This window comes from Phascolarctos cinereus, unplaced genomic scaffold, assembly GCF_003287225.1.
Source record: "Phascolarctos cinereus isolate Bilbo 61053 unplaced genomic scaffold, phaCin_HiC Scaffold_2;HRSCAF=192, whole genome shotgun sequence".
NCBI lineage: Eukaryota > Metazoa > Chordata > Mammalia > Diprotodontia > Phascolarctidae > Phascolarctos > Phascolarctos cinereus.
In genome coordinates this window covers 350256455-350328543 of record NW_027555625.1, presented here as the reverse complement: position 1 = coordinate 350328543, position 72089 = coordinate 350256455, and the positions used below count along the sequence as shown (strand labels likewise).

At 41.6% G+C, this 72089-nt stretch overlaps 1 protein-coding gene across 1 annotated transcript; it reads left to right on the top strand.

The window, feature by feature from the left end:
- The first annotated feature begins 20183 nt into the window (after positions 1–20183).
- Positions 20184–50692, top strand: P4HA2 (prolyl 4-hydroxylase subunit alpha 2). Its single transcript, XM_020991152.1, has 15 exons — positions 20184–20278; positions 20879–20975; positions 23120–23280; positions 30846–30983; positions 31242–31481; positions 32728–32924; positions 34530–34706; positions 41035–41105; positions 42561–42660; positions 43394–43447; positions 44518–44577; positions 44628–44693; positions 48041–48109; positions 48764–48860; positions 50200–50692. Exons 1-15 carry the CDS (start codon positions 20197–20199, stop codon positions 50268–50270), a joined length of 1680 nt encoding a protein of 559 aa, XP_020846811.1. The 5' UTR covers positions 20184–20196; the 3' UTR covers positions 50271–50692.
- The last annotated feature ends 21397 nt before the right edge of the window (positions 50693–72089 follow it).

Here is a 72089-nt window from a genome sequence, read left to right as displayed (position 1 = left end):
TTATAAAAATTAGGCAGTTTTAAGCTGGTCAGAAATGACACCCTCCATCCCTCTGTGAGGGTCTGAGGGGATATTCTGGGACAAGGGCAAGAACTGGGGTTCTTCTGGACACCTCTAAAATTCTGCACTTTCTTAATGACCTTACATGGATTTTTTCAGCTTTCTGATTACTGTGGGTATGGAAAGAAAGACAACACTTGAATTGTGCTAACACACTCTTTTATGGGATCCACAGGGGGCTCTCTCCAATTCACACGTGGAAGGTTTGGTGAGCAACTCTGCACTCCCTTATGTGATGTGGCAAGACTTCACTCTGGAAAGACCAAGTCAAGAAAGCACAGGATTAAAGAGTTCTTGTGCCTTTACAGCTCAGCAGAGGAAATTTAACTCTAAAGTGAAGAGGGAGAGGCCACTACTTTCATCAGTATAGGGAACTATACTCAAGGCTTGGTTGACTAGGGGTATTGCTTATGGAAAACTTTATTTTCCAGGGAAGAAACTGACTGGCTGAGCTGCAGAGCACCCCAAATGTGAACTGGGGGAGAGGCAGTCTACCTTCTCATTCTGAATCCACTCTAGTGTGTTAGTGATAACATTTTTCTTAGAGGGAAAATTTTTGTTTATATTTGGCTTGGTCTATCAATGGGATGTTCTTTCATTTTTTATCTCTTTACTGCCTTTGAGACTTTCCCAGCTATTGAATGTCAGAGTGAGAAGAGGATACTTTCATCCTCTCAAGGGGAAGAGAAGACTTACTTATATGAAGACACTAAATAAGACTACCAGGTAGTACTTTGAAGGTGCCAAACAGATGAGATACAGTGAGCAACCAAGAGTTCAGAAGAGGGAGACATCAGCCAGGGTATTGGGGAAGACTATAGAAAAAGTGGGATTGGAAGATGGCCTTGAAGGGTGAATAGAATTTGAAAAGGTACAAATGAAGGTGAGACATTGTAAGCTCTGTCTCATTCCCCAAAGGGAACTTGAATTGAGAAGCAACTGCCTGACCAGGTTTACATGACCCTGCATTCTCAGACTGGAAGAAGAGCCTACAGGTGAAATACTCTGTAGTGACTCCTAGTTTGATCAGCAGAGGACATGCAAAGGGACTGCTGTGCTCCTTAGTCCCAGGGATCATGTTAATATTTAATACTGTGCAGCTGGAGTTTGTCAGGAAATGTGGTAATGTAGGCATGAAAAGGCATGTGTTATGTAGTGAGGCCAAAATGCAACTCTGAAAAGGAAGGTTAAATACAGGCATTTTAGGAAAATTAAGGACCTTGGAAAGGGAAACCACTTCTCCTTAGGAAGAAGTTTTTTCAGGTAGTATTGGCATTGGTAGGAATGGGACATAGACTTCCTTTTAAACTTCAGCCATGGCAGGTGGGTTGTTGTTTGTTTATTTTTTTTTTCAGTTAAACATGTGTAAATAATTTTTAACATTAGTTTTTTTAAATTTTGAGTTTCAGACTCTCCTTCCCTTCTTCCCCTCCTCTCCCCTTTCATTATAGAAGGCAGATATAGATTATACATGTGCAGTTTTGCAAATATGTTTCCATATTATTCATGTTGTGAAAGAAAACACAGACAAAAAATTTAAAAAATAAAGTAAAAAATTTGCTTTAATCTATATTTAGACTCCATCAGTTCTTTCTCTGGAGGCGTATAGCATTTTTCATCATAAGTTCTTTGGAATTGTTTTGGATTTTTGTATTGCTGAGACTAGCTAAGTCATTCACAGTTGATCATCATATAATATTGCTGTTACTTTGTACAATGTTCTTTGGTTCTGTTCACTTCACTTTGCATCACTTCATGTAAGTTTTTCCAGGTTTTTCTGAAAGCATGGAATGTTGTTTGTAAAGGTTAGGCCTGGTTGGATCAGTTTTTATTACTTTCTATATGTGTTAAAAGATCCTTGGTCTCTGGGCAGGAGACAGATTACATAGAAACCTCTTTTTCTGAAGGTCTGAGGAAAGTAACTCATTGGTTACTTCACCAATGGGGAAGTGGTAAGATTCTTAGGCTAGGAGTCAGAACATTTGGCTTCTAGCTTTAACTCTATCAATCTTTGGGCATCTGTAAAATGGGTACAGTGCAAAGAGCACTAGATTTAGAGACAGCCAACCCAGATTAAAAACTGAGCTCTTTCACTCAACTTTCTGTGTGACCTTGGGTTTAGACTCAATGACCTTTGTATCACATGGTCCCTTCCAGTTCCAAATCTATGATCCTATAATCTGCCCTTGTTTTGCCCTAAGGATAAAATGCTATAATTCAAATGAAAGGATTCTGCATAAAATGTGTCCAAATGTAAGGTGTTAATATCGTGGGTTTTTTTTTTTTTGGCTAAAGGCCTCAAGGGAAGTCAGTTTGGGAATGAAATGGTAAAATTATTCATTCAGTAAGCATTTAAGTGCTTAATGCCAGGCTCCGTGCTAGATGTTCATTATATAGACATAGAAACAAAATAGTTTTTAATAGTCTTTAAGGAGGGAATAGTCTATTAGAGAAACAGTACGTTTGAATAGAAATAAATCCCAAATGTATACCAAATAAATCCAAAGTTATTTCAGTGGGAAAGGCACTGGAAGCCAAGAGGATTAGAAAAGGCCTTGTGTAAGCAATGGAGCTTGGACTAAACTTTCAGGGAAGGTAGGGACTCTACAAGGTGGAGGGAAGCAAAGAGAGCCTTCTAGTCTTAAGGGACAGCCAGGGCACAGAGGAAAGAGATGACCTCTTGTGTATAGGTACCAGCAAACAAGACACTTTGTCTGGAATGTTGAATGTACAAAGAAGAACAATGAACAAGTAAGGTAGTCTGGAGCCAGATCATGAAGGGCTTTACATGCCAACCGGTGGAGTAAAAAAAGTCATTGACATTAAGGAGATTGGTCAGAAGCATGCTAAACTATATATTTCAACCAACCTGTCCGTGGATAGTATTTCCGGCTTTCTCTTGCAATCTCTAGCACCTGGACCCCCATGCTCACTGACGGGAGGAACAAGGTCATGTCAGCCACGTACCCCACATTCTCAGCTTGTAGAGATGCTTAGTTGCCAGCTCTGTGTGTGGTTTTTGATATCTGATTAGCCAGATATTAGAGCATGAGCCTTACTGACCAGGATTACCAGGGCAAGTCTGGGACCTTTTGCCTTCTCAGAAGAAGTAATGTACACCCAGTTTTGTTGCTTGTTTCCTTTGAAAACAAGTCCTGTCTGTAAGAGGGAGGGAGGAGGGAGACAATATTTGAGGAACAACGTGGCAGCTGGGGGTGGAAGAGCTGGCCAGCAAGAAAAGACAGTTTGGATCACCCCTGGCTTATTTTGGAATTAAGTTGGAGAGACAGAGAGATTTGACTTAATGGCAGTTTATGTGAAAAAAAAAAAGAGCTGGAGTTTTTATGTGGCCAAAAGATCTCTATGGTCTGGCAGCGTGAAGCAGAAGCAAAAAGCCAACATTAGCCTGCAGTATTAGAATCATTTTCTAGAACAAGGGAGCTCTGTGACTGGCCGACCACCTCTAGAGTCAAATGTCTATTTCTGGTTGCCTTGTTTTAAGAGGTACATTAGCGAAGAGGACTGTGTCCAGATGAGTCTCCAGAATGATGAGGGGACTAGAAATTATGTCCTGTGGGGAACAGATGAAATAATATGAAGAGTTTAGAGAATAAAAGATTTAGAGGAAGACCATGGCAATTATTTAAAAATATCTGAAGTGTTATATAGAAAAGGGAATTCTGTGAAATTCTCTAAGGCCTTGATCATGTTGTTGTTCAGTCATTTCAGTTGTGTCTGACTCCTCGTGACCCCTTTTGGGGTTTTCTTGGCCAGGATACTTGAGTGATTTGCTACTTCCTTCTCCAGCTCATTTTATACATGAGGAAACTGAGGCAAACAGAGTTAAGTGACTTGCTCAGCGTCACACAGCTCGTAAGTGTCTGAGGCTGGATTTGAACTCAGGAAGATGAGCCTTCCTTGACTCCAGGCCCAGCAGTCTTGATGTGTGGTGTGAGAAAAGACAAAAGTTCAGAGAGCTCCCCAAGTGGATGGGAGATTAGGGATAGGTGTCTAAAAAGTGGACAGAAGCCCAGATCATCATTGCCAGTGGCTATGAGGCCAGAGAGTAGACGAGAGCAGTGGGGAGTGTTAGAGCAGTGTGTTTTCACTGTTGGATTAAAGATACAGATGCTTTAATTATGGAGTCTGACATCTTATACAAATGTACACTGAGTAGTCAGGTAGAGAGAGAAAAGACCATGAAGGTCATGGATCTACAGATGGATTGAACCTCAGAGACCATCTAATTCAACCCTCTTCATTTTACAGATGAGGAGACTGAGGTTAAGTGATATTCCCAAGGTCATACAGTAATTGTCACAGACAGTATTTGAATTTCAGTCTTCTGATTCCAGGGTCCTTTCTAAACTGTACCAATCAGCCTCAAATAATTACCAAAGGTAATTAGATCTTTCCTGCTGAGTTCTTGAAATTAGGGATCATTCTTGCATCTACAGGACCTCAGATGTTCTTCCTGACTCATCTAACATCTGGGATGGTTCAAAGCTGCTCATGGGGGTGACCTGAGCTGTCCGGCTGCCCAGTGACTGCCACTGAAAACATACTTGTGAATGTTGCCCTTACCTACTGGACATGTGCTCTGTAATGGAGAAGCCTATTGTGGAATCAGTCCTTCCAGTTTTCAGAATTGTCCATCTTTAGCTCTCTGGTGTGGAACAGGATTTAGAGCACCAAGGGATGGTACTTATTGGCTACCAGGAGGAGAACAAGGGAATGGCTTAGATATGATGGAAGGATCCTTCAGTGGGCAGAGCCCTGGCCTGGAAGTCAGGAGATTTGAGTCCTAGGCCCAGCTCTTCTGCGTTATATGACCTTGGACAAGTCACTTCCTTCTCTGAGGCTATTCTCTGTAAAATCCCTGCCACACCTCCTACAGGGTAGGTTTGAAAATACAGTATGATGGATGGATTTGACTCTGGTCCTTTTGTGTTCAGGTTTTGATTCTAATTGGTCCAAAATAGAGAAAAAGCTCTTTTCCAGTACTACCTTTGGAAGTCTGTTCTGGCTTCATAGCCTCCTGTTTGGCATATCCGTTGCATGGCTGCCTCTGTTTCTGTTTCTTTTGTTTTTTAAAACAGTTATTTTGTTCTGACTTAAGAAATAAAACAAGCATTTCTATAACATAGTAGAATAGGGAAAAAAAACATGATTGTGGATGAAAATGTAAATCTATTATGTATAACTTGCTATTCCTTTTAAATATATAACAAAGTTATCATGTAACTTTCTTTTTTCTTTTCTTTTTTCCTTCCTTCTCCCCACCCCGTAGAGATGGCTACCATTAGACACAAATATGGATATATATGTGCAAAATCGTTTTATACATACTTCTATTTGTCAGTTCTTTCTCTGAATGCAGATAGCTTCTTCCTTCATATGTCCTTTGTAGTTAATTTTGGCATTTATAATAGTCAAAATGACTTAATCATTCAAAGTTGTTCTTAAAGCAATATTGCTGTTACACCGTACAATGTTATTTTGGTTCTGCTCAATTTAGCTCTTCATTATTTCATGCAAGTACGTCCATGTTTTTCTTAGATCGTCGAGCTCATCATTTCTTATAGCACAGTAATATTCCATCACGATCATATACCACAGTTTGTTCAGCCATTCCCCAATTGACAGGCATCCTCACAATTTCCAGTTCTTTGCCACCGCAGAAAGAGCTGCTATAAATATTTTAGAACATGTAGGTTCTTTTCTTTTTTCTGCTAATCATCTTGGGAAACAAGGGGTCTTAGACACATTTAATACGGGGTGAGTAAGAGGTGGAAATCACTGTGTGTCCATGATCACACATACACCTGTGTGTCTTGGGGGATGAATGTCAGGAAGAAAATAACTCATGCTTGTGGATTTAGATGAATGTTTGAGCATTTCATCTGTGAAATGGATGTTTTCCATATATTGATACATGTAGATTGATTGGCATATAAGTCAAGGCTTGCCCATAGGAGGACAGCTGGTGGTGGCGTGTGTACAGTTTTGAAGGGTGTGGTGGTGAAAAATTGCATGCGTCTGGGAAACATCTGGAAGACATATTCAGAGTCTGCTCATAGAACATCTTTGAGGTAGGAGTGGGATGATAATTAGAAACTTAATGTATGTTGTTGTGAGTATGGGCAGGCGCCAGTGAGACTGGCTCCTCTCTTAAAGGAAAAAATACATGTCAATGAAGGGCCGCGTTTAGTCTCTCGTCACCATTTGCCTGGACTGTGGTAATATCTTCCCGATTGGTTTCCCTGCCTCCTAAGCGTCCCCTTCAGCACACCTACCCTTCTGCGCTTTGGCTGAGCGGCGAGGGCTTTTTGTGCTTGAATCTCAGCAGGAACCTGGAAGATCCAGGGAAACCAGAGGAGCAGGTGAAGTGTTGCACAAATAGCTGTGCCTAGGGTATTTAGGAATAGGTGTTTGATTACTTTTGCCAGCGGATAGGAGGCTGATCTTGCCTTTGGGAGAATTGTTTTAGCAGTAGAGAAAACTGGCTCCTGTGAGCTTTCAGCACATATTGCATGCTGCAGCTATGTGGATAAGCCCTGTCTGTCACAGATGGCACTCGTGTTTTATAGCTGTCCGGGGGTGGAGTTGTGGTGTATATGTGTAGCTCCCCTCTCACCCCCCTCCAGATGTCTTATATGCGGCAGCCGCGTTTGGTTCCCACTCCGTGGGGATAGTCAGATACAGCCTTTTATGGCGTGAGCTGAAACTCTGGGAGCCATAGGTATAAAAAGATAGTGCTAAGGTGAAGAGTGTCCAGAGAAGGCCAGCTGGGATGTCGAAGGGCTTCCAGTCCGTGTCATGTGAGCATCGGTGGAAGGACCTAGAGATGTTTAGCCTGAAGAAGAGAAGATTTGGGCTGGGAGAGGTGGAGAGAGGAGGGGAGCATGGTAGCATGAAGTCTTTGAAGGTTATCATGTGGCAAGAGGGATAGATTTCTTCTGCTTTGCCCTCGAAGAGCGCAGTTAGGAATAATTAGTGAAGTTGTAGAGAAGCAAATTTAGGTTTGATGTCAGGAAAATTTCCTAGAGCTACCCCAAAAGTGAAATGGGCTGCCTTGAGAGTCGGTAAATTCCTTTCTTGGAGGTGAAATCTTCAAGTAGAGGCCAGATGAATTTAGTAGCCCCTGATATTCCTTCCAACTCTCAAATTATTTGATTCTTTGACTCCATCCTATCTGTTTAGGAGGAGATTTGACAGCCCCAGATGTAATATGTCTGGTCTCTGGCACTAAAATCAAGATACAAAGGTAGAGTCAGGTCCAACAAGATAGCACATTCCAGCCGTTGACAGTCTACCAAAACTGCTCTCTTCAAAGTAACCAGATGTTTAAAATCCAGATTTTCAGTCCTTATCTTACTTAATCTTTCTGTGGTATTTAACATCATTCACCATCCTTTCCTTGATATTCTCTTCTTTCTTGGTAAGCCACAGTCCTCTGGTTCTCCTTTCTCTCTAACCACTCTTGACTGCTTCATTAGCTCCCTATCCTCTTGTCTCTGACCGTTTAATATGGGTGTCCCTCTCCTTTCTCTCCACTCTCTCCCTTGTCAACATCCTACCACTTTAAATTACCACCTCTATTCAGATAACGCCCATATCTGTTTCTGGTTCTGATCTCTCTCAGCCTCCAGTCCCACATTTCCAACTGCCTACTAGACATCTCCATTTAAATGTCACACTAGTACCTCTAACTCGGTCTGTCTAAATCTAAGCTCATCATCTTACTCTCTAAATTGCCCCTCTTCCCAGTTGCCCAAACTCTAAATCTGAGTGACCTTTGACTCTTGCTTCTCCTTCCCGACCACACTCCCAGTATTCAATTAGTTGCCGAGTGCTGTTGATACTATCTCCATAATCTAACTCTCATCCATCCTTTCCTTTCACCTCACACTGCCACCACCCTAGTTCCACCACCAGTGTTTAACTGGTTTCCTTGTTCTCTGTTGATCCTTTTTCTAATCCATCCTTCACAGAGCTGGCAAAATCATCTTCAATGCACAGGATCCTATCATGTAGCTTCCCTGCTTAAAAAACCTTCGATGGCTTCTCATCACCTACAAGAAAAAATACAAATTCTTTTGAATATCATTCAAGGTCCCCAATAATCTAGCTCTAATTTGCCTTCAAGTCTTCTTTCACCCCACCCTACTTCCCCTACTCTGTGCTATAGCCAAATAGATTTTAATTAACTTTTCCTTGATCTTGTGCCGCTCTCTTCTCCTCTTCAAATTCTCCATGCGTGGAATAAACTCTTGATTCCTTCTACCTGAAGGTATTTTCTCTGTCCTCAAATATTCCTAAAGTATTTTGTCTGGATCTCCTTTGTTCCAATCACTCTGGACTTTGTGTCATATTTTGCTAGATACATGTTTCGATCTTCTAACTTTGCTCTCCAGACCCCAGACTTTTCTTCTCCTATTATCCAATCTAGAAAGTTTGCCCTGTTCCTTTCAGCTTCTCCACATTCTCCACACCCTTCACAGTCCAGCTTAAATGTTACCTTTTCCAGGAAATCTTCTTTGATGGTTAAGATTCCCAGTGTTATCTCCCTTTTTGCAAGTATTCCCTATGCTGAGAGTCTATGTGACTTCACTTAGTACTTGGTTAGATGAACTTTTACACACTGTTGTCAAGTAGTTTCCATAATAAAAATTAAAATGACATCCTTAAGATAATATATTGCTTTTACATAATGCTTTAAAGGTAGCAAAGTTCCTTACATGTTTGTTTCAGTCACGTCTGACTCTTAGTGTCCCCATTTGGGGTTTCTTGGCAAAGATGCTACAGTGGTTTGTCTTTTCCTTCTCCAGCTCATTTTACAGATGAAGAAACGGAGGCAAAGAGGGTTAAGTGACTTGCCCAGGGTCACACAGCTAATAAGTGTCTGAGGCTGGATTTAAACTCAATGTCTTCCCGACTGCAGGCCCAGCACTCTATCCACTGTACCATCTAGCTGCCCTGTTCCTTACATACATTATCTTATATGAACCTGAAAACAGTCCCATATACTGGTACCATAGGTATTATTCGCCCTATTTTACAGTTGCAAAAACTGAGGCTCAGAGAGGGAAAGTGATTTGCCCAGGTGGACATAGCTAAGTAGAAGAAGTGCTCTTTGAGCCCGGGTCTTCTTGACTCTGAGGCTAACATTTTGCACATGATAACACAGTACCTTTCTGATGTGACTCTTCTTGGTTCAACTAGATGGTGAGTTTTTTTCAAGTTCATTGCGGCTTCTGTGCTGTCACTCCCATAGTGCATGCAAGGGGCGTCAGAATCTTTCTCACTAGCTAGCTTGCTGTCCTGAATCACCATCATGGTCTGTATATCACGGGGGCACCGACTGAACAAGACATAGTGAGCGGGTACAAGCGTTTCCCCGCTGTCGGCTTCAGAAGTAAGAATCAGCACATGTATCCTAGAATCCCTTGAAAGTGTGTTGAGATTTTATTGGCGTGAGAAAACTCCCTCTGCCAATGCAGATTGGTGTCTGCTCTGCAACCTTTAGTCTTGGACAGTTGCCTGGGGCCCTGGAGAAGTCATGTGACTTGCCTTGGGCCACACAGTTAGTATGTAGCAGAGGAGGACCTTGAATTTTGACCTTCTTGACTCTGAGGCAAGCTCTCTATCCACTGCCACATTGACTCTAGCCACAAATTCATCTAAACCTCTTTTAATGATGCTTGGCTCAGGCTGTACCACATCTAAGGGTATCAAATTCCATTCAGTTCTTTCTTTTTTTTTTTCTTCAGTTATTTCCAAATTTACATTGTGAAGATTCCAGTGAGTTCCTTTGTCCTTGTAATCTAAGTCTGGTGACAGTCAGTGTTTCCCTTTTCTATCCATTTCCTTTGTGATTGTATAGTTGTTGACCACAGCCCTTCCCAAACTATCACCTTTCCAGACTGAGCAGGGGAAATAGTCGGCTAAAAGCTTCCCTCAGCTTTTCAGTCACTTTACAGTTATCATTTCCACATTGTGCAGGTTAGGGGTATGACAGCCCCTCAACCTGGAAATCTGCATGAAATTTTTTGGCCCTGCCTTCATACCATGGAAGAAATCTGAATTTTTTTCTTTTTCTTTTATGCACTGTTTACTGTACTTTGTTATAAAATTTGGGTTAAGTATTTGGTCATAGGCTATATTATACATGTATTTTATGCACTTCTGAGTTTCTAAGATTTTTTCTGTGTTGTCTGCTGGCCTTCATGTATTGCCTTTGGCTTCTGCAAAGCTCCCCCCAATTTCCCATTTAATTTCTTATGCTGACCCATGGTATATCAAAACCATGATGGGGAATATTGTAGTGTGGAAGGGATAATTGTATATTGCAACCCCTTTTTCTCATATGAATCACTTGAAAGACTTGAGCTGACCTTCCCTGGACTTTCACTGGCTCAGTAAGTTTTGTGAAGTTCAGCTCCAGATGTGCCACAGTGTTAACATGCATGGATGCACGTAAAAGCATTTGCTGATTGCTTTCCAGTTTCCCTTGCTGATGATATAGAGCATTGTTGGTTGGGGAGAAAGGCCTGTTGGGAAATAAAATCCGGTGGGCAGCTGGGGCTTGGCTGGGACTCGAGCTTTTTGCACAGGAAAAAGACCTAGAAAATGTTCGTCATGAAAATCTGCATGAGTGAGAGCACCTTGTTCAGCTAGCCCTTGAGGAGGAAATTCCTAAGGAATTATTCACCACAGAAAGTCTGTGAAATGCCCAACTATTGTAAATCAAGTCCCACGGAAATATCTAATAATGAGATCTAATAACAAGAAAATCTCATAGCAGCATTGTTTTTTCGAGCAAAGAACTGGAAACAAAGTGGGTGTCTAAGAGTTTGGGAATAACTGAACAAATTATAATATATGAATGCAATGGAATATTATTATGCCATAAGAAATGGTGAAAAGGATAAATTCAGAGAAACCTGTGAGGAATAGTATGACTGAAGTGGGATCAATGCAGTGAACAATTATGCCTCCAGAAGACTAATGATAAACCAGACTTCTCACCTCTTAGCAGATAAGTTATAAACTTGAGGGACAGAGTATGCCATATGTTTTTCCGTTTAGCCAATGTGTGGGATTATTTTGGGTAACATGTTTGGTTTTTTCATAAAGCAGAGCCTTTCTTTCTTTTTTGGGGGGGAGGACACAGGGGTTAAAAGGAGTTGTAAGAAAGACTGTATACTGAGGGAGGATTATGATGCTGAAAAAAAATAGGACAAAAGAAAATAATTAAGCAGAAAAATGAAGTAAGAAGTTTAGAAAGAGACACAGAAAAGCAGGACAACATTGGAACTATAAGATTAAATTTGAATTGTATAAAAAAAGAGAAAACCAAGCTTTCTATAGTAGGAGGAAAAGACAAACTGCATATAAAAGAAGTTCCATATACAATCCCCCTTTTTATTATCCTTTGAATATTGAAATGTTTACAAATTTGTTAATATTAAGTTCATAACCAGAATTTAAAGGATATTAAAGATATTTTCTGGAACAGAATGAAACCTCCAGAGGAACCCTGTTATTTTTCATTAGAGAAGCAAGGCATTTTGTCCAGCCAGACTGGCCTTGTTATTCCTTACACTTGATATTCCAGCTACGTCTGTGTATGTGCACAGAGACCTCACAGGTTGTCCCCTATGACTAGAATGCATTCCTTCATTTCTACCTCTTAAAATGCCTAGTTCTCTTCAAAGCTCAGCTCAGTAACTGCTTTCTATATTGGTCCTTTCCTGAATCTCTCCCACTTACTAGTGCCTCTGAATTGCTTTTTATTTCTTATACATGTTGTTAAGGGATCCCCGAACTTGTCTTTTTGAGTTGCCGTTTTTTTTCCAGAAACATGGGATATAGAGCTTGCAGGAGGTCCTGAAATGTCAAGGAAGAAGCTCCCCCTGAGCTGACATAATTTGTTGTTGCCCCCCAAGCTGGACTCCCTGTGTGTCCCTGGGAGGCAAAATAGGCACCAGTCAGTCTCGGCTAGGCTGGGATAATGCTTGTGCAGCTGAGATCCTTTGCAGATAAACAGACCCTCTGATCTTCATAATCTAGCAGTTCCCAAGGTAACTTTTGGTGATGGCTTTTGCCATCAGCTTCTTCCTCCACCATTGCTGCATTGTTTCCCCTCGCATGTCACACCCCTCCCTGGTATCCCCTGTTCCCTTTGTCCTGCTATTACAAAAATGCAAACTTCTATAAGAACTGAGAACCCTTTGGGTGTCATATGCATGTTCATTTCTCTTGTGATAAACCTGGTTTTCACCTAAGTCTCATGAAGTTGTGATTGCCTGTTGCCAATGTGTGTATTTGTTTTGGGTTCCTCATTCCCTTAGGTGCTAATGCCTTCTCCTCTCAGAATCCCTTTCTTTAATTCTGAATTTGTCTTCTTGTCTACCTAGTTGTTTACATGCTCTCTCACTCTGTAGAACATAAGCTTTTTGAGGGCAGAGACTCTGTTTTTGCCTTTCTTTGTATGCACAGCACCTGGCAGGCATTAGGCCCTCAATAAATGCATGTTGACTCACTAACATGTGTATATTCTGTCTCCCCTTATGGAATGTAAGCTCCTTAAGGACGAGAGACTCTTTATGTCTTCATCTCATGAACCCCAGCATTGTGTCTGGAGCATAGTAGGTACTTAATATGTGCTTGTGGATTGATTAACTGGAAATGACCTGTCCAAGGTCACAAGAAGATGATTCAGAGCTCCCTTTGGCTAAAGTGCAGATCGGACCATGTCACCTCCCTACTTATTCAATAAATTATAAAATCCTTTGTCTTATTTTTCAGTTTTTGAAAACATCTTTATTTGAAGTCTTGAGTTCCAAATTCTATCCCTCTCCCCCTTGCTGAGACTAAGCAATCAGATATAGGTTATACATGTGTAAGTATGTACAACATTTGCTTTTGAGTCATTTTGTATAAGAAGCTTCGAATAAGAGAAAAAAAAATGAAAGGAAAGAAGTGCGAAATAGCTTGCTTCAGTGTGTATTCAGTGAATATCCGTTCTTTTCTGGAGGCAGATAGTATGCTTCATCATTAGTCCTTTGGGATTGTCTTGGATAATTGTATTGCTGAGAGTAGCTAAGTCATTTACAATTCTTCATTGAACAGTATTGGTTTTACTATGTATAATGTTCTCCTGGTTCTGTTCACTTCACTATGCATCAGTTCATGTAAGTCTTTCCAAGTTTTTCTGAGAGCATCTAGCTCATCATTTCTTATAGCACAATAGTGTTCCATCACTATTGCTTCCATATACCATGGCTTGTTTAGCCATTCCCCAGTTGATGGGCATCCTCTCAATTTCTAATTCTTTGCCACCACAAGAAGAGCTGCTATAAATATTTTTGTAAAATAGGTCCTTTTCCCCTTTTTTTGGATGTCTTTGGGATATAGACCTAGCAGTGGTATTGCCAGATCAAAGGGTATGCACAGTTTTATGGCTTTGGCATAGTTCCAAATTGCTCTCCAGAAACGTTGGATCAGCTCACAATTCCACCAGCAGTGCATCAGTGTCCCAGTTTTCCCACATCCCCTCCAACTTCCAGTGTTTTCCTTTTTTTGTCATATTTGCCACTCTGATAGGTGTGAGGTGATACTTCAGAGTTGTTTTAATTTGCATTTCTCTGATCAATAGTGATTGAGAGCATTTTTTCATATGACTGTAGATAGCTTTGATTTCTTTGTCTGAAAACTGCCAGTTCATATCCTTTGATCATTTTTCAATTTGGGAATGACTCATATTTTTATAAATTTGACTCGGTTCTCTACATATTTGAGAAATAAGGCTTTTATTAGAGATACTTGTTGTAAAATTTTTTTCCGTTTTCTGCTTTCCTTATAATTTTGATAGCATTGGTTTTGTTTATGCAAAAAAGTTTTAATTTTATAGAATCAAAATTATCTATTTTACATATTGTAGTGCTCTCTTGTTTAGTCCTAGATTCTTTCCTTATCCACAAATCAGGCAGATAAACTATTCCATGTTCTCTTAATTTACTTTATGTGTAAATCATCTTCCCATTTTGAACATATTTTGGTGTACAGTGTGAGATGTTGGTCTGTATGTAATTTCTGCCATACTGTTTTCCAGTTTTCCCCGCAGTTTTTGTCAAATAATGAGGTTTTTGTTCCAACAGCTTGGATCTTTGGGTTTATCATATACAAGATTACTATGGTCAATCACTATAATGTAATTTGCACCTAATCTGTTCCACTGATCTTCCACTGTTCCTTAGCCAGTACCAGATTGTTTTGATAATTACTGCTTTATAATACAATTTGAAATCTGGTATGGCTAGATTACATTCTGTCACATTTTTTAAAGTTGATTCCCTTCGTATCTTTGAACTTTTGTTCTTCCAGATGAATTTTGTTATTATTTTTTCTAGCTCTATAAAACAATCTGTTGATAGTTTGATTGGTATGGCACTGAATAAGTAGATTAATGTAGGTAGCATTATCATTTTTATTATATTGGTTTGGCCTACCCATGAGTAATTAGTATTTTTCCAGTTGTTTAGATCTGACTTTATTTGTGTGAAAAATGTTTTATACTTGTGTTCATATAGTTCCTGGGTTTGTCTTGGCAGGCAGACTCCCACGTATTTTGTATTATCTACAGTTATTTTAAATAGAATTTCTCTTTCTATCTCTTGCTGCTGGACTTTGTTGGTAATATATAGAAATGCTGATGATTTATGTGGATTTATTTTGTATTCTGCAAGTTTGCTAAAGTTGTTAATAATTTCAAGTAGTTTTTTAGTTGATTCTCTAAGATTTTCTGACTATATCATCAAACCATCTGCAAAGAATGATAGTTTTATTTCCTCATTGCCTATTCTAATTTCTTTAATTTCTTTTTCTTCTTTCATTGCCAAGCTAATATTTCTAGTGCAATATTAGATAATAGAGGTGATAATTAGTTCAATGGGTTTTTTTTTTACTTTCAATTTTATTAGTCTCTCCTTTGATTTTCAGGATTTCCAATTTGTTCTTTTTGTAGTTTTTTTTTTAGTTGCACACCTAATTCATTGATCTGCTTTTTCTCTATTTTATTGATGTAAGCAATTAGAGATGGAAATTTTCCTGTAAGTACTGCTTTGGCTGCATCCCATAAATTTTGGTATATTGTCTTATTGTTGTCATATTTTTAAATGAAATTATCATTTGTTTCTGTGATTTGTTCTTTGACCCACCTGTTTTTTAGGATTAGATTACTTAATTTCTATTAATTTTTAATCTCTCTTTATAATAATCTCCATTACTGAATGTAATTTTTATTGCATTATGATCTGAAAAGGTTATGTTTACTATTTCTACTTTTCTGCATTTGGTTGTGAGGTTTTTATGTCTTAATACATGGTCAGTTTTATGTAGGTGCCATGTACTGCTGAGAAAAAGGCATATTTCTTTCTAGTCCCATTCAATTTTCTCCAGAGATCTATCATATCTTAACTTTTCCAGAATTTTATTCACCTCCTTAATTTTTTCCTTGTTTATATTTTTGGTTAGATTTATCTAGTTCTGAGAGGCGGAAGTTGAGGTTCCCCAATAGCATAGTTTTATCTATTTCCTCTTCTAACTCATTCAACTTCCTTTTCAAAAATTTAGGTGCTATACCATTTGGTGCATATATGTTTGGTATGACTTTATTGTGTATGGTACCTTTCAGCAAGATATAGTTTCCTTCTTTATCTCTTTAAATTAGATCTATTTTTGCTTTGTCTGAGATAATAATTGCTACCCCTGCTTTCTTTGCTTCAGTTGAAGCATAATAGATTCTGCTTCAGGTATCTGTCTGCTTCAAATGTGTTTCTTGTCAACAACATATTGTAGGATTCTGGTTTTTAATCCATTCTGCTATCCACTTCCATTTTATGGGTGAGTTCACCCCCTTCACATTTATAGTTAGGATAACTGTATTTCACTCCCTGTTATTTTTCACTTGTTTATCCCCCCCCTTCTCTCCTTACAAGTGTTTTACTTCTGATCACTGCCTCCCCCAATATACCCTCACTTTTATCAGTCCTCCTCCCCCTTCTATTATCCCTGTCCCTTTTTACTTCCTTACAGGGTAAGATAGATTTCTATATCTAATTGAGTGTGTAGGTCATTCCCTCTTTCAGCCAATTTTGAGAGTAAGTTTTAAGCTTTGTCTGCCATCCCCTGCCCCTGTTCTCCCCTCCACTATAATAGCTCTTTCATGCCTTTTTTATGTGAGATATTTTGCTCTGTTCAATCTCCTCCACTCCTTCTTCTTCCAGTGCAATTTTCTTTCTCCTTTATTTTGTTTTTTTTGGGGGGGTATTATCCCATCAAAAATCACCTTATATCCACACCCTCTGTTTACATAGACTCTTTCTAATTGCTCTTATAGTAATAAAGTTAAGAGTTACAAATATTATTTTGCCCTATATAAAAATAGACTGTTTAACCTCATTGAACCTTTTTCTTGTTTCTTTTTTTTAACCTTTTTATGTTTCCCTTGAGTCTCATTTGGAAGTCAATTTTTATTCAACTCTTGTCTTTTAATTAGAAATGCTTGAAAGTCCTCTATTTTGTTAAATGTCAATAGTTTTTCCCCCTGAAAGATTATATTCAGTTTTGCTGGGTAGATGATTCTTGGTTGTAATTCTAACTCCTTTGCTTTCCAAGGCAAATCAGATTCTAAGCCCTCTGGTTCTTTAATGTGGAAGCTGCCAAATCCTGTGTAATCCTGACTATAGCTCTACAGTATTTGAATCGTTTCTTTTTGGCTGCTTGCAATACTTTCTCTTTGATCTGTGGGCTCTGAAATTTGGCTATGATGTTCCTGGTAGTTTTTATTTTGAGATCTCTTTCAGGCAGTGATCAGTGGATTCTTTCAATTCTATTTTGTCCTCTGGTTCTAATATATCAGGGCACTTTTCTTTGATAATTTCTTTTATGATTTTTTTTTTTAGGCAATTGGGGTTAAGTGACTTGCCCAGGGTCACACAGCTAGTAAGTGTCAAGTGTTTGGTCTAAGGCCGGATTTGAACTCAGGTACTCCTGACTTCAGGGCTGGTGCTTTATCCACTGCGCCACCTAGTTTCCCCTGATAATTTATTAAAAGATGTTTTTCAGGCCTTTTTTTTTTTTCATCATGGCTTTCAGGTAGTCCAATAATTCTTATATTAGTTCTCCCGGATCTATTTCCTAGGTCAGTTGTTTTTCCAATAAGAAATTCCATATTTTCTTCTATTTTTTTTTTTACTTTTTAAAAATTTTATTTTATCATATCTTGATGTCTCATAGAGTCATTAGTTTCCACTTGTTCAATCCTAGTTTTTAAGAAATTATTTTCTTTAGTGAGCTTTTGTTCTTCCTTTTCCATTTGCCAATTCTATTTTTTAGAGAGTTATTTTCCTCAGTAAATTTTTATGTATTTTTCCCCATGATTCTCTTGCATCACTCTCATTTCTTTTCCCAATCTTTCTCCTACTTTTCTAATTTGCTTTTTAAAATTCTTTTTAAGTTCTTCCAGGAATTCTTTTTGTGCCCGAGACCAAATTACATCTTTTCTTTGAGGCTTTACATGTGGCCATTTTGACACTATTGTCCTTTTCTAAGTTTATGCCTTGATCCTCCTATCACCATAGCAACTTTCTATGATCAACCTTTTTTTTTTTCTTATTTTTTTTGCCTTTTTTGTGATTTGGGGTTTTTATGTGAGAGTTGGACTCTGGTTCTACACCTTCCCAGGGTTTTTGTTCTGGGGCTCTGGGTCATACTGCCAGCTTCTTACTGGGCTTCAAGGCTTAGCTGGTTGCTTTTGCTAGAGGGGTAGACTTCCCTTCTGGCTTGTACTGGGGAGTGGGGCCTCTTTATTGGCATTCCCCGAATGTGGGTTTAGCTGCTGGCCTGCTCCAAGAATGGGGCTTTGCTGCTGGTTTGCTATGGTAACTGAGTCTTTCTGCTGGCTGGCCCTGAAGGAAGGATTTTGTTGCTGGTCTGCTCCAGGTGTGGGGGCCTGCAAGCGGTTGCTATGGAAACAGGGTCTCTCTTCTGGTAGGCCTCAGGGGCAGGGTCTGGCTGTTGTCCAGCCCCAGGGCAGGGCTTCAGTACTCTTTAGCAATGGGGGTCAGAGCCTCCCTGGGGGTTTGTGCTGGGGGTGGAGTTGCTGGGGTAGGGCCTTGGTGTGCTGGGAATAGTAGTCAATTGTCTAGGGGGCTGGTGGCTTGCAGGTGGGTGGAATGGATTGCCTTAGGCTTGGAGCCTTGCTGCAGGTCCCCTGCTGTGAGGCTGGCTACTAATGCTGCTGCTGCTGCTGCTCTTGGACCTCGCTCCCCTCCCACCCCAGTGAGACAGACCTTTTCTGCTGGGCTGGTAAGCTGCTTCTCTGCTCCTAGACTAATTCTGAGGTGGTTTTCTAGTTGTCTGGAGGCGAATTTGGGAGGGCTTCAGAGGGTTCCTTTCTCACTCCACCATCTTGGCACCCAATTCTCCAGCTTTTAAAGCACTTCATAACTTGACCCCTTCCTACTTTTCTAGTCTTTCCCCTTAATCCCTTCCATGTCCTCTGAAATCTGGTGACATCGGCCTTCTTGCTATTCCTCACACACAGTTCTCTGATTCCCAATTGGATATTTTCACTGGCTGTCCCCATGGCTGGAATTCTTTCTCTCCTCAATTCCATCTCTTTTGTTTTCTGTCTTCCTTCAAGTCCCAGCTAAAATCTGGCCTTGTAAAAGGAGTCTTTCCTTATCTTCCTTAATGCTGTTTTATCATAAATCAGATAAATTTGAAGGGACCTTAGCCTAGTCTGACCTTGTAATTTTATTGATAAGAAAAACTGAGGCTCAAATGAGTTAATATATGTAAAGCACTCTGTAAACCTTAAAGCCCTATTTAAATACTAATTATTATCAGCATCATCATCATTATTATTAAGCAAATTGCCCCAGGCAATACACATAATAACTGACTCTTCCTTGGACATTTCTTGCTTGGAGAGGATCTTAGCTAAATGAGACTGAGCAAGAATTAATGCTCATAGATTCTGTTCTTTCCTCTCCATTCATTGAAAGATCTGGGGAGTTAGACTGAAACCATGGTTTGATTTGCTGAAGAATCTTCAGTTTTTCTTTGGGTGATTCAGCTGAACCAATCAACAAGCATTTATTTTATGCTAAATGCTTGGGATATAAATCTAAAAAATGAGAGAGCTTATTAGGACCTCTCAAGTTTTATCTAGAGTCTCCTGGCTTCTTATTCTTCCTCCTGCTCAGACTATTCGCTGCTGCCCAGATGTGTTTTTCTTGGTAAGGCCAAGATGCGCTTCTGCCACAACCACGTCTCACCTGAATATGTTCCCTCTGCTGCTTATTGCTTGGGGGCAGAGACCCAAAGATGAGTAAATGAGCTCCCATTGTCTAAGGAGAACTTTGACACCACTGAGGGGGCTGGTGAGACGTTCATCTGCATATAACTGCTGTGGTAGTGATTTGTCCTTTGTTCCTGGAGAGGACCATGACATCAGGGAAGTGATGCCATGACTTGCAATTGAATTGGATTTAAGTGAGGAAGGGCTATGCAAAGTCACCAGCCTTACTTTCTCCTCAGGAGCCATGGGGTCCAGTGGCCAGATATTGATCAGGACGACTGGAGATGGCCCAGGATGCAGTGGGAGACGTTGGCCTTTTTAAGCTAAGGTTTTAAGCTTGAGTTTTCACTTTGACTGAGGCAACGCCCATTCAGTGATTAGGCCTGTTTACAGTTGTGTAAACTGCTGACTGAGCCCTGAAGATGACAGGAAAGCAGTTCCAGGCACTCCTTCACAAAGCACTGTACTATTTGTTATTTGCTCATAGAGTGTTCCCGTGACTTCCTGACTTGAAGGCCAGTGTATTTGAATTTCTGTTGAATTTTTGTATAACGAATGACCAAATCACTGCTTCCTTCTGGATCTCAGTTTCTCTACATGTCAAAATAAGGCATGATGCTAAATAATTCTCATTAATAATTCGAGTTTTCCATTTGAATGTGACTATGTGTGTAACTCTGCATACTCGTCTCACCATATTGCTCTGGCGGCCTCATGCTAATGCCGGTCTTGTTTAACTGTCTTACAGACTGACATCTGTGACCATGAAGCCTTGTGTCTCCTCCTTGCTGCTGGCCTGGATCAGTATCCTGCACTGCACATGGGCTGAATTCTTCACCTCAATTGGTATACTCTAGTCTGAGCAATCTCGAATGTTAACTTCAGGACCGGCCCTCTCCTTTTAGGTCCAGCCAGAGTCCTGGCTCTTTGTTGGATTGGGATGGGAGGACTGACGAGTTTCTATCACATTTACTCTTGGATAGGACCATCAGAGGGTGGGGCTTTGAAGACTGGATGACATTCCATGTATCACTAAAGGGTCTAGGGGTGGGCTGAGCTTGCAGCAGAGGCCTGAGTCAGAAGGTCTCTTTAGATAGCTACATTATTAGCAAAATCAAATAGAAACAGGCTGCTAAGCCATATGTAAGAATCCTCATGGGCTACATATTGACTTAGAAAGCCACAAATTACCATTATCTATGTTTTGTTGTATTTTTATCTTATTAAATATTTTTCAATTATATTTTAATCTAGTTCAGGCTCCACTTGTGGGCCTACAATGCCCAGTGGGCACTGTATTTGATACTTCTTTTCTACAACTCTGGCATCCCTGTTTAAGTTGGCTCTTTGCTGGTCCACTCAGACATACCTTCAGTTACTTAGGTGCCTAAGGTCAGAGCTAGAGTTGGCTCTAAAGTTATTTATTTTTTAATTCTCACCCCTCAGGACAGATGACAGACTTGATTTATGCAGAGAAAGACCTAGTTCAGTCTCTGAAAGAATATATCAGAGCAGAAGAAGCCAGACTCTTCAAGATTAAAAGGTACATTTCTTCATTAAACATTTATTAAACACTTACTGTCTGCTGGCTGGGTTCTTGGGAACATAGGATGAATGAGACTCAGTTCTTGCATTAGGGGGTTTACACTTTGGTGAAGTGGTGGTGCCACTGAGCTGGCTAGTGAGACATTTATCTGCAAGTAGATTCTGATTCATCTGCTAGAGCCCTGGCCATGAATGAACAAAGGCGTAAATAACTTATTGCAAATAGAAATCAGGAGCATAAGATATCGATGAGAAACTTTGAGTTCCAGGGAAGGAGATATATTTCCTGACTGGGACATGATGGAAAACTTCACATAAGAGGTGTGAGTTAGGGTCAAGCATAGGAAATGATGAAAGTTAAAGGTATGGAAACAGAAAAACATAAAACAGGTTTGGGGGGTTCGGAGGGGCAGCTGGGACGGGGGAGCAGTTAAGCTGGACTGAGACAAAAAATTATTATTACCATAAACTCAAAGGCCAAATGTGGTAACTCTCCAAGCGACACCCCCCGCCCCATTCAAACTATTTGTATCTCAGTTAGATGGGAGAGAAAGGAAAAAATATTATTGCCAAAGTAAAATCAAATGTATTAGTAAACATATCACATAGGGAGAATGTGGGAAGAGTGGTGAATTTAGAGTCAGAATAAAGTGGCAGAGCCATTATTTGAACTTTGATACTATCCTTGTGACCTTTGGCAAGCCCCTTAAGCCCTTTGGGTCTCAGATTCTTCATCTATAAAGTAAGGTGTTTTGACTAGATGATCTTATCCAATGTGAAATCTATGATAGACGAACATACTGTGTTCCCACCTGGTATCTGTATGCGTGTTTGTGTCTGTGTGTGTGTGTGTATGGGGTACATGGTATACACATCATACACACACACATGTATACAGTATTAATATATATAAATATATATTGTATATGTATACACACACAGATATATGTGTTTATATATGTGTGTACATACATATATGTGTATATATAGGGGGTATGTGTGCAAATGTGTATACACATACACCCATGTTATCTTCCTCTCGGCAACTTCTTCATCTTTTGCTCTTTGGGGCAAGTTTTCTCCTGAGTGGGTAAACAAATCCCTTTGAATCTGGTGGAAATGAGTAGGATTGGGAAGACAGTAATACACACTCACACACACACACACACACACACACACACACGTATATTACTGTCTTCCCAATCCTGTTTGTGTGTGTGTGTGTGTGTGTGTGTGTGTGTATTCATAGTTTATGGGTATTCTGGGTCTGCTGATCTGTCATTTTCTTTGTATTCCCCTCAGCCCTACCCTTCTTTGTAAACTTTTTGTGGCACAATTGCATTCATATGCCTCAGTTTATTTTCAGTCATTCCTGGAAGACTTTCTAGGCCCTCTGAAGTCTGTTTCCCACCCTGTGCCTGATTCCTTCCCCCTTTGCCTGTGCTATACCCCTAGCTTGGAATGTGTTTCCTACTCCTTTTCAGTTGTCAGGATCTTACTTTTTCTTGAAGAGTCAACTTCAAGCTTTATCTTATTCATGAAACCTTTCCCAGCTTCTACAGTATACAGGGCTCTTAAGCTTGTTATACCTAGGATGCAAAAGAAACAAACAACAACACAAAAAAACCCAAAAAACCCCCCAAAAAACCAAACCAACCAACCCAAAAATGGGCCCTGAAGAGTCAGCTGTGACTGAACCATGACTGAACAATGACGTACCTAACCTGACATTTAACAGACACATATGCACACACACAGAATCTGCCTCTCTGTGATTTCAGCCCTTTGTTCTTTGGGGCAAATTTTCTCCTTCCATATCATAACCTTTCAGATGTCTGAAGATGGCTACCCTGTCTTCTATCAGTTATCTATTTTATAAATTAAACGTCCCCACTTACTTCAGATGTTTGAATCCTCTTTCCATCTTTCGTCACTTCCTCTGGACATTTTCCATCATCGATGTTTCTCTTAAAACTTGATGCCTGGACGTGGACACGATATTCCAGGTTGTCAGTCTGACTTTTCAGTGCCTGAGTGGGTAATCAGTCCATCTAATATGGTGAAAATGGACAGGATTGGAAAGACAGTCTGTTTGAATTTAAGGGGAAAAATTATCTTTCCTGTGTCTCCCTCTCCATCTAGCTGGGCTGAAAAAATGGATATTTTGACAAGCAAGTCAACCTCTGATCCTGAGGGCTACCTGTCTCACCCAGTAAATGCCTACAAGCTGGTGAAGCGCCTAAATACAGATTGGCCAGCTCTGGAGAGCATGGTCTTACAGGATAGCTTACAGGAGCTGAGTGGCAGAGAAGTGTGTGTGTGTGTGTGTGTGTGTGTGTGACAGAGATACAAATAGATTGTATTGTACATCTAGTATGATGCCGTGTATTTGTTTATTCAACAAACGTTTGTTACACACCTACTCTGCAGTCTTGGGACTGGCAGTGAAGGGAATATAGAAAAAAGTAAGATGTTGTTCCTGACCTCAGGAAGTTCATAGTCTAATAGAGTTTGGAACATTGACAAGGGCCTTGTTGGTCAGAGGAGCCCCAGGATTAGGTAAAGTGAAAGGACATTCAAGACCACGGCAAAGAGATGTGGTGGAACAGGTCACTTGTCTCTCTCATTAATATTTAAACATAGTATGTAACATAGAATCCTAACTCCTTGTGTGTCTCTAGTGATTTTGTTTTTAGAATGTTTTCTGTGCTCTCATGGTATTCTCACAATACTCTATGAAGAAGGTAAGAGAGGAGTTACTGTCTGCCTTTAACAAAGAAATTAAATGACTTATTTCAGTCTAGATGCACAGATCATGGAACTTTGCTCCCCCACTTCTAGCCATGCGCTCTTCTCACTAGATTCTGCTATTTTTTTAAATTTGGGTTTGCAGGGCATATACAATTTTAAAATTTGGCCAATTTTATGTATTTTAAAAATTCTTGATGCATGTTTTTTGTAACACAGATATTTCTTCAAATGCCCCCCAGAATCAAACTATGTCTTGTAACAAACAGTTAAGCAAAAACAACCAAATACAGCGTGTCTGACAATGTGTGTAGCAGTCTGCTCTTACCGTCTCTCTGTTGCCGATTTTCAAGTTTACCTGTTTTGTTTAACCTCTCTGCTGACCTTCAGTCTTGCATCTCCAACTGCCTTTCAGATGCCTTGAGCTGAATGTCTAGTAACCATCTTAAACTCAATATGTCCCAAATTGAAAAGAATCTCTTTCCCCTTAACCCCCACATCCCTCTTTGTCTCTCTTTTTACTATAGAAGGCAACACCATCCTTCTAGGTTCACAACCTAGGTATCATCCTTAGCTTCTCACTGTCTTCCACCCCGCATATTGAATCTGTTGCAAGACCTGTCAATTTCACCTTTGCAATATCTCTCATATATACCATCTTCTCTCCATTGTCACTACCCCCCCCCCCAGTGCAGGCCCTCATCACCTCACACCTGGAGTATTGCAAGGGCCTTCTGGTGGGTCAGCCTGTCCTCAGGTGTCTCCCCACTCCAGTCTATCTTCCATTCAGCTGTTAAAGTGACAAAGTGGTCAACCCTTATTTAGTAAACTACAGTGGCTTCTCATCACCTTCAGGATGAAATACAAAATCCTTTGGCATTCAAAACCCTTTATAACCTATCCTCTTTCTACTTATCCAGTCTTATTACTCTTTTTTTTTTTTGCTTTTTGGTGAGGCAATCCGGGTTAAGTGACTTGCCCAGGGTCACACAGCTAGTAAGTGTCATGTGTCTGAGACTGGATTTGAACTCACATCCTCCTGACTCCAAGGCCGGAGCCCTATCCACTACACCACCTAGCTGCCCACCATTCTTATTGCTCTTTACTCCCCTCTTTGTACTCCTTGATCCAGTGACACTGGCCTCCTGGCTGTTGTACAAACAAAACACTCCATCTCTCAGCTTCAGGCTTTTCTCTGCCTGTCCCCATGCCTGGAATGCTCTGCCTCCTGATCTCCCTCAGCTTCCTTTAAGTCCCAATTAAAATCTCATCTTTTACAGGACGCCTTTCCTGTTGTTAATTATTTCCTATTTATCCTATATATATATATATTTTTTTTGTACATATTTGTTGGCTTGTTGTTTCCATTGTTGGAACGTGAGCTCCTTGAGGACAGGGATTATCTTTTGGCTTTTTTTGTACCCTGGTGCTTAGCAATATTTCTGGCATATAGAAGTTACTTAATAAATGTTTATTGACTGGCTGTAGTCCCCAGTCTCTATAGAGTGAGATAAGTTTCGTTACTAGTTCTCTGGTATCATCATTAGTTTTTCAGTTACTCAGACCTCATCTTCCTTTTAGTGTTCTTTTAATTTATGTTTGCAGTCATTATATTCGTGGTTCTTCTGTTTTTACTTATTTCATGCTTTGTCAGTTCATACAAAAATTCCTGTGTTTCTCTGAATTCCTTATGTTTGTCATTTCTTACTCAATAATACTATTCAGTTATATTTATGTGTCACAGTTCAGCCATGCCCTGATTGATGGGGACCTACATTGTTTCAAATTCTTTGCTACCACAAAAAGTACTACTATGATTTCATATATTTTGTTTTTCATTTGTTTTAGTTGTGTCTGACTCTTCGTGACCCCATTTGAAGTTTTCTTGGCAAGCCTATTGGGATGGTTTGCTGTTTTCTTCTCTAGGTCATTTTACAGATGAGGTAACTGAGGCAAACAGGGTTAATTGACTTGCCCAGGGTCACATAGCTAGCAAATGTCTGGGCTAGATTTGAACTCAGGAAGATGAGTCTTCCTGACTCCGGGCCTGGCAGTCTATCCACTATGCCACCTAGCTGCCCTGTGATTTTATAGATATACAAACATGTACACACACACACACACACACACACACAGATACAATTTTTTTTTCAAAATCTGAATCTGTAATTTCACTGGGGCTTTTGCTGAGGAAACGACTTCTAACACTGCAGATCAGCAACTATTCCTCAATCTCTGGTCTTAAAGAGCTGCCTGAAGCACTAAGAGATTGAATGACTTACTCAGGGTGATACAGCCAGTAAGCTTCAGAGGCAGGATTTGAACCCAGGTCTTTCTGACCACTATACCATGCTCTCCCTTGCTGCAGTGATTAAGAATAGAGGAAACCAAGCAGTGTTTTTCATGCTGTCTAGACAGTTTGGGTTAGGACAGCAAGCCTGTTCCCCCCTGCTTTCCTGGCCAGTCACTTGAGGACCCTGGGGTGAGGGCCAGCATTCTGAGGCAAAGAAGACAGCTTTAGTGTAAAGCAAAAAAGCCCTGGACAGAGAGGCAGGAGGTGTGACTTCTAGTTCTTGGTTTCTTCATCTTTAAAATGAAGGACTCGGTTCAGATGATTGCCGAGGCCCTTCCTGGTTCTAATAGCATGTGTGAATTTTTCCCTCTCCTCCAGCCAGTAGCACAGAGTAAGAAGATTTCCTGAGAAATTCCATGGCTAGAGCCAGTTCAAACTGAGAGGTGGGGGGAAGGGGAGGGTTGCATGTTCCTAGCCACCATCTGTGCGACTGGTGAGCTCATCCCTGTTTGGGGATCATGCCACTGGGGAGGTCCCGGACAGCCCAGAGCTTCGGCTAGCCTTTTTTCTAGGCCTTTCTAGAGCCTCACATGCTGCCCCTTCCTGAGATTTCTGACTATGAGCTAGTTAGGAGGAGGACAAGAGACAAAGCTGAATCCCAAACTCCTCTGGGGGGGAGCTTGTTCTTATCTGCTCTTTTGCTTGGGTTGATTCTTAGTGAGGGCTGGTGGTGAACTTTCAACCTCACATATGTTTGAGTGTGTGTGTGTGTGTGTGTGTGTGTGTGTGTGTGTGTATGTGTGTGTGTGTGTGAGAGAGAGAGAGAGAGGGAGAGAGAGAGAGAGAGAGAGAGAGAGAGAGAGAGAGAGAGAGAGAGAGAGAGAGAGAGAGAGAAGCCTTTACTGTCTTAAGATAAAACCATGAATAGTAGCAGAGAATGTCTGAGATAAGAAGGGAACTTTGGTATTGTCCAATCCAGCTTTTCATTTGATAGCAGAAAAAACTGAGGACTGGTTTACATGAGAATAATACCACTAACTCAGTTATATTTAATTTTTTTAAAAAAAGCTTTTTAAAACAAAGAATAAAAAAGAAAACCAAAGCACAACTGAACCTGTGTGCTATACTCCATCCCTATATCCCCTGCCTCTGCAAAGATGGTGGAGAGAGCCATTTTCTCATCTCTTCCCTGGAGCCAAGTTTGGTCCTTATAATTAACAATGTGTAGTTCATTTGTTTGTGTGTTTTTTTCTTTACATTTTTACTTTTTTAAACCAGTGTAATATGGGAAAGAGTGCTGGAATGGGAGTCATGAAAAGTGAGGTCAAGTCCTAACTGCCTCAAACTATAAAATAAAAGGAGTTAGTCTAGAGAATAACAACTATGATAATAATAATTAAAGGTAACATTTATATAGTGTTTTATTTGCAATGCACTTGACAGTGATGATCCCAAAGATTCCTTTCCCCACTGCCATTTTGTATTTCTAGGAAAGCGTGCTTTCAGAGACTTCTCCTCCTTTGGGCTGCCAGAACCACCACTGCTCAGAAGGCAACAGAAGGAAATTAGATCTCTCTTTGCCTCTGAAAGCCCTACACAGTGTGGTCCTGAATCTCTTTTCTACACAATATGGCATCCCCTTGGAGCATCCTCATTGCCGCAGGTGTTCACTCAGGATTTAGGTGCACTGGCAGAGCATGGAGAAGATAGGGGCCCTTTCTGAAGCCCACAGTGTTCTTTCAAGGCTGCTTTGGCTTGTCAAATAGCCCAGGGACCTCCTTCAGGCAGGTTAAGCCCAGTTGCCTCTTGGGAGGTTGAGGCCTGAAGAGACTGCACGTTTTTGGCTGCCACATTAGGGGACCTTTCTCTACACACCTTCAGTCTTCCAGTCCATTAACCTTACTTCTAACCCCTTTTGTGGTTTCTCTTGCCTTCTTATTCCATCTTGGTTGAATAGTTGACCCCATGGTCAACTTCGAGCTGCTTCAGGGTCATGACCACTGTAATATTCTTTGCCCCCTTCACCCTCTTGCTCTGCCAGTCCCAGACTTTGAGCACTGCACACCGTCTGCTCTCTTTTGTGCCATTAACCTCAAAACTACACTGATTTTGTCCATGATACAAATGCAGCTGACACTGATTAAAAACCTACTCTATGCAGAGCATTGTCCTACAGCATAACAACACCTGTGCCCTAGTTGCCAATTTACCAGCCCCTCTCATTGCATTCATTACAGAACCTACTAGAGTCTTTTTCCTCTTTCTTTGTTATCTCAACTAACTCCATTTTCCCATTCTTAATGGCTTTGTATCCCACTGTACTGAAAAGATCAAGGCCGTACAATGAGAACGTCTTCTCATCTCAAAATCTGGCTTCAGTCAGTCAACAGGCATTTGTCTTCCTAACACCTAGACCAGGAGTGGGGAACCTGTGGCCTTGAGGCCACATGTGGCCCTCTAGATCCTCAGGTGTGGCCCTTAGACTGAATGTCAGATTCCTCACCCCTGAACCCATGTCTAGCTCATGGTTACCCTTGTAAAGAAAGAAATGAAACAGCCCCTACCCTCAGAGGGAGCTAACCTTCTATTGGGAGAGATGTGTGTGTGTGTGTGTGTGAGTTATATTCATCCTCCGTTCCGTCTCTGAGGAATAGGTGACTTTTGTTTGGAGTAAGATTGAAAACCCTTCCACCTACTGGGATATCCCTCCACCAATCATTCTTTTCTTCTTTTAATTCAATTCAATTTAATTTAATTTCATCTCTCTTTCTCCTCACATGACAAACATGCTCAGTTCTCCACTGTCCAGAAAACAAGGAAAACCCTTCCATCTAATTGTCCCTTCAAACTCCAATCCCATTCCTCTCTTCCCTTTTACTGAAAAGCTGCTTGAATTTAATTTAATAACAATCTGTTAAGTGCCTACTATATGCCAGGTGCTGGAAATACAAATATTAAACAGTCCTGCATTCAAGAAGCTTACATTCTGTTATGGGGGTAGGGGTGGAGTCTGAGTACACAGGTGAGTCACACAAAATAGATACAGAATACTAAATAATTTTGGGGAGGTGGAGTATTAGAGGACTGGCCTCATAAAGAAGCTGGCTTTTGAGCTGAGCCTTCAAGCTAGGAATTCCAAGAGGTGGAAGTGAAAGTGGAACATTCCAGGCAAAGGGGGGAGGGGCAGACTGTGAAGTGGAGTCAGGAGATGGAGTGTTATGTATGGAGAACATCGAGTGCCACCATTCTGGCTAGATCATAGAGCACGTGATGGGGCGTAATAAGGAAGTAAATCTGGACAAGTGGGTTGCAACCAGATTGTGAAGGAGAAAGTGATTTAGATGCCAAGTTGACCAGGATGGAAACTCAACTTGTGATTTCACTTCCTTTCCATAGTTGCTATTTTCTGGGCTTGGTTTTTCTACTTGGTCTATCATCAGTTCTTTATTTCATGTCTAAGTCTCTTGTTAGTTATTTCTCTTGTTTTCCTTTCAGGTTGTCTATTAAATTTTTTCGCCACTATTTTCTCCTGATCTTTATTTATTTTTCATTATATTTGAATTTATTTTAAACTTAAATACAAAATAAGAGAAAGAAAACATTGCCATATACACAGCAGAACATAAGAGAAGATTCAATATAAAGCAATAAATTTCCGCTTCAAGAAAACCTGTGTAAGAAATCTACATATTATTTTCAAAGCTGTCCATCTTTTTTTCTTTGTATGTTTTTTTTTTTGTCCTGTGCTGTGTACTTTTTACTTTATTTTTCCCCTTTCTCCACAAAGGTATTACATAAATAGACTAGTTAAATAAAATTGTCATTTAAAAATTATATTATCTTAATATATAATAATATATATGCATAATAAATGCATAATAATGTTACTTCATTTATTTAGATCTAACTTTGTTTGTATAAAAGGTGTTTTGTGTTTATATTCATATAATTCCTGTGTCTGTTTTGGCTGATATCCTGATATATTTTTAAAGCATCTTTTAGTTCTAGAGCTAGTACTTCCTGGATTTAAAAATTTCTACACATTGCTTTCTTTGCTCTTGTGACTTTTTGAAGTGTTAAAAATTGCTTAAATTCTTCATAGGTCATCTATCAATTTGAGAATATCACTGGGGATATCTTCTATTATTTTCTCATCTATACTTTCGGTACTTGTTCACTGTTTCAGCTACTTGCTCTGTATGGTGTTTTTTTTTATTGTATCAGCATTCTGTTTATTGCTTTTTATTTTGGTAGGTTTTTAATATCTTGTATGGACTTGTTAGTTAATTTCCTTTCTTTGGTGTAGTATTTTTTTTAAGATCATGTGAATGGCTTGGCTTCCTTAGCACCGATCACAAATTGTGCCATCTTGCAAGGGAAGCCTCTTCCTTCTACTCTTCTCTTCATTGTCTCTTATTTCTTCTACCTTCTTAATCATGTTATTCCTCAAACCTCAAGATCCTTAGCCTTCTTCTTTCCCCTCCTTACACTCTTTTATTTGTTGATCTCATCCCATCATACAGTTTTACTTGTCACTTCTGTGTGAATGACTAACAAATCTATATATCTAGCTCTGATAAAGCAGTATATACTAAGGAATAAATGAGCTAGAAGGTCAATAAGTGTTTTAGAATTTCATTGGAGGGGGAGAGCACTGTGGGTTAATCAAAAAAGGCTTCCCAAAGGAGGTAGAAATTGATCTGGAGGGGGAGGCTTTATATATACGAGGGTCGACATCTTTGATCGCCTCAGACGTCTTCTGTAAATATGCAACTGTTATTTGCTGATTTATTATCTTTCTCTCTTTTCCCCTCCCTGTATGGGAAGGTTTTATTGCCAATCTCACCATGCAGCGCCAGTTCTTCCCCACGGAAGAGGACGAGACCGGAGCAGCCAAGGCACTAATGCGCCTTCAGGACACGTACAAACTGGATCCTGACACTATTTCCAGGGGAGACCTGCCAGGTGATAGTTCTGAATTTCCTGTGCTCAGCATTTCTTTGAAAAGTAGCTTTTCAGGGGCCTTCTTGCTCTTGGTTCTTTGCTCTTTCTCCTGTACCAGTGAGGGTCCGTTAACTGGTAGAGCTGCAGGGTCTTTCTGCAGTGCCTAGAAGCAGCTAGGCTCTTTTGTCTTGGAGCCACTCTTGGTACGTTGACTCCTGGGCATTGGGAATAATACCTTCTCTCTGTGGTCAGGTGCTCATTGCTCTTCTTGCCCTCCAGGAACCAAGTATCGCTCCACGCTGAGTGCAGATGACAGCTTCGGCATGGGTAAGACAGCCTACAACGATGGGGACTACTACCACACGGTTCTGTGGATGCAGCAGGCGCTGAAGCAGCATGACGATGGTGAGGATGCCACCACGTCCAAAGCTGAAATCTTGGACTACCTCAGCTATGCCGTCTTTCAGCTTGGGGACCTTCACAGGGCAGTGGAACTCACCCGTCGCCTGATTTCTCTCGGTAATTTGCTGTGGTGTGTTCTCAGGGGTTGGGGAGAAGCTTCCTGTAGAATAATGTGGAGACTGGACAGAGCATGGGGTCAGATGGGACGTTGCTGTGTATTTTGGACTGACTCCGCAACGCTAGCAAAAGATAGTTTCTTAAACCAGTGACATTTTGACTCTATACCTAATCTGTATGTTGACCTCAGACCCTGGCTACAGCCTGATGTCCTAAACCCCAACACAGTCTGACCCTTTAATCCTGGTCCAAGACTGAATCCAAACTCCAGCCATAACTGTTATTCAGTTGTCTACCTTGTAGCCAGAAAAAATTCCTGATAGGCAGCATCCTTGTTAATGGAGGCATACTGGGAAGAATGGCAGGGCCCTCTTTTCATGAAGCAATTGCGATTTAAACAAGAATTTATTAGATGTCTGCTTTGAGCCCAGGCACTGAGGGTACAGGAGCTCACATCATATTGGCATGAAATGGAGGCCACTGAGTAGTTGTTATGTTCATCCTTTGTTCTTAAAGAGGACTGATGACATCAGGAAGGTGTTGGATTTAAATGAGGCAGGGCTCTGCAAAATCATCAGCCTCACTTTCTCCTTCAGAGTCACCGGAGTCCAGTGGCAAGACATAGGTCAGGATGACTGGAGATGGCCCTGGATGCAGTGGGGGGGCCTTGGCCTTTTTCAATCACTGAGCAAACCTGGGAGGGACAGCAAGAGAGGTGATGCTATTTCATAGGGACACTTCCAAAGGGAATCTGGCTAAATCTCTAAGTCTCTCCCTTTGTTCCTTTCACCCCCTTTGTCCTGATGAAGGGTGTACTCTTGATGACAAAATAATAATAACTCACCTCTAGCTCTTTAAGGTTTGCAGAGGGGGCTGGCCTCTCTGCATAGCGAGGTTTGGGGAGCCGAGGGGTAGAGGCTGGCTATTGAAGCAGCTGACTCTTGCATCTCTCTTCTGAGCCACTGTCTTTTCATTGCCTGCTGCGCTACAGGGGAAGAGCCCTCGGTGCAGAGGGAGCTCAGTCAGCCCTCCTGGTGCTAACACAGGCAGCAGCTGCCACCATTGAAGTGTGGAGCATCTGCATTTGGGTTTGGCAGGATTTGGGTCACGTTCTAGCCTGAGACATGACAAAAACATTGGTGACAACTGGGCCCTGGGGAAAGTTCCTGCCAAAGGAGTTTCTTCAGATGGCCCCACAGGTCATCTGTGGTTTCCTCGTCCTTTTAAATTTCTGTCTTTTTTCTAGACCCTAGTCATGAAAGAGCCGGGGGGAACCTGCGGTACTTTGAGACGCTGTTAGAGAAAGAAAGGCTTGGAAAGAGGTTAAATAAGACTTCAGAGGCTGAACCAGCAACCCAAGGGGGCATCTATGAGAGGCCTCCAGACTACCTGCCTGAGAGAGATGTTTACGAGGCCCTCTGTCGAGGGGAAGGCGTTAAACTGGTGAGACCAAATGATAGGATCAAAGGAATTGGGAGCCAGAAGGGACCTTGGGAACATGCCCTTATTTTACCAAGGAGGAATCTGAGGCCTAGAGAGGTTAAGTGACTTGCCTTGAGTCATACAATTAGGCAGTGGAAGAGCTGGAACCAAAATTCAGATTTTTGAATTCCTAGTTGGGTATTTTTCCCTCTCTCATCATACAACAGGTGTGTAGCTGTTCTGAGATTTTTTTTTTTTTACAAGGGACTGAAAGATTCTGGTCCTAGGGACAGATATAACACCTGGGCTGTGAGTCTTAATATGGAAACCAGAAACTCAAGTAAACACTTTCCCAAGAACTCACCAGTTTGGTAATGTCTCTTTGATTTCATTTTGAAGGCTTCTGGGAGGAAGAAACCAGAAATGTTAGATCACCCTGGGAGGAAGTGTCACTGGCAGAATTAAGATATACAGTTGATAGTGGCCTTTTATCACTCTCTATAAATGATAAGTATAGACGATCTCTATTCTCTTGGGCATTTTTCTATCATCCTTTTTATAATGAACGAGCTTGCAAATGAGCATACAATATGTACTAGCCTTCAATTTTGGATGTGGCTATCTTCCAGCTAGGAAGTCCATCATTATTTAAATTGATGCAATTAGAGTTTGATTTTGTCCATAGGATCATAGATTTAAAGTCAGAAAGGACCATGGAAGTCATCTAGTTCATATAAATAAGAAAACTGAGGCCCAGGAAGGTTTTAAGTTGATACAGACAGTAAGTGGGATTTGAACCAAAGTGTTCTGACTCGGGCAGCTAGATGGCACAGTGTATAGAGTGCTGAGCCTGGAGTCAGGAAGACCTGAGTTCAAATCTGGCCTCAGACACTTACTACCTTGTGTGACTCTGGGCAAGTCACTAAACCCTGTTTGCCTGAGTTTCCTCATCTGTAAAATGAGCTGGAGAAGGAAATGGCAAACCTGCGTTATCTTTGCCAAGAAAACCCCAGATGGATGTGACTGAAACAACTGAATAATTCTGACTCTAAATCCCGTGCTCTTTCCATTCTGTCACAGTTTCTGTTGTGTCCATGTGTTTTCTTTGACTCATTTCTAAGGCTGCTTGACTTCCTGAGGCTGTAACACAACTGGAATGGTATTTTAGAAAAAGAAACTCCTTTGTGTTATAGCCAGGGAATTGTTCAGTTGCCATAAAAACTTATATAATGAGTTGTCTTGAGACATTCCCCTGTAGTCACTAGCCTTGTTATGAGAGAAAATTACTTTGGGTTCAAAACAGGTGAAATATTAAAAATTACATTAATATCTTATAATTATGCCTAAGGAAGGATAGCGGAGGTGACTGCTTAAGGTTTCATAGAGCCCTCAGGATCTGTCCCCTAGAGATGCTTTACTCTGAAAAGCCAGACTTGCATAAATCCATAGGCTTTTCCATCTGGTATACCCATTAGTCTTTTCTTGTTGCAACTGAATGGTGTGGCTTCGGTGGCACAGCTTGGGGGGGTGGGGCATTTCATCTTTTAGAGCAGAGGCTCAACCATGGGAGGGGTGGATTGGCTGACCACACTCAGCGAGGTATTTGTTTCTCTGTGTCCCCCACAGACACCCCGGAGACAGAAGAGACTTTTCTGTAGATACCACGACGGCAACAGGGCACCCCAGCTGCTGATTGCCCCCTTCAAGGAGGAGGACGAGTGGGACAGCCCACACATTGTAAGATACTATGATGTCCTGTCAGATGAGGAGATTGAGAAGATCAAGGAAATCGCCAAGCCTAAAGTAGGTGCCTCTGTCTCGCCCTCATTTCTCCTTTTTGTTCCCAGGGTTTTTCTTCATGATACTGTTAGTATCTCCATGTTGGGAAAAATCCACATCTAAACCAAGGTAACTCAGCAAAAAGAAATTTTTAAAATATTTTTAAAAAGTAAATGTTTTATGAAAAACTTGAGAGGTAGCAGTGATGTAGTACATAGAGACCTGGCCTCAGTCACCTACATGCTGGATGACTGTAGAGAATCACTTAACCTCTTAGTACCCCAGGCAACTCCCCAGGCCTACAAGACACAGAGAAGAGGCCAATTAGTAGATGGGGTTTCCTCACTGAGAATTCCCTCTAATTAATTAAATTACAGATTCAAAAAAAGAGAGAAAAAAATGAAAAACGTTGAGCATCAGTTCAACTAAATTTGCACAGCAGCCATTTACATTTTAATGAATTTATTTAAATGAGACCTAAGTTCTTAGCAGAGGATGAAAGACTAGATTTTCTTCTCTGCCGCATAGGTCAACAGCTTGCTTTCCAGAGATTTAGAAAAAAAAAGTCCCAGTTTGTAGATATGCTAATATACTGGAGGATTAGACGCTTTGGTCCCAAGCTGAGCCTTGGAAAGGTGTTTTGGAACAGACACACTTGGCATGAATCACACCTATTTATGTGGTCGAGACACAGTCACCGCCAAGGTGCTGTGCCAAGAGGGCCCAGTGGGATATTCCTGTGAATGGATGATGGTCTGCGGGAGTCAGAGAGCAGCAAGCTCAGTCTTCTAAATCATGCAACCCACGACCTTTGTAAACAGCGCCTGGGAAGGAGAGCAAGTGAATGTGGGTCTCTGGGGATGTGAGTTATATTTGGATATTTGAATGTCCCTACAGCAATGTTTTCTTTAAGTGTTAGCCAGAAAACCGGTCCCCATCTGCTAAAAGAATCACACCCTGGTGAACCTGGATGTAAGCCCTGCTACCATCTCACAAACATATGAAAATTCACTCCAGGACCTTTGTGAAGTAAGCATGGGTAGAAATTCAGAAGGTTGGTTTTATAGGGTGTTTCCTCTCTGGCCAAGGAATGAGTTAGTGGCAGAAATAACCTATTGAGATGTCCTTAACACTCTCGCTTTTCCTTTCATGAGGTTTGTTTTGGGAATTAGTGATGAGTTTCTGAGGTCTCTTCCAGCTTAAACATCCTGTGTTTTGTCATGTGTACCCGGCTTCATGCTGTGTGATAGTGTAGCATCTTAGAGGTCAGGTTTCTAGACTCTGCTGAGAACATTCTGATAGTCATATTGTGTGTATGTATGTGTGTGTGTGTGTGTGTGTGTGTGTGTGTGTGTGTGTGTGTGTGTGTGAGAGAGAGAGAGAGAGAGAGAAAGAGATATTTCATTGGCATAAGGGACTACTCTGCATTTGATCATCTTAGAAAATTGCCTGGAACACTGAGAAGTTAAGTAATAACTAACACTTCCATAATTATATATTACGTGCTAGGCACTGTTCTAAGTGCTTTACAAATATTCTCTCATTGGATCCTCACAACAGCCCTGGGAAGGAGGTAGTATGGCTATCCCCATTTAACAGTTGAGGAAACTGAGGCAATAACTTGTCCATGGTCACTTAGCTAGAAAATGTCCGAGGCTGGATTTGAAGTCTGATCTTCCTGACTTCAGGCCAGGTGCTCTGTATACTGAGCCATGTAATTGCCACAGCTTAATTAAGTGACTTGCCTAAGATCATATATACCTAGTATGTGTCAGAAGCAGGACTTAAATTAGATTCTTCCTGACTCTGAGGCTGGCACTCTTTCCAAAAAATGAAAAAAAACCAAACACCAAGAACCAAAAAAACAACAAATAGAACTGGAGACTGTACAGTTCATTACTAGTTAGTAAATATTGTGCTAAGTGCTAGAGGTACCAAGAAAAGTAAAAGGCAGTCTGTGCTCTTAAGAAGCTTATGATTTAATGGGGAAAACAACAAGTAAATAACTGTGCAGATAAGCCACATACAGGATCAAATTGGAAATAAGCAACAGAGGGAAGGCATTAGAATTAAGAGAAGTTGGGAAAGGCCTCCTATAAAAAGTATAATTTTACCAGGGATTTGAAGGAAGCCAGGAGGCAGAAATGAGGAGGGGAGAATATTTCAGGCATGGGGGACAGCCAGTGAAAATGCCTGGAGTGTGCAGATGGAGTGATCTTGTTGGAGAAATAACAAGGTGAATTGAATATCACTGGGTTGAAGAGTGAGTGCGCGTGCACGTGTGTGTGTGTGTGTGTGTGTGTGTGTATGTGTGTGGTGGTAGTGAAGGTGGTGGGGGTTTAAGGGTTAAGAAGGCCAGAAAAGACAGGGAATTGAAGTTATAAAGAACTTTGAACACCAGTCAGAATTTTGTATTTAGTCTTAGGGATAATAGGGAGCCACAGGAAATTATTGAGAAGGTGAAAAGCACACATCACTTTGCACAAAGGAAGATGGCTTTGACAGCTGAATGGAGGACAGTAGAGTGGGGAGAGCTTGAGGCAGGCAAACCTACCAGTTGGCTGTTGTCCAGGCATGAGGTGATAAAGGCCTGCACCAGGGTGGTGGCATTGTCAGAGGAGATAAGGGAGAGTATATATAAGAGCTTACAAAGGTCTAATCAACAGGACGTGGCAAATGATTGGGTGTGACAGAGGTGGGGGGGAGTGCTGAGAGAGAGTGAGATATCAGGGATGACACGGTTGTGAACTTGGTTTCATAGGGGGTTTCCTCTTAGGCTGAGGAGTGAGTTGTTACCAATTAATAATCTGTTTGTTTTGTTTTGTTTTGTTTTAGGCAGTTGGGGTTAAGTGACTTACCCAGGGTCACACAGCTAGTATGTGTCAAGTCTGAGGCCGAATTTGAACTCAGGTCTTCCTGACTTCAGAGCCGGTGCTCTATCCACCGCACCACCTTGCTGCCCCTAACAATCTGTTTTTAACACTCTTATTTTTCCCATCCTGTTTTGTTTTGGGAATGAGCAGTGCATTTCTGAGGTCTTTTCCGGCCCTCCTGTGCTTTGGTCATCTGTGCCCAGCTTCATGCTGGATGACGGTGTGGCTGCTGCTATGTGAGATCATAAATCTATAAAACTGGAAAGGCCTCATAGACCATGTACACCAACCCCATCCTTTTACTGATGAAAATACTGAGTCCAGAGAGTGACTTGTCCAAGGTCACACAGATAGAGTTATAAAATGGAACTTGAACCTGGAGCCTCAGAACTCCAGAGCCAGTGTTCTTTCTACCATACCAAGGTTACTAATGCCAAAGGCTATGCCTGGTAGTAATTTACCCTCTGGAAGTCCTTTACTCTCCCTGCTTCCGGTGCCTGAGTGCTAAGAATATTATTGCTTGTTCAGTGAGCCAAGACATGTCTTTGAATTACTCTGCACCAATTGGCTTTCCACCCTGAGGCAACAGATGCTTAGCCTGCTCTGAAACTAGGTTGGTCGATGTACTCTGAGGTTGCTAAGCTGGTAGGGACGGTGGGCTCTGAGGTAGCATCAGGAACACAGCCTAGCACTGGAAATAGTCCCAGCAGGGCTGAGCAGAGCACTGCCTTCCTGTATTGCATTTCTGGGTTTTGCATCGTGTCTAGGGGTCAGAGATGTTTGGTCAGAACTGGGAAGGGACTGGAAAGTTAAAGGGCTGTAAAGGAAGAGGATGGTGGCGATCAAGGCAGCACCATTTTACAAGCATCAAGCAGTTGTTAAGAGAAGCATTATTTTCCTTTCCCATGTGAGCCTTATGACCAAGGTAGTTTATATAAGGTTATACAAGGTTACAGGAAGGGCAGTAGGGAAGTGGAATATAGTATATTGGTATGAAGAAAAATCTTCAGAGCTGCAGATGTCTTTGGTCACTGTTTTATGGAGATTACCACTAAATCAGAAGGCCACCACGGTCTCAAGGGACCTTCCCCATATCTGGGGAAGTAGGGGTTGGCCTGCTGTGCCTATATCTAAACCAGAAAGGAGTAAGCTCATTCCTGGAGACATGAGACTGTGCTGTCCAGGTAGGGACGGCTAGGAAGTAGACGTCTTTGTCTACGTGAACTGTATCTCTCATGATTCTGCATTTGAGCTTATGAAAGCTCACACATAGGGCCAAGGAAGCTATGTCTTGTTTTCCTTCCTTCGGTGGTGCAGTTGGGGACCATCTGTGGCTGTCCGTGCTATCTGCTGGCTGACGATTGAGGTTTCAGTTGTTCTTTCTCTGGTTATTTAGCCATCCCTGGAGGCTCCAGGCCATAGAGAGTTCATGCAAGACTTGGGGCGAATCACTCTCCATTCATCCTCATCCTTTTTTGCCTCAGTTTCTCCTTCTTCTCTAATTCCTAGATGAAGTTAAAGATAAGTCTTGTTACATACAGCTTTCTGTTTTCGTTGGGCTACCATGGAAACGTGTGGTTTAATTTTTGTGCAAGAATCCAGGTTTGTTCCTTACAAATAGCCATTCTTTGTACATGGACATGAGTCATATTCCTAATTCTGGAGGCAGCATTCTATTCCCTGTCCTCTGCCTGTCAGAAAGGGGTGGAGAAGGAGACTCAGGATCCAGCTGGCAGCGGAGGATGGGGAGGCGAAGTGCCTGAGTGAGAGGATGACTATTGATTAATTTGAATGTAAGAAGAGAAAATTTCCCAAATGGAAATAAATAAGCCTGTTCTAGGGGTTAGAGAAGGGCTTTTGGGCCCGTTGACAGTAACTTTTGGAATGGAGAGAAAGTCGGGATCCTGGCTTTGTTTGAGTCAGCAATGTGAAAAGCTATCTTACCAAGGGCAGATGTGTGAGGAGATGGGGGTTGGGAGGTATGGGTGGAGTTGAGCCTGCTGAGTGGGCCTGTGGAAAGAAGATGAATAAGCCACAAAGGCCACGTCCTCCTCTTCCTCCTGCAGACTCAGTCCCAAAGTGACAAAGGATTGGATTTTTTTTTTTGATGTTTTGTGTGAGGGGGTAGTGATAAGGTGCCAGCAGGTAGATGACACGTTGGGCATTCAGGGAAGAGTCAGTAATGAGAAATTCCATGTACCCGCAGGGAATATTGGCCAGCCTCAGATGAGGGCTGCAGTTCTGGGTGGTTGGGCTGGTCTCCTTTCCCTGAGGACTTTTTCTAGTACTGGCCACCCCTAGCTCCACTGGGGAAGATGCCAAAGGACTTATCTTGCCCCACAGTCAAGCAAGAGCTGGGATGGAATCTGAGCGTCACTACTATGAGGCTTTTAACTGAGTCCTCTGTTCTCCTTTGCATCACAGCCCTTATGGGTGTAGAATAAGCTGTTCTGTGCTCTGATACCTCCTTACTTTCCCATTAATCCTTTGAGTTTACCAGTGTCCTCACACTCTGTTCCATACTCCATTGCCTGGGGGCAGGGTGAGATGAGGTATTGGACATCTTTTCTAGGTAAGGAAAGATTCCCTCACTTAGAAGGTAAGGAGGGCTTGGACTGTCTTGCTTTTATTTTTGTATTCTTAACACTTAGCACAGTGCCTGGCACATATTAAGAACTTAAAAAATGCTTTTTCATTCATTTATTCACTCACTCATTTTCTTCCCCTGTCACTAGGAGTATGCCTAGGAACTGCATTATGAAAATAGGCTGGTGCATCCTCCTTGTGGTTAGTGGGCAGCAGACATCTAAACTCTGTCTTCTGTCTCTGCCTCTGGTCCTACTTGGAATGTGGTGGTATTGTGTGTGCTCTTGACTGAGACATGTGCCGTGTCTCATGGCTCCCTCTTTAAGCTGGGTTTGGGTTCTTGAGCCTACCTGCTGCTCTCTGAACTTGACATGCCATCTTCTGTCCCCATGTCTTTGAATGCTGAAAATGCTCACTCTCCTCACCACCACTTCTTGGGCTTCAGCTCAAGTGCCACCTCTTTTAAGAGACCTCTCCCAATTATCCCAGCTATTAATGCCTGTTCCTGCCCCTCCAAAATAAGCATATTTATTTTGTGTATACCTTGTATTTATTTGTCTATCAACATATATCCTATGAAGGGAGGGACTTTATTGCTTTTGCATTTTTACAAAAGTACATAACAGTGTGCACAAACGCAGTGCCTGGCACATAGTAGATGTTTAATAAGTGATTGTTGATGGATTGATTTGGGTGCTTCATGCTACTTTGAGGCTGGAACAGCTTGGGAGAGTACTTCTCAGCCTATTTCACCATGTAAATCAGTCACATGGAGCAGAAAACTAGTACCCCTCTCTGCTTTGTTGCACCATAGTGCAACCCAATTTTGGGAGGGGGCTGGTGATTAGGAAAAAGAGGAAAAACTCTTGATCATCTGGTCCTACTCCCCACAGCTGGCAAGAGCCACAGTCCGTGACCCAAAGACAGGTGTCCTCACCGTGGCCAACTACAGGGTTTCTAAAAGGTAAGGAGGGTGCTACCCTGCTCTATGAGCCCCCAACCCTAAACTTGGCCCTGGGGCATCCTGATGGTTGATTTAGATTTTACCTTGTCACTTTCCAGTTACACCCCTTTCCTATTTTCCTCTGCCCCTGCTGCCTAACCTTCTGTATGAGTCCTGGCTCACAAAGCTAGCCAACCCCCATGTGAAACATATTGTGTGTGTGTGTGTGTGTGTGTGTGTGTGTGTGTGTGTGTGTGTGTGTATTTCTATACTTGTGCAGTGGGTTGTAAAGAGGCAAGGCTGTGTTATGGAAAGAATGCAGAATTCAAGCCCTGTCTCCTCTTGCTTGGCATTGAAAGCCCTTTAGAGTCTGGCCCCAGCCTGCCTTTCAAGCCTCATTTCGCATCATTCCCCATTTTACGTTTTAGCTGAGCTGATTTCCTTGCTGTTCCCCAGACTCAGAATCCCGTCTCCTATTGCCGTGTCTTGGTACAGATTGTTCTAGATGTCTGGGGTGTAATCTTCCTCTTTCCCTCTTACGTTCCTCGGCTTTTACCAGGATTCAGCCCTTAGGGCTCTCTTATCTTCTGGTGTAATTCTTAAACTGGGGTCTGTGAACTTTTAAAAAATTTATAAATATAAAGAATATCATAAATATATATATATATATGTATATAACCAATATAATTGGTTTCCTTTGCATTTCTATTTTCCTATTTCATAATCCTTTGGATTTCATTTTATACATTTAAAAACATAATTGAGTCCATCCATGGGCTTTGCCAGATTCTGCCATAAGGCTCCATGACACCAAAAAGGTAAAAAACCTGCCCTAGTTGTTGGTGTTCTCTCTTCAAATTTTCTGAAATTTACTTATTGTATAAATATTATACCTTATATTGGAGCATAATCGTTTTGAAGGTATGGGTCATTTTTTGTTTTTGACTTGGTAATTGCAGTGTTTTTCCCATGGTAGGCACTTAATAAATGCTTGCTGAATTTAACCAAGTTGAACATTTACTATCTTTGCAAGCCCTAGGCAAGTTGCCTGACCTCTGAGCCTCGGTTTCCTCATCTGTAAAATAAGAGGGTTGGACCAGATCATCTCTAAGGTCCCTTCTGCCTCTAAATCCTATGACCCTAGGTTCCTGTTGGTGGTGTATTTGTGTGTTTCTGCATAGGGTGTGAAGTGCTTTTGTGTACCAGTTGTGGGGTGGGGTTGGTTGATGTTTCCCATGAAGCCCCAGGGGCACTGAAAGTGTCCTGACTAGGCTATGGTAGCTGACCATTTTGACATGTTGGGATTGTGGTAGGAGAACTCCCTGGTAATCTGGTGCCAATATCCTGACCCTAACCCTTTTTTTTCCATTTTCCACTTGAACCACCAATGCTGTCCCCTTCCCCCCTTTTTTCCCAAGCTGGGCTGGTCCAGGGTACCCTCCATGTGCCTCTCCTCTTTCTGTTCCCCATGCTTAGCTCGTGGCTAGAGGAAGATGATGATCCTGTCATTGCCCAAGTGAACAGAAGAATGCAGTACATCACAGGATTGTCTGTAAAGACGGCTGAATTGCTACAGGTAGGGAGCCCAGCTGGGGAGGGGAGGTGAGAGAATAAGAGATTTGTCTCTGTAGGGCCTGGGGTGGGGTCTCCAAGGGAATTAGGGGAGAATGCTCTCTCTGGAGATGCTAAGAGATGTGGAAAAAAAAGTGAGGGGTGAGGAATCCCAATCAATAAATATTTATTAAGTTCATGTTATGTGCCAAGCACTACTGAGAATATAAAGGCAAAAAAAAAACCCAAAACAGTTCCTACCTTCAAGAAGCTTAAAATCTATGGGGGGCAATAATATGTACACATATACTAATATAAAAAATATGTACAAAATAAAGACAAGTTCTTTTCATGGGGGGTGGGACTGGGGCAAGTTCTCATGGAGGTGGCTGAACTCATTGGGGTGAGTGAAGCATCTTGGGAAATGCATGTAACTTTAGAGGGCTGTGGCTTTTGCATCCCTTCGAACTGAAGGGCCGTGATTCACCTCTGTCAGAATGAAAATATATGGTTCAAGTAGATGTGATATTGGACAGAGTTCCTTATAGAAACATCAAAGCACATTTCCAGCCTGGCTGGGTCTTGGGTTTTCCACTAGTTCCTGTTGGTCAGCCTCTCCTCATTTCCCAAACCAAGTTGAACCTTGTTTTCCCAAAGCCTGAGGACCTAACAAAGGCACTGCTTCCTCAAGGAGGCCTCATTCCACTCTCTATTTGGGCCTCATTTGCTTAACCATATCTATGTCACTTCCTCCGCAGGTTGCTAATTATGGAATGGGAGGACAGTATGAGCCCCATTTTGACTTCTCCAGGGTAAGCCCCAGAACTTTGTGCTGGGCTAGCAGGTCCCAGTGCCCACCAGATTCCAGCTCCCCAGGGATCAGAGAATCTTAGCTAGGAGAGGGCTATGGGTGATGGGTCCCCCCAGTCTCCCAGGGGCTTGGGATTTGTACGATAGCTAAGCAAGGATACAACACAGAGTCCAGAATTTCTTAGAAATAGAACTATCTCTGAGTCACACTGAGTATAACTGAGACTGTAATAAAGTGGGACCCTGAGTGTCTAGATTCAAAATGTAGATTCTCTGATTCCAGACACTCTAGGAACCTCAAGGATAAAGCCCTCATAATCATGAGATAAATCTGACTCCATATTCCTTTCTCTACTGCAGGAGATGTTTCTCCTGTGCTTCCTCCTTTCCTCCCTCCCTCCTCTGTCCCCGCCCATCACCTGTGTTTGGGATTAATTTCTGGGCCTTTACCAACGATGTCCCCAGCCTCCATCAGTTTTGTCAGCCTGTTAGGCTCCTCCTTTCCCTTTGCTAATACATATGTACATACACATATATGTGCATATACATGTGTGTACACGCATTTAAATACATATATTTGGGAGCCACCTTCTTGGGGCTTACTTCTGGCCCTAGATTTCAATCTCAGCCATAAATAAACCTCTAGACAGGTTTCTTCTTCTCTCTCAGTGAAGCCTAGTGTCCTGTAAATTCCCAGACACGTTCCCTGCTTTTTTCTTCCCAGCCCCCAGACACTTACCAAGTGTACTTCACCTTGTCTGTCCTTCCCTTGCCCCATCTAGAAAAGCTAGTGGTGTCTCTTGGTGTGGCCTGCACTGTGCAGCTGATCCTGCTGGTCATCTCCTGGGCTTCTTGTGACCCCAAAGTCCTTCCCTTTGGGTAGGCCATCCTGTGCCATCTGTGTTCCTAGGGTTGCACTGTGGGTTCCAGGGCATCCCCATGCCAGTCAGACCTGCAGGCCTCTGTGCCCACTGGGTTGTTGCCTCTAAAGGTCTCCACTCCCTGCCCCCTTCCCCTTGTGTGATGGGCAGGACTGATCACTCACTCAGGTGGAAGTTGTTGTTTGTTACAGCGGCCTTTTGACAGCGGCCTGAAAACGGAGGGGAATAGGTTAGCGACATTTCTAAACTATGTAAGTACTGGGCCTTGGCCCTCCTCTTCACTCTTACTTAATTTTTATAGAAAGGTGAGCCAGATGCTTTCAAGCGTTTAGGGACGGGGAATCGTGTGGCCACGTTCTTAAACTACGTGAGTATGATGTGTGCACGAAGCCAGCACCACAGTGACCACAGCCCCAGACCTCGCCCTCCTCCTAGCTCCTACCCACGGGGCTGGCATACAGTACAGTCAGTTTTCAGTTATCCAGAGTCTACTTTGCACCCTCCTCGCCCCCTGCCCTCCAGCACCCTCCTTCCCCATTCATAGCTGTCCAGAGCAGAAGAAGTGGGGACAGAATAAAGAGGCAGAAGTGAAGGACAGTCACTTCTGGATTTCCCATGTATGGATTATCCAGGCTCTTCTATAAACCCAGGCTGACTTCGCCAGCAGGTTTTGAGCAACCTCCTCTCCACAGGATCAAACCCTCTTCTTGTACAGATGAGGAAACTGAGGTACAGAGAGGAAATAACTTACTCAAGGTAGTAAGCAGCAGAATCAGGTATTAAATCAGGCTCTTTGACCCCAAATTTAGTAATAATAATTATCATAAATAATAACATTTATATAGCATTTTAAGAGCCCTTTGAGGTAGGTGTTGTTATTATCCCCATTTTACGGATGAGGAAACTGAGGCTGAAAGAGGTTAAATTGCTTGTCCAGTGTCCCATAGCTAGTAAGTATCTGAGTCAGGGTTCAAACCCTTGGCAATTTTCCTGACTCCCAAGTCCAGTATTCTATCTGCCATGTTACCCAGATGCCTCTCGGGTACCCATCAAATACTAAATGATTCAAATATCATCCTAGAGAAGTAGAACAAGAAGATCAGGTCCAATGTACTCTGTTCCAGAGCCAAGGAGAGTGACACACAATGGCACTACCCTCCAAAAATTCTGAGAATGGGGAACTGGCAGTAACTGCATTGGATTCTTTGGGAGCACCTTGTTACCTATTTGGGGACTGGAAAGGAGTGGAAATGCAATTTGGGATACCTGTGGATTTCAAGTGTCACTGCCCTCCTGATGGCTTCCCTGTGATCCCCAAACGCTATGGATAACTGAGAGCTGGCTGGAGCTGAGGATGGTGTTGCCCAACCTTAGCTTCTGTTCCCATCCACGGGGCCCTCCTCAAGGATTGATGATCCAGGCTCTTTCTATATGACCTCAGATATATATCAGCCTTGAAAAACCAGGAGCCACAATGGAAGGAGGCTTCTGGCTGGGAATAGAAGAGAATAACCAGTAGATGAATTGCTTTTAACCCCAATCTGCTTCCTACATTTTCTCTCCCAGGGACAGGGAATGCCCATTGCCTAATTCCTCTGGGCTGCTAATCACATTTTTGCTGTTACTGGAGGCCTGGGGGGGCAGGGCCCCAGTTTGCAACAATGACTCACTTTACCTTCTAACCCAGGGGACTTTTTTAACTTGGTGTTCATGGGTGGGACAAGACTTAACTTGTTCCAGGGAGAGTGAAGAGATTTTTCCCTTCGGGAAAAGAGTTTGGGGATAAAAGAAAATGTTTCTTTGCTAAAGCTTGACATTTCCAAGATTTATTATCACGATCTGATGAATGTTCAGCTTTGAAGCAGTTTTTGGGTCTAGTTTTGATTCAATTAAGGTTTTAAAAAAATAGCTATCCTTTTTATTTGGAATCACTTACCTCTTTATGGGAGGTGAAGAGACTGCCAGTGTTAGGACTCTGTCCCTGTCCCTTGTCCCAGGGGCGTAAATATTGGCTGTTCATTCTTTTCTTGGCCTCCGTGTGCTTGAAGAGGAAACTCTTCTCTGGGTCTCCTCCCTATACTGGGACAGTAAGAAATGGATAGACTAGCAAAATACTATGATAATATGTTTTTTACAAACTGATCTAACACCAGAAATTTTTTTTAAAAAGTAAACGAAAAATGCAATTATAAGCCAGATAAAGAAAATGAAAGCTGACTCCATAGTTGTTTTAGACCTGACTCATGTTTTCTTGGTGATTGAGGTTCAGTTTTGGAACAGAATGAAATATTCATAGGTCATCAACTGTTAACTTCCTGGTGCTCGTGTGTATGTGTGTGTGTGTGTGTTTATTGTTTTAGTGAGAATCTTTTCTTTGCGTAAAGGCAGGTGCTCTAATTTTACAAAACAACCTCTTTAATACTTTTTATTGAGAATACCTTTGTTCCTGTTATTGAGGATTTCTTAATCATGCTGATTGCAAAGGTCCAGGGAGCTTTGTGGTAGAGCTCTATGGTGCAGCTTTGAATTGCTTCTCTTCTGGGTCAGATCTTTACCTGGGATATATACTGGAAGTGCCAATCTTACACAGAGAGCCTTCGGCAGATCCTTCAGCACTAGCTTTGTGTTTCACTATCTGCCTTAAAAACAGGCAAGGAGAGGGATAAGTGTAGAGTGTAGAGCCCCAAGACACCGAATCCCTGCCTGCTCACTATAACACTAAGGCACCCCCCCAACCCAATCCAGTTAATATTTATTAATAATTCTGACTCTGCAGATACCAAGACAAGATGAAAAAGAAATCCTGCCCTCAAGAAGCTTATATTCTGCTTGGGATAGGGGAAGCAACATGTACTAATGATAATTTGAGATTAAAGAAAGCACCGAACACTAAGGGGGGATCCAGGGAAGCCTTCTGGAGTTGGGGAGCTTCAGGAAGCCAGAGATTCCAAGAGGCAGAGGTAGGGGGGGAGTACATGCCCCTCTCCACCACCTACCTGCCACTCCCACCGTCACCCCCACATGCCTCTTGCTGTTTCCCTTTTGGCCACCTGAAGTTCTGTTTCTTCTGAGATAGCTGAGTTGCATGATTCACTGCCACATAGCATCCTTAGGTAAAGAATTTGTAGAACACTTAAGCTAGAAGGAAGTCTAGCACTTTTCCTTCCCTTTGACAGCCCACATGTATCACTACCATGAGCCAAGGAATCGGGCTGATGTCAGAGAAAGGAATCTTGTGCTGGAGAGCCTCCCCTTATCAGCTGGACGGGTGGCTAAGTCAGGACCATGTCCTATCCATCCACAATGATGGCTGTATTTAGTTATTCTCCTGGAATGTCTGGGTTATGCACAGAATGTTATTCTTCCTGAATTACTGATGATAGCCTTTATACAAAGGAGGCTATTTTGTAATAGGGGAACACCTACCTTTAAGCAAGTCCACTATGAAAATACAGATTTAGGGGGAAAAAAAGATAATTATAGGTGAGAGGTTGGCTAGAATTATTCACTTTAAAGAAAGATTCCCCACAGGAATCCTTTGAATATAGGATTATCTCTTCCTCCCACCCAGTGCAATCAGATAGGATTTTAATGAACAAAAATTCAGTATATAACCAAGCAACCATTCTGGAGGATAAACTCCTGCTTAGGCAGGGGGCTGGCTTTGTGAGACTTTCCTGAAATATTCTTAATCACTATGGCTTGTTTTCCTAGATGAGTGATGTCGAAGCTGGTGGGGCCACAGTATTCCCAGATTTTGGGGCAACAATTTGGCCCAAAAAGGTAAATTGTCTTGTTAGATGAAGCTGACCTTAATCACAGCTCAGCCCATTCTGTTCCCATGAATGAAACATCATAGATCCAGAGGCTGGTGGCCACCTGCCCTCCAAGAGTCCAAGGAGCTTCCAGCTCTATTTGTGAAAATGACTAGTCACCTAGCCCTGCCTTGAATCTCAGACATACTGAGCTGAGCTCCTAGCCCATAACCCTAACCCCAGGGACACTCCCGCAGACAAGAGAGATAAGGCAAAGATTAACATCCTTTAAAGGGACAACTGCACAGAAAGAATAGGAAAAAAGCCTGGTGAGGCCAATGTCTGGTTCTGTGGGCCCCATGGGACTGTCATCAGATGTCTGGTGCCTGGCCCTGCCCCTGCAGATAGGAGATTCAAGTTACTTTGTCCCAACATAACCAGGGAAAAGATGACATCCAATGACCTCTGGTTTCCAAGGTACTGACAGGGTTATGGCCCATGTTCACCCACTGAATTAATTAATTAGGTTTTTTGTGTCTAGATGGTCTCCCACACTGAGAAAATTCCCTTTCCCTCCACTGTCATTTTAAAAATACTCTCTTTAAGCTGTCTCAGAGCCTTACTATCTGAGGCGATGAGAGCAAATGTTGCCTCCATCATGATCAGGTCCTCTCTCTTCCAGGGCACATCAGTGTTCTGGTATAATCTCTTTCGCAGCGGGGAAGGTGACTACCGGACACGACACGCAGCCTGCCCAGTGCTTGTTGGCAGTAAATGGGGTAAGCGACAGGACCTGTGTTTCTTTGGCCCCTAAAAGGGTAGCCTAGTGTTGGTGGGAGCACAGGGGCTGAATGTTTCCTATCGATCAGACTTATTTTTTTAACACTTTATTTTTATTTATTCATTCATTTTTTTGCGAGGCAATGGGGTGAAGTGACTTGCATAGGGTCACATAGCTAGTGTCAAGTGTCTGAGGTCAGATTTGAACTCAGGTCTTCCTGAATTCAGGGCCAGTGCTCTATCTACTGCACCATCTAGCTGCCTCTATTCAGACTTATTCTTGATGGAATTTACACTACCAGATTTACCCAAAGCCCAGACCAGGATATCCCTAGGTTTGGGTTTTCTTTACTAACCCACTTCTCCAGCTTCAAGCTCCCCTGTGTCGAGCCACATGCACATTTGGACATGTGCCCAGGAGGAGAAGCGGCAGCGCTGTTGTGAGCAGCGTCTTGGGCTGTGTTTGCCACCAGTGTGAATGGTTCAGGTGGGAAAGATCTGGTCTGCAGAGCACAGCAGTATGTGGTGCCAGTGCGAATCACCTCAGGGAAGGGGGAGGACTCTTGGCCGAAGTTTGGGTTCTCTTCCTGCCTGGAATGGTGCTTAGTACAGTGTAGGCATTTCGTAAGTACCTACAGAATTTAATTGAAATAAATTGGGGTCATAGTGGATAAAGTACAAGATTTGGAGTTAGGAAGAACTGGGTTTAACATCAACCCATGTGACCATGGGTAATTCTGTTAATTTCTCTGAGCCTCACTTTCAGTATTTGTAAAGTAGGGATAATAATACCAATAGTGTGTACATGGTTAGGATGCAGCTAAAATAAGATGTTAATAATAATAGCTAACATCGACACGGCACTTTAAGGTTTGCAAAGCTCTTTACAAATGTCTCACTTTATCCTCACAACAACCCTAGGAAGTAGGTGCTATTGTTATACTTATTTTATACATGAGGAAACTGAGGCAGGCAGGAGTTAAGTGACTTGCCCAGGGTGACATAAGTAGTAAATGTCTGAGGCTGGATTTGAACTCAGGTCTCTCAGATTCCAGGTTGAGCACTGTCCACTGAGCTACCTAGCAATTTAGATAATGTATCTAAAGACCTTGGCAAACTTTCTAAGTACTATATAAATGGCAGCTCTGATTATTTTCATGCTGAGGAGGGACTGTTGAGAAAACAGCAAGACATGACATATGTGCCACATGTCTCTGCCCTGGACATCTTTCATGATGTTGGTTGCTCAGCTCTCAGAATTCTGGGGCCCTCAGTTTGCCCTCAGCCATTTCATGGATAGCAGATGTGATTGTAACTCACTGTTTCTCTTATTCACAGTTTCCAATAAATGGTTCCATGAGCGGGGGCAGGAGTTCTTGAGACCGTGTGGATCAACAGAAGTCGACTGACCTCCCTTCTGGCTCCGGCCTCCCCAGTGCTCTTTCAATGCCTTCCCCTGCCCTTCTAGATCATTCCATCGGCCAGGGCAGCTCAGAATTGTCCCAACTGGTCTCTCAAGAAGTGGCCATTTGTGAGCACAGTGAAGGTAGAATGGGGAGGGAAGGGGGGGTGGGTTATTGTATCCCCCCCCCCCCCTCTCCACACACATTGATCTCTACTCCCTGCTAGTTTCTGGCTGTCCACTAGTGGTGCAGGATGTGTGGCTGCCAAGCTAGTCTATCTGGTTCTGTGATGATTTTTCCCAGATGGTTTTGATACTAAATATTTCCTCAAACCAAAGTTTTAAAACATTATGTGTTCATTTAATTTTATTGTGTTTCTATGGCTTGTGGAATTTACCTGGAAAATAAATATTTCTAGACAAAGGTCAGAGGGATTGTCTTTGCAGTGTGTGTGTGTGTGTGTGTGTGTGTGTGTGTGTGTGTGTGTGTGTGTGTGTGTGTGTGTGTGTGTAAAGCAGGAAGTGCCAAGTTAGCAGGCATTTCCTGAGCCTGGGGCTCAGTCTAGGGCAAACTGACTGGGGCTTGTGTAGAGGGGCTAGGTGGTGGTCTACACTTCTAGAGCCAGGATCTTCAAAGTGCAGCCTGACCACAGGAGTATGGGATCAGCCAATCAGAGACAGACCTCCCTTATAGCCAGTCCATTGCTGGTTCGCCTTCAGTACAACCACACCTACTCTAGTTTCCCCAATACTTCCCCACTCCACCCCTTCCTTTCCCCAAGCAAATTTTCCACTCCTCTAAGGTGGGTGTTGGCCCCATAGTGTTATAAACTAACTACTCTCCAGTTAGTCAACTAGCGTTTCTTAAGTCCCTACTATGTGCCAGCCAGCTACCCGCAGCAGCCACTGAGCAGGTGTTATTGGCAAAATCCCACCCTCCGCCCGGCCTGCGTACCCTCTGCCTTCCAAATCACTTAATGGCTGTGGTAGGCCCTCCCCAGAGGCAGCCTCTGTATGAACAAGAGCTCCATTGGCCCTTTCCATTTTGGGTGAGATAAACAGAGTCTCACGTGGGTGAGTTGTGAGCTGCATCTAAGATCCCATCAAGTTATGTTTTTCCCTAAACCCACCCATCTTCCTAACTCCTCTGTTTTTCAGAGGGCACCACCATCCTCCCAGTTATCCAGGTTTAAGATCTAGGCATCCTCTTCAGCTTCTTACTCTCACCCCACAAAGTTGCCAAATCTTGTCATTTCTACCTCAGCCACATCTCTCTCATCTGCCCTCTTCTTTCTGTTTACATGGCCTCCACCTTATTCACTCTCTTATCTCTTCTTGCCTGGGCTATTGCAATAATTGGTCTCCCTGTCTTAAGTCTCCCCTCTCCCATCCACCCTTTACTCAGCTGCCAGAGTTATTTTTCTAAAGCTCAGGTCTGACTGCACACACTCATATTCAGTAAACTCTAGTGGCTTCCTTTTGATTCTAGAATCAAATACTGTTTCATCAAAGCACATATGATTCTCTTAATATTTCTTTTTTATGGTTTGTTTTTTAATGGGAAAGGATCTGAGTTTATTGTGTTGAGGTCACGGTGAGGTCAGGATCTCCCACCTGAGCAGGTCTTGCTCACTGGCTATGTAGCTAGCCGTACCACCTGGTCCAAAGCATGGCCAGGGTGAGAGGGTATCAAGTCACCCATCAGTGGGTGGAGCTGCCAACATGGGAGGGGGATCGGGCAGGCAAAGTGTCCCAGTCACTTGAGCAGCTAGACCAGAGGGGATGGATGAAGCTTTCCCAATCAGAGGCAGCCTTGTGGTCTTCAGGGGGAAATTCTCTTCATCAAGATGGAGAACCTTCCAAGGAGGAAGGTTCAGGGGGCAGAGCCCCCTTGCACTGGCCCCCAAAAAGCCATGCTGGGCAGGGGCACATATCCTGGGTCAGGGTTTTATGTAAGTTTTATAATGTATATGTTATACATTAATACAGCATATATTAGTATAGTAGTACATGAAAATAAATCAGTAAATATGGACATCAGAAGGTGGGCTCAAGATCTTTTTTTATTGATAGGAGTTCATGATCAAAGAAGTGTGAAGACTAGCTGGTCTCCATTTACCACATTTCAGTCATTTCTCAGGGGCTTTAGTCAAAGTTTTCAGCTGTGGCAAATGTGCTGCTTCTGATCACAGCTCAGAATGAACTAGCTCTTTTCACAATCAACCAACAGCCAATCAGCAGGCGTTTCTTAAAGGCACATGATGTTCCAGGAACATTGGGGTTGCTGATACAAATGTGAGACAATCCTTGCTGTCAAAGTGCTTGCGTTTTGCTGGACAGACCAGAGATGGTTTCGTAGACATCTTTGCCTCCTCTAAGGAAGATCTATGTCAGTGGAGTCTTTACCAAATTCCCAATGGTCATTCAGTCTTCTCTTTATTAATTTTGGTTTTTTGTGAGATTGGAGATGGGGTGGCTGCCTTTTCCTTAGTCCTTCTTATACACAAAGTCAATTGGGTTATTCTGGGACAGTTTACTGGTAACATCTTAAGATTTAATGACCTTATTTATAGACAGTTTCCATCACCTCCCCATCCCAAGAGTTCATGGCTTGGCCCCTCCAGGTCTCCTGGGGGTCTCTTTCCCCTTTCCCTTTTGGTCACAAGTGTTCAGGTACTCAGATTTTGTCCCAGAATTAAAAACTGAGATGAACTTAATGATGAATCATAGCTTTAGAGCTGGGAGGGACCTCAGAGACCATCTAATCCAGACCTCTCACTTTATAGATGATAAAACTGAGACCTAGAGAGATTAAATGACTTACATACAGTCACACAGGTAGTAAGCACCAAGCATTTGAACGTAGGTCCTCAGACTCTGGTGGTGCTTTTCCTACTTTACCACTCACAGGCGCTGCCTTCCAAGCCAAGAGGGCTCAAAGTATGGCCCCAATGAGATCTGTATACCATCTAAGGGCCAGTCTAGATAAGTGTGGAGAAGCTGATTGTTAGAGCATTGTTTGCCAAGTGAATTTTTTTCAGGTATAGCAATTATTATGCTGGTCAGCTAAGACATATAGCATGAATGAATGGCCCTCATCAGTGGAAGAAACCAATGGATTCACATCAGTGGATCCTTTGAAGTATTAAAATATGAAAAACACATGTCTGTTTATTTGTCATTGCCTGTCTCTAGATATGTCTATGAGTATCTGGCTCTGAGTATGTGTAAGTCAGTGAGAAGGGCTTCCTCCAGGTAGGAATGTCTTTGTATCTACATGACTGCACGCACACATATTTATATATATATGTATATGTATATATACACATATGTGTATATATACATATCCACATACACATATACATACACACATATTGTCCTTCCAAAGCATCCAAGGCCTTACACTCTCAAAAGGATGGGTAATTAGAATGTTCCTATTTAGATGGCCATAAACTCTGGGTTATAGCATCTAGGGTTGGCCCTCTGGATGTCCAGGAAGAGTTAGGAAGGATGGTCTTTGCGCAGTTGCTGTAAATCTATTTCTCACTTCCACCTCCTTCACAGAGTTTCAGCCACATGCTGGATCTTGCCTCCGGCCAAGGATAGCATTACCCTTTTTTTCCTCTCATCTTTGACATCTTCACTTAGACATGGCTTGTAGAATTTTTTTTTAACTGCAGCTAAGTGGCGCAGTGGATACAGCGCCAGGCCTGAAGTCAGGAAGACTCGTCTTATTGAGTTCAAATCCCTCAGGTCACTTACTAGCTGTGTGCCCCTGGGCAAGTTGAACTTCCAAAAACTAAATGAATAGTTAATATGTGACAATTCAATTGAGCAAGCATTTATTAAATACCCACTATGTGATGTGCCGGGCACATAGCTAAGTGCTATGGATACAAAATCAAAAACAATCCCTGCCCTGAAGGAATTTGGGTTCTCCTGAGAGGAACCAAGCATGTACAGATAATTAGAAACAAAATACATACACAGCTAAATACATACAAGATGACGAAAGAGGAAAGCAACAAATGTTGGAGGGGCTATGGGGAAACAAATAATGCACTATTGGTGGGGCTGTGCATTGGTCCAGCCATTCTGGAAAGCAATTTGAACAATGCCCAGAAAGTTACCAAGCTGTGCACACCCTTTAACTCAGTTGTAGCACTATTAGGCCTATACCCCAATGAGATCAAAGAAAGAGGAAAAACACCTATATGTACAAAAATATTTATCATTAGTTCTTTTCCAATCTGTCCTCCATTTAGCCACTAAATTGTTTTTCCTAAAGTGCAAGTTATTTTATTGAGTTATTACTCAATAAATTGCACTGACCTACTATTGCCTCCAGGATCAAAAATAAAATGCTCTATTTGTCATTCAAAGCCCCCTGGAGTCCCCTCCTACCTTTCCTCATCTTCTTATACCTTATTCCCCAGTACTTACTCTTTTTTTTTTTAAGGCAGTTGGGGTTAAGTGACTTGCCCAGGGTGGGTCGCACAGCTAGTAAGTGTCAAGTGTTTGGTCTGAGGCTGGATTTGAAGTCAGGTCCTCCTGACTTCAGAACTGGTGCTCTATCCACTGCGCCACCTAGCTGCCCCACCCCAATACATACTCTTAATCCAGTGAACTGGCCTGCTGGCTGTTCCATGAACAAGATTCTCCATCTCTTGGCCTGGGCTTTTTCTCTGACTTTCCCCCATGCATTTCATGTCTATCTACTGACTCCTCCAACTTCCCTTAAGTCTCAACTAAAATCCCATCTTTTACTGAAAGCCTTCCACAACCCCTCTTAATTCTAGTGCCTTCCCTCTGTTATTTCCTTTTTGTCCTGTATATAACTTGTTCAGTATATAGTTGTTTGTATGTTGTCTTCCCCATTAGAATGCAAGTGTCTTGAGGGCAGGGACTGTCTTTTACCTCTTTTTTGTATCTCAAGCACTTAATTCAGTACCTGGTACATAGGTACTTAATAAGTGTTTATTAATTGATTGATTTTCATGGTAGCCAAAAATTGGAAAAGAGGGGTCTGTCCTCCTCTTGGGGAATGTTTAAAAAAATTGTGATATAGCACATGAAATTGTGCCAAAAGAAATGATGAAATCAGCAATTTGAGAGAAAACTGGAAATGACCTCTGTGAACTGATGTTGAATAAAGTGAGTAGAACCAGGAGAGCAACATTATGAAAACAACTTTGAGAGACTTTAGAACTCTGGTCAATGCAATAGTAAACTACAAGTCAAAAAAAATGAAGATGAAACATGCCATTTGCTTCCTGACAGAGAGGTGATAACCTTTAAGTTACAGAAAGGGACATACATTTTTGACCTTGGGTAATTTAAGAATTTATTTTGCTGAATTATGTAATATGTATAAAGGGTTTTTTTTTTTTTAATTGCTCAATGGCTGGGTAGTGGGAGGGACAGATTCGTTAAAAACCTGTTACTTGAAAAATAAATGTGATTTTTAAAATGAAGCAAAAATAATGAAAAAAACACAAAAAACTTTTGGGGATGGGGAGTGGAACTAGCAATTGGGAGCATCAATAAAACCTCAAAAAAGTTGACAGTTGAGCAGAATGAGCCCAATTCCTTTTCCACACAACAGTCCTAGTGTGATGTGGTTGAAAGTGCAGGATTTGGAATCAGAAGTCCTCAGTTCAAATCTGGATTCTCTCACACATATGACCTTGGGCAAGTCACTTAGGCTTTTTGGCCCTCAGTTTCCTCATTTCTGAAGTGAAAGGGTTGAACTGGATGTTCTCTAACGCTTTCTAGTTCTGGGTCTATGATCTATAGAGAAAGGCATAAGTTTAAAGACAGCTCCTGTAGAATAAATACATCCTTCTTCTCCCAACTTTTCCCCAGGCTAGCCTTTTCTCATCCTAATCACCCTCCTTTGGACGGTAGATTTTTTTCTCATCGTTCTGTTAAAAATGAGTTACCCAGTTCTGAGATTCTCTTAATGCAGTCTAAGATTATATTTCCTTTCTTGGTTAATGTTGCTTTGTCAAAGCAGTCTGCTAAAACCCCCAGATCTTTTTGATGTAACCTGAGTTTCAATTCTGGAGCATTTTGCATAAGACTCTCCTATTTAATGAGGGACAGAATTTTCCAGAGAACTCTGAGGAGGAAATACATTCTTTCTCCTTGCTTTGAGAAAGACATACATGGTTCCAGACTTTCCACGGAGAGACCCATGGAGAGAGAAAAAAGACTTTGGGAGGTAGCAAACATGTAGTGGAGCCGTTGCCTCAACATGTCCCTAATTTCCAGCTTGCCTCCCTAGAGATTCTAGGGAATTTGCCCTTGGGTGAAATCAGAGCTTTTCTTTCCATTGAAGGAAATTTTCAACTCACTCCCATTTAAAAAGCTCATCTAATCTTGAGTAGTTTCTGGTATATTCTCATTTGTAGAATTCTATTTTCTGTTTGCTATCTGCTTGGATAAGTGGTTTTACTCACTATTCACTATTTGTGATGGTCATTTGTATAACTGGAATTTGGTGGGAAGGAGTCACTCTCCCCATTTAAGGGACAGCAGGCAGGAAGGTTCATGGTTTTGTTGCTTTTGGACCTAAAAAAATGTCACCAGAACAACAATATCTAGGAAGGCAAATTGATATAGTTCTAGTCTGGTACTTCCAGCCTTGGGAGTCCTGTTCCCCTCCAGGCAAGAATCAAAGTCTTCCTTGGAAAGGAGGGGACAAGATCCCAAAAATAGCTGTCCTTGCCTCCCTGCGAGCTGCATGTAGACCTACATATGTGGACAGCATACTCTTTATATACTTTTCTTTTTGAGTGAATGCAATTGGAGTTAAGTGACTTGCCCAGGACCACACAGCTAGTAACTATCTGACCAGATTTGAACTCCAGTCCTCCTGACTTCAGAGCTGGTACTCTAGCCACTGCACTATCTAGCTGCTCCCACTCCTTACATTCCAAAGAATCCAGCCACGCTGTCTTTATCTTGAACTTGTGAAGTTGATCTTTTGAATCTCAGTGTAACCTCAGCTGGAACAAGTCATAGCCACCAAACAACTCTGTGAGTGCAAACATTTACTGAGCATGTAAGTGCCCCAGGGAGGCCCTATGTGACTCTGTCAAAGAACTTCTGAGGAATCAGGAACAGAGTATTGGAAGGAAGCTTAGAGACCATCCAGTCTGACCCTTTCATTTTATAGGTGAGGAAAAAATGAGTTCCAGGGAGGTAAAGTCAGTACTTTCTACACTGTACCACGATGCTTTGGTCATGGGCAGAAACCATCTCATTTGCCTGAGAATCTGTGAGATGGCCACACACTGATAATGGTGACACACGGAGACTCTTGCTGATGGGAGCCCAAGAGGATGCCTACCACCATTCATAGGCAGGGTGCCCACTCTCTTAGGAGACCATTTAGGGCCCACTATGGGGTGCTATGATGTCACAGAAGGGCAGCCTTACTTCCCAGATTCATAGGGATTTTGTGCATTGTGGGTTTGCATGTTGGCAAGCCTGCCTTGTATAGGAGGTCTTAGTTAGGGAGGGGCAGTTGGGCTTTAAGACTTAAGCTGGCTCACTAATCCCATTTCCAGATAGTACCACCTTTGTGTTTCCCAAATAACCCAGTCCATCCTTGATTTAGGCAGGCAGATGAGAGGTTTGAGAAAGCCACTTTTGGGGCCTGAATGGCTCTGGGTTTCTCCCTTTCTTAAAAATATTAAATGTTTTGTTGATGCTTTAAAAAAAAAGATGGTGTCACTTCCCAAAAACTCTCCCTCTCCTCCCCCCCAACAAACCCCAATTCTCAAAACACATAAGTACAGTAAAGCAAAACACCAAAACAAATTAACAGATTATGTCTAACAATGTATGACTCATTCTGCACCTCTGGTACTCTACCACTCTGCCAAGAAGAGGGAAGTATGATTCACCAACAGTTCGCTGAATTCACCATCCCCTTTCTCCTTCTAGACTGAAGGAAAGAAGTGGGAATATGATAGGCTACTTCTATCATAGTCTCCTGAACTGACGCCTCTCCCTTTGTCTCGCTCCTCATTTCACTTCATCCTCAACATCACCTCCACTTGCCTCCATTCGTCTCTGCTGTCTCCATCTATTACCTCTATTAACTGTCCCACGTCCTTCACCCTTGACTCCCTGACTCCCTTATTCCATCACTGTTCATGCTTGTCAGTCCTCATCTTGGATTAATTCTCTTCCCATCTGCCTTCTGCTCCTATACTGAACTGCTGAACGTTGTTGGAAGAAGTCATGGAAAAGGGTTCCCCTGGCTCTACTACATAATCGTGTTACCTAATGTCATCTGGGCCTTACTGATCCAGAGAAATTTTTATTCTTCCTTGATTGCTACTCTACCCACTGGCTCTTTTTTCTCCTCAAACCACTAATATCACCTCCAGCCTCTTTCTCAAGATTTGACCTTCTACTTTACTGAGAAAATCAAGTCAGGACCATCTGTCATAAGCTCCTGTATCTCCCCTACCACATACCTCAAACCCTCTCTACATTGTCCTCACTTCCTCTGCTCCAACTTCTGAAGAAGGCTCTTTGTCAAAAGGTTTTCTACTAATGCCTTTGATCCTCCTGTGTCCTCTGGGAGCTTTCTATTTTGAACCTTACCTTCTTTTTTAACTTCAATCTCTTCCTATCTACTAGGCTCTGTCTAGATTTCTGTAAATGTGCCCAGGCCATTCCCAAACTCAAAAAAACAAAAAACAAAAAACCAACCCTTACTTAACCCTGCAGTTCCCTCAAACTATGTCATCCTGTATATTCTTTTACTACCAAAGTCCTAGAAATAATTGTCTACACTCAAGGCTGCCCCTTCCTAACCTCCACTCGCTTACAATCTGGTGTCTAACCCCATCATGTAACTGAAATGGCTCATTCCTGGGTGCCAGGATATGGAGAAAGTTCCTAGACAAGGATGGAGTGTATCTCATGAAGTATTTACATGGAGTCCTGAAAATATCCTCAGAAGTGCTTGGAGCTTGATAGGAAAGGAGAGGGTGAAATCCTTCCAAAGTATATCCATCTGCAAAGCTAAATCCCATAAGGTAAAACCATAATAAGGGAAGAAGAATATTAGTAAAGGTACTCAGAAATTCTTGAGAGACAAAAATCCAAAAAATGAGATGATAATAAAGCCTGCAGACTGATATGTCTATATTTAATTGCTCTGAGTAGCTATGGAAATAAAACAATATTTAAGTTGTCCTAAAACATTCTCTTTCAAGCTCCATGGGGGTCATGAATTCTGGTGACTAGGATTTAAGGGACAAATCTTTGGTTCCTTCTTTGTTTTCACGTACACCCTCAAATTGGTCTTTCCATATTAAAATGTCTTTGTGCCTTCACTGCTCAGAAAAAGAAACAATCCCAAAATGTGGAGGGTAGAGCTGGGATGGTAGCTGCTGGAGGTTTGGTTAGGAGTGCTTGAGATAGGATCTCAGTCAACTCAACTTGCTTCTAGAAAACTGTTTCCCAGAGAAAAGGAAGGCTGGCTTAGCTGAGGAAAGTCAGGAATGAGAATTGCCTGGCTGATCTGTCCTTTTGTTTAGAAGCCGTGGCACAGTGGATAGCGAGCTGGGCCTGGAGTCGGGAAGACTCATCTTCCGGAGTTCAAATCTTACTTCAGATACTTACTAGCTGTGTGACTCTGGGCAAGTCACTTAACCCCGTTTGCTTCAGTTTTCTCATCTGTAATAAAAGCTGGAGAAGGAAATGACAAACCACTCCAGTATCTCTGCCAAGAAAACCTGAAATGGGGTCATGAAGAGTTGGATATGACTGAACAACAAGAGTAACAACTCTGTGAGGGAGACCAATAGTATCAGATTCTTTTCTTGGTGGTAAAATTCTGTTTGTGCTAAGCTTAGTGTATTAATGGGGCTGTTCATTCATTTCTTACATTTTTACTGAGCTCTGACTGTATGTCAAGGAAGTAGGAGGAGAATACACATTCTTTATGCTCTTTCCAGTGGGAGTTGGGAGTTGGGAGAGAGCAGACTTACACACAGAAAGCAATTAAATTAATATTACCAAATTACTATTTTTGGTAATATTGCCAATATTACTATTACAAATTACCACTACTGTGCTATAAATGAAATAGTAAGTAATGCAGGGAGTCCAGAGGAGGGAGAGATCAGTGGACATATTAGTAAAGGCTTTGTGGGAGAAAAAAAAGTGCAACTGGAACTAGGCCTTAAAGGAGGGGCAGAATTTAGAAATGTAGAGAGAAGGGTGGGGGCATTCCTGGTCCTGCTGTAATCCCCAAAGGGACTTGCTGAGCCGTATCTGGTAAGAATTACACGATACTGTGCTCCTGGAAAGAGAGAAACCCATGTGCTACAGCTCTTGTGCAATAATGTTTAATTCTGTGCAGCTGGAGTTGGCAGGAAATGTGGTGATGGCGGCATGTAGAGAAATGTACTGAAAGTTGTGGCCAAAAGTGAGACTTGGGAGAAGAGGATTGATTCCAAGAATCTTTGGGATTATTGATGAAAAATCTTGGGAAGAAGCTGGGTAGGGGCGCACTCCCTCCTTACACAGAATCCCTGAATAACAGAAGTTGAAAGAGGGAAGGGCCCTTAGGGACCATTTAGCCTGATCCACAAAAGATATAATCCCAAAACTCCAATCCATAAAACCCATAGTTACTATAACATACCTGATGAGTAGTCATCTAACTCCCCTTTGATTACCTTCAAGGAATCCACCATCTCCCAAGCCAGTCTGTTCTACTCTTGGGCAGTTCTTGAATAGTTCCTGACATTGAGAATAAATTGTCCCAGAGAAGGGGTTTCCCAAGGAGCATTGTCATTCTGAGGAGTGGGCCACTGGTTCATGTCTGAACTCTAATCATCCAAAGCAAACAGGGATAGTGTGACATTTATATGGCATTTTAAGGTTTGCGAAGTGTCTTATGTGTATGCTGTCATTTCAGCTTCACAAACAGCTCTGTGTTCAGTGTTGTTATACCCACTTTTCATATGAGAAAACTGAGGTTCATAGAAATGAAGGGACTTGTCCAGTGTCACACACCTAATAAGCCTCAAAAGAGACCTCTGCTTGAATCCTGCCTCTAAATCCTATGATTTCTCCTACGCCACAGTACCTTCTAACATGCACAAAAGTATACATCAGCAGGAAGCCAGCTCATACTGTTCTCTTTATTTGTCACAAGAGCTATGGTCTTTGCCCTGTAAACAAGATACCAGGAGACCCCCACCCCCACCCCTTGAAAGACTGAGAGCAGTAGATCTATTGGTATCTCATCATTAGCATAATAGGATGGAAAGAGTTGGAGGCTGTGAGTCAGGAGGCCTGGGCTTGAGTCCCAGGCCTCCCTCTAGTTCATTATGTGACCTTGGACAAAAACTTCATCACTCTGCCCTGCCTACATCATAAACTGGAGCTCCTTAATAGATTCAGAGAATTTAAGTGAAAGGCTTAGCAGAGCTTGAAGAACATGCAGTTGTAGCTTGCTAGTATTACCTCTTTGTGCTAAAGGTCTCCAGGGAAGCCTCTCTGTGAGTACAATTAAGTCTGCTTGAGATAATTGTTTTCCAAGAAAGTAATGCACCATTAAAGCACTGGCTCCCTGGCGATGTTTCTGACTCCTTTCCCTCCTGATCAGATCCTACACCTTAACTCCTATTGTAGGCAGGCCCCATTAATAGGAGAAACATGGCCTAGCCCCCAGGGAATTTCCAGGATAGTGTAAGAACAAAGAAGGGGAGAAAGGGAGGGTTGGAAAGTTGTGAGAAAAAATGCAGGGACACATGCCAAGAGTATGGATTAATCACACCTTGCCCAAAGCTTTTGGGAATGCTTTGGTATCTGAATCTAACTTTGGTTTCCTATTTTCCATTTTTCTTTGTGTAAGTCACAGGGTCCAGTAGTTCTGGAGCAAGTTCAGGAATTGTGTGAGCTGGTGAGAACCACCATTTTGACTTCCTGCTCCCTTTCCCAGACCTGTATCTCTGGGCTAGGTAATCAGGGCTTTATCCCAGGGTACTAAATTTAGAGGATGTTGAAAGCATTTTCAGGAACAAAAGGGTTTATCCATCTAGTCATCAGGAATAATAAGGTTAACAGATGGAGTAAATTCCTCCATCCCTCTTGGCTTCCATTTCTGCTCACCTTGAGGAACTTGTCTCTGGCTTCTCTCTCTCTCTCTCTCTCTCTCTCTCTCTCTCTCTCTCTCTCTCTCTCTCTCTCTCTCTCTCTCTCCTTCTATTTGCATTTAGAGTTCATCAGTTCCCTGTCTGTCTGGTGGTGGATAGCATTTTTTCATCATGAGTCCTTTGGAATTGTATTGACCTGAGCAGTAAGTCTTTCACAGTTGATCATTGCCCCGAGCACCTGCCTCCACGGCCATGGTCTGATGCCGGCAGAGTGTGAAGAGAGAAAGAATCACAGGCCAGGTGGAAGATGTGAAGAACAAACTTTGTTTATTGATCTGAGGGCTCAGGCTTATATAGTACTGGATCAAACAATAGTAACATTATTTTCCATGAAAAGCACAAACATAATTAAGTGATTTCCTTACTTCCTTGTACCTTGTCTGTTACTTTCTTTCCTGTGTCCTGTCCTGTACCCCATCCGTTTCCTCCCTTCCTGCGTCCTGTTCTCAAGAGACAGAACAGGGGGGTGGTGAGCCGACATCCTGAGTTTCATAGCTGTTGGGCTTAGTACAACCTACAGGTAAGATCTGGGCTGGCCTAAGCCTTCCAACTGCCCAAAGCTGGCCCTCTACATCTCCTCCTTTCTTCTGTTCTAGCTTGAGAACGTGGGATGCACATCAGAAAATTCAAGAGTAACAAGAATACTGTCAGGGTATGAAATGCAACAGCACACTTGAAATATTCTGGAAAGTGTTAAGTTGCTTGATACAGTACAATAGCTTATAAACAATATCTTGAGGATCAATACCGTCCATGTTATATTTTTGGCATGCCAAGCGCCCTGAAGCTTATTCAATATTTGATCAGGAGCTACATTGGTAGTATTAGAAAGCAAATAGGGAGTTACACAAACAAAAGTATAGTGGTAATCACATTTCAAGTTACAGGTTTAACCCAAAGCGGGGTAAGGCATATAAGTCCAATGTAATCATGACTCCGTCCCAGAGCCATCTGCGGCAGTCATCATTGCAAAAAGGACAGTCAACATCTTATTATTGGCTCTTTGTCTTCTCGGTCTCGCCTTCCTCCTCCACTTGTCTCTCCAACCAGTTTTTCCTTTGATACTCAGGGTCTCTATCCCTCTGGTCAGTATGCTGACAGGTGCAGATATTAGTCTCAGGAACCCAGACTGGTTCTCCTGCATGTTCTGGAAAAACACAAGCATAACCTCGACCCCAGGTTAGTAATTTTACTGGACCATCCCAATTACCCGTCTTTGGATCCTTCCACATTACTGTGACATCTGGTTGCTCATCTAACAACCTGTTCTTTTGCCCTGCAAAATGTTTTTGTGCAGGAGTACATCCCTGATCATCTAGTGGCAAAAAGTTTATGGTATATATTACCTGATCCAATCTCCTTCTTACCCTGTTTTCTATTTCCTCTTTTTCCCTGTTTGTCAAGGAGGATTTTAATATCCTTGTTGCGCCTTTCAACAATGGCTTGTCCAGTAGGATTGTATGGGATGCCAGTAGAGTGAGTAATATTATAGGTGAGACAAAATTGCGCAAAATTCCTGCTAGTATAGGCAGGAGCATTGTCAGTCTTGAGGTGTCTTGGAATACCAAGAATACTAAAGCAAAACAATAAATGATCAATGACATGGGTAGCAGCCTCCCCTGTATGGGGGGTAGCCATAGTAAACCCAGAGAAGGTATCTACAGTTACATGTATATAGTGAAGACACCCAAAAGGTGGATAATGAGTGACATCCATCTGCCATATGTCTAATGGACGAAGGCCTCTCGGATTAGTGGAGGTGATACACGGAAAGGGAAGATAGGGGACACATTTTGTACATGATTTTACAACATTCCGTGCTTGTTCTTGTGTGATATGAAATTGTTTCTTTAACATATTAGCAGACCTGATGGAAATGTTCATGGGATTGTTGAGCTTCGAGTAGGGAAAAAGAAAAGATAATTACTGTATCTGCTATGGAGTTACCTTCTATTATAGGACCTGGGAGAGAAGTATGAGCAGGAACATGCATGCAAAAGAGAGGATGGGAACGTTCTCTTATTGCATTTTGTAATTCGTGAAAAAGCTGAAAAATAGAGAGGTTAGTGGAATATTTTAACTGTGCAGTTTCTATGGAGTTAATTACATAAACAACATACTTGCTATCAGAGACAATATTGAGAGGACAATTGTATTGCTTTATAACTTCAATAATTGCAAAAATCTCATTTTGTTGAGTAGACTGGAATGGAGTATTAATGATCCTTTTAGTGTCAGGAGGGCAGTAATAAGCCACGGTGCCATTCTTAGTGGCATCAGTAAAGACGGTTAATGTCTTGGGCAATGGCTGATTTTTTATAATCCGATGGAAGATCCACTTATAAGGAGTCATGAATTGAAAGATTTTTTGTGTAAAAACGTTCTCCAGACACCCTTGATATATTGATAACACCCCCTGCCAGGAAGGGTCATTACTTACCAACATGTCAATCTGCTCCTGAGTATATGGTTGGTGGATCACCTGAGGAAGGTGTCCACTGATGGCGAGTGCTCTTTTTAGCGCCTTTGATAGAAGTTGCGCTACAAGCCGTGCATAAGGGGTTACAGACCTTTTGGTTTGCAGCGGCAGGAATACCCACTCTAAGATCCCTGCTTGCTGATGTATGGCTCCAAAAGGAATCTCTGGAGTTGGCAGGATGGTTATTTCAATAAGAAGACCCTTTTCTATTCTTTGGGTTCTACATTGTTCAATTGCAGATTCCACCCTTTGAAGTTGTATATCTGCTTCTGGAGTTAATTATCTTAGGGAATTAAGATTAGGATCTCCTCGGAGTATCATAAAAAGTTCCCCTAGCTCATGAGTTCCTATTCCCAAATGATGTCGAAGCCAATTAATATCTCCCAGTAATTTTTGAAAATCATTCAGGGATTTTAATTGATCCCTTCTTATTATGACCTTTTGTGGTTTAATTTCTGTCTGCTCTACTGTCTGTCCTAAATATGAAAAGGGTGGAGAAAGTTGTATTTTATCTGGTGCTACAACTAATCCTTGATCTTCTAATGCCTTAGACATAGTCCTTAAATCGTTTCTAATACTCCAGCATCTGGGTGAGAGTATAAAATATCCATATAATGTATAATATAGGGCTGTGGAAAGCGGTCTCTAACTGGTTGGATGACTGCTGCTGCAAATTGCTGACAAATGGTGTGACTATTTTTCATCCCTTGGGAGAGAGCTTTCCATTGATATCTTTTATGTGGGGCTCTTAAGTTTATTGAAGGTAATGAAAATGCAAAGTATGGCCTATCCTCTGGTTGTAGCAGGATAGTATAGAAACAATCCTTCAGATCTATTATCCATAAGGGCCATCCTTTCGGTATCATATTGGGAGAGGGCAAGCCTGATTGAAGGCTGCCCATATCTTGCATTCTATCATTTATGCGTCTAAGATCAGTCAACATTCTCCATTTTCCTGATTTCTTTTTTATAGCAAAAATAGGTGAGTTCCATGGAATATTAGATGGCTCAATATGGCCAGCCTTTAACTGTTCTATTACTATTTCAGTCAGGGCAGTTAGCTTTTCTTGAGATAGGGGCCACTGTTCCACTCATATGGGAGGTCCCTCCTTCCAAATTATTTGAGGGGTCCTCTGTCTCTTGTCTTCCTCAACAGTGACCCCTAGTAAAAACCCTGCCATATAGATTGTATGAATACCCCCATCTCCTGAAGTATATCTCGCCCCCAAAGATTTATCAGCAAATTTTTAAGGACATAAGGCCAGAATTTTCCTACCATCCCTTCTACTTGCCACAAGAGCCATTGAGCACTCTGTTGTGGCATCGTTACAGTCCCTACCCCCTGAAGAGATATCTTTGTTTGGTTTAAAGGCCATGTCCGAGGCCACTGTATTCCAGCAATAATGGGCTTATCAGCTCCAGTATCTATTAATCCTTCAAAATTTTTTCCTTCAATAATTAGTCTTAATGTGGGGCGACTATCAGTAATTGTTTGTGCCCAAAATGCTTCTCTACCTGTACTACCAAACCCTTGTGCTCCCCTGACTTTGTTTTTACCACTACCTGTGTTCATATAAGGAATAATTATTAACTGTGCAATCCTTTCCCCCTTGGTTAGTAAAAGAGGTTTAGGGTAGAGAGAATATAGAAGAACATGAATTTCTCCAATGTAATCAGAATCCACAACTCCTGGTAATATTACAAGTCCTTTTAGAGAAGAAGAGCTACAGAATGAGTCCCATGGTCCCTTGAGGGACAGGGCCAAAGATGCCAGTAGGTAGTGAACAGACTCCCATGGATGTAGTTATAGAATAGGAACATGCAGTAGGGAGATCAAGACCCGCACTACCTTGAGTAGCATGACATAATTCTTTTATTGTGGTTGGGTTGGCATGGGAACCAGAGGAATCAGGGATAATGCTGCTCCCATTGTTTGTTGGGGCGGGAGCAAGCTCCAGGAGGTGTTTCCCAAAAGTGGATTGCCCTCTCTGTCTGTAGTGGAGGGACACTCATTAGCCCAATGTTTGCCCTTTTGGCACCTAGGACAGACCTGTGAAGGTGATCGAGACTTTTGTGCCTGGGGCTGACTTATGGGGGCTTTGTAACCTTTTTTTATGTGACCCTGTTTCCCACAATTATAACAGCAGCGATTTTTGCTGCCTTGAGGTGTTGTTAATGCCGCAGCAAAAGATTCTGCTAAGAAGACCATTGTCCCTACATTCTGGCACCTTTTTATCATTTCTACAATTGGCATGTCATCCCTTGTTCCAGCTAAGCACTTTCTACAGTAAGTGTTAGCATTATCTTTTTAGCTAATCTTTGTAACAAGATGGAAGCTGCCTCAGAGTTGCTGAGACTTCGTTGAATAGCTAGTGTCAGCCAAGCAACAAAGTCAGAAAAAGGCTATTGAGGCCCGTGAACAAGCTTTGTATAAGAAGTGGAGCGATTGGTTTTCCCTGGGACCTTCATCCATGCTGCATGAGCACACTGCATAATTTGCTCATAGGCATGTAAGTCATAGTTTAATTGATCTCTTAATTCTGAATATTGCCCAGTGCCAGTTAATTGTTCAAAAATTATGTGTATACCTTGTCGACGATTCTGTCTAGCCTTTTCCTGACATAATTCACAAAACTCTGATTTCAAGATTAAATAATCACCTCCTTCATCAGAGAAACTTGCTATTTTTTTTTACATTGCTCCATTGTCTATGGTACCTTTTATCAAAATGTATTTTCCCTGATTATCTTTTCTAATTAGGTCTATTTTCGCTTTTGTTTTGTTTGAGATCATGGTTGCCACCCTTGCCCTCTTCACTTTAGCTAAAGCAATAATAGATTCTTGCTCCATCTCCTTATTTTTATTCTGTGTGTGTCTTTCTGTTTCAAGTGTATCTCTGTAAATAGCATGTTGTTGGATTTTCGTTTCTAATCCATTTTGCTATTCTTTTCCATTTTATAGGTGAGTTCATCACATTCACATTTATGATTACTAACTATGCATTTCCTTCCATTTATTCTTCTCTTTTTTATCCTATTCCCTCCTCAAAAGTCTGCTTTGCTTCTGATCACTGCCTCCCTTTACTAGCCTTCCCTTTTGTCATAATCTCCTTTCTTTTATCCCCTTCCCTCTCCTATTTTCCTGTTGGGTAAAATAGATTTCTATGCCCAATTGAGTATGTGTGTATGTGTGTGTATGTGTGTAGTGTATGTATGTATGTATGTACATATACACACATATTATGTTCATTCTTTCCTCTTAGAACAAATTCCAATGAGATTGAGGTTCAAGAACTGATATGCCTTTTCCCTTCCACTGTAAAAGCTTTTCCCTCCAAGCCTCTTTTATGTGAGAAAAATTTCCTCATTCTACCTCTCCCTTTTTTCTCCCTGTGCATCCTTCTTTCTCATCTCTTCATTTTTGGGGGAGATTATTCCAACATAATCAACTTATAACTATACCCTCTGTCTAAGTATAATGTTTCTAAATGCTCTAATACCAATAAAGTTCTTAGGAGTTACATGTATTATCTTCCCATATAGGAAAGTAAACAGTTTAATTTTATGGAGTCTCTTATGAGTTCTCTTTCATGTTTACTTTTCACATTTTCTTCTATTTTTTCATTCTTTTGACTTTGATTGTTTCTTGATGTCTCCTGGAATCATTAGCTTCTACTTGCCCAATTCTAATTTTTAAGGAATTATTTCTTCAGTGAGCTTTTGTACCTCTTTTTCCATTTGGTTCATTCTGCTTTTTAAGGAGTTTGTTTTTTCAATGAATTTTTGTGTTTCTTTTACCATTATGCCAATTCTGGTTTTTTAAGGTATTGTTTTCTTCAATTTTTTTGTGCCTCTTTTACCAAGTTGTTAATTCTCTTTTCATAATTTTCTTGTACCACTTTCATTTCTTTCCCCAATTTTTCCTCTACTACTCTTATCTCTTTCTTCATCTTTTTCAGAAATTATTGTTGGGCTTGTGTCCAATTATTTGTGGCTTTGCTTTTAGGTGTTTCCACATTGTTGTCTTCTTCTGAGTTTGTGTTTTGGTCTTCCTGCCACGTTAGTAACTTTTTATGTTCAAGTTCTTAGTTGTTGTTTTATCATTTTCTTAACCTATTTCTTGACTTTGAACTTTATGTTAAAGTTGGACTCTGCTCACCTAGGGATGGTGAGGTACTGTTCCAAGATTTAGTAATTTTTTTGTGCTGCTCTTTTCAGAGCTAGTTCTAGAGGTCTGCAAGTTTTTGGTACTTCCATGGTGCTGTGATCTGGGGAGATATGTAGTCACTGCTCTATTGGTCTGCACTCTGGTGTTTACCCAGGAAGGGCCCCTGGTCCCCTAGTCCCCTGCAGCCTAAAGCACTAGAGCTCCTTTTAACCCTGGAACTGTGACTAGGCCCCTTGCTGACTGTGGGGTCAGCCCCTCTACCAACTAATCCCCTACTGTCTTTTATAATTTATATTTCTTATAATTTACACTTCAAAAAACCCTTCTGTTTATGACAGGAAAAATTGTGGGCTTTTATTTTATTTTTTTAGGCAGTTGGGGTTAAGTGACTTGCCCAGGGTCACAGAAATAAGCGTCAAGTGTTTGGTCTGAGGCTGGATTTGAACTCAGGTCCTCCTGACTTCAGGGCCGGTGTTCTATCCACTGCCTACCTAGCTGCCCAGACTTTTACTTTTTAAAAAAGATTGGCAAAAATAAATTTTCTGTCTCTCTTATCATTCTGATCACTGAAAGAAAAATACAAAATCCTTGTAACAAATTTGCATAGTCAAACAATACATATTCTCACATTGACCATATCCAAAAAATATTATGTCACATTCACCATGCTAAGTTCTGTCACTTCTTTGTCAGGAGGTAGATAGTTTGTTTTTATCATTGTTCCTCTGGAAACATAATTGGTCATTGCATTCATCTTATTGTATTCATCTTAAGGCTTTCAAAGTTGTCTGTCTTTACAATGTTGTTGTTATCACATAAGTTATCTTCTTTGTTGTGCTCACTTCACTCTTCATCAGTTTGTATAAGTCTACCCAAGTTTTACTGAACCCATCCCTTTCAACATTTCTTATGATACAATTCTATTCTGTTAGATTCATAAACCATATTTTGTTCAGCCATTACCCAATTGGTGGTGCACCCCTTTCATTTTCAGTTATTTGACACCACAAAATAACCAGATGTGTGTGTACATACATGCATACATACATACATATAACATGTATATATGCATATTTATGTATATACACATATGTACATATATATTTTTGCAGATATGGGTCCTTTTCCTCTTTTCTTTGATGTCTTTGGGTTCATGGGCCTAGAAATGGTATCACTGTGTCATACACATAGTTTAGTAACTTTTTGAGGCGTGGTTCCAAATTCTTTTCCAGAATATCTAGACCAATTCACAACTCTACCAACAGTGCATTAATATTTTCTATTTTCCTGCAACCCCTCCAACATTTGTTATTTTCCCTTTTTATTAGTGTTGCCAATCCAACTGGTAGAACCTCAGAGCTGTTTTTAATTTATTAAATTATTAGTGATTTAAAATATACATATTTTAATATGGCCATTGATAGCTTGGATTTTTTCCTTTAAGAACCATCTGTTCATATTCAATGATCATTTATCACTTGGGGAATGGCTTTTATTCTTATAAATTTGAAACAATTCCTTATATATCTTGGAAATGAGACTTTTATCAGAGAAACTCAATGCAATAATTTTTTTTTCCTCAGTTACCTGTTTCTCTTCCATTCTTAAGTGCATTGGTTTTGCTTGTACAAAAATGCTTTAATTTTATGTAATCAAAATTGTCTATTATATTTTCTTTGATCCTCTTTATCCCTTGTTTGTATCCCTCTTCCTCTACTCATAGTTCTTTCAATTTTATTAATCTCTTCTTTAATTTTCAAGATTTATATTTTTGTGTTTTAAAAATATTTGTTGTTTTTATAGTTTTTTATTTCTCAAATTCATTTATTTGCTCATTCTCTCTTTTGTTGATTAAAGTCTTCAGAGATATAAAATTTCTACTACAGACTGATTTGATTACATATAAAAAATTTGCTATGTTCTCATTGTTTTCATAAACTTTAATGAAATTGTCTGTTTTTTCTGATTTCTGCTCTAACCAAAGTTATCAATGACTTCTTAATTGCCAAGTCTAATGGTCTTTTCTCAAACCTCATCCTCTCTGTAGCCTTTGACACTACTGAACACCTTCTTTTCTTTGATATAGTCATTCTTCTTTGTTTTCATGACTCTGCTCTCTCCTGGTTCTCTTCCAACCTGATATCGTAGAATCAACCAGAGGTAAAAAAAGAAATTGAAAGAATCCACAGATTACCATCCCAAAGAGATCCTAAAATTAAAAATCCCAGGAATATTATAGCCAAATTCCAGAGCTCCCAGATCAAAGAGAAAATATCACAAGCAACCGGAAAGAAACAATTCAAATATCATGGAGCTAGTCAGGATAACACAAGATTTAGCAGCTTCTACATTAAAGAATTACAGGACTTGGAATAGGATATTTCAGGGGGTGAAAGAGCTAGCATAACATCCAAGAATTATCTACCCAGCAAAACTTACTATAATCCTACAGAGAAAAAATGGATATTCAGTGAAATAGAGGATTTTAAAGCATTCCTGATGAAAAGACCAGAGCTGAATAAAAAATTTGACATACAAGCACAAAACTCAAGAGAAGTATAAAAAAGTTAAATTTGAAAGAGAAAGCATAAGGGATTCATTAAGGTTAAACTTTTTACATCCTACATGGGAAGATAATACATGTAACTTCCAAGAGCTTTTTCTTTATTAGAGCAGTTAGGAGGAGTATACATAGACAGGGAGCATGGTATGATTTGACTATGATGGAATGATATCCAGAAAAAAATGAAATTAAGGGGTAAGAAAAAGCAATGCACTGGGAGATGGGAGGGATAGAATGAAGTAAATTACCTTACATAAAAGAAGCATAAAAGAGCTTTTATAGTGGAAGGGAAAATGGGGGCAGGGCAGACAACACTTGAACATTACTCTCATCAGAATTGGCTCAAAGAGGGAATAACATATGCACTCAGTTGGGTATAGAAATCTATCTTACCCTACAGGGAAGTAGGTGGAGAGAAGATAA

Bases quoted from the DNA above. Each gene is read 5' to 3' on its own strand.
- P4HA2 (XM_020991152.1), top strand. From the start codon at position 20,197: ATGAAGCCTTGTGTCTCCTCCTTGCTGCTGGCCTGGATCAGTATCCTG. The intron at 30,984-31,241 runs GTGATAGTTCTG...CTTGCCCTCCAG, and splicing joins TTCCAGGGGAGACCTGCCAG to GAACCAAGTATCGCTCCACG. The intron at 42,661-43,393 runs GTAGGGAGCCCA...CTTCCTCCGCAG, and splicing joins AGACGGCTGAATTGCTACAG to GTTGCTAATTATGGAATGGG.